The sequence below is a fragment of the Physcomitrium patens genome, chromosome 7, assembly GCF_059467195.1.
Source record: "Physcomitrium patens ecotype Gransden chromosome 7, ASM5946719v1, whole genome shotgun sequence".
Lineage (NCBI taxonomy): Eukaryota > Viridiplantae > Streptophyta > Bryopsida > Funariales > Funariaceae > Physcomitrium > Physcomitrium patens.
In genome coordinates this window covers 8,802,503-8,874,591 of record NC_143416.1, presented here as the reverse complement: position 1 = coordinate 8,874,591, position 72,089 = coordinate 8,802,503, and the positions used below count along the sequence as shown (strand labels likewise).

The 72,089-nt window shown below is 31.5% G+C and overlaps 4 protein-coding genes and 2 long non-coding RNA genes across 17 annotated transcripts; 5 read left to right on the top strand and 1 right to left on the bottom strand.

Annotated features, from left to right (window-relative positions):
• Nucleotides 1-23,575: 23,575 nt before the first annotated feature.
• On the bottom strand, nucleotides 23,576-25,763 carry LOC141045661 (uncharacterized). Its single transcript, XR_012217960.2, has 4 exons — nucleotides 25,182-25,763; nucleotides 24,962-25,055; nucleotides 24,605-24,698; nucleotides 23,576-24,343 (listed from the first exon to the last, which is right to left on the bottom strand). It is a non-coding gene; the product is annotated as an uncharacterized LOC141045661 (long non-coding RNA).
• Nucleotides 25,764-27,140: 1,377 nt separating this feature from the next.
• LOC112285062 (uncharacterized) lies at nucleotides 27,141-28,375 on the top strand. Its single transcript, XR_016504171.1, has 2 exons — nucleotides 27,141-27,806; nucleotides 28,023-28,375. It is a non-coding gene; the product is annotated as an uncharacterized LOC112285062 (long non-coding RNA).
• A 4,716-nt stretch (nucleotides 28,376-33,091) lies between these two features.
• Nucleotides 33,092-34,529, top strand: LOC112285133 (expansin-A4). The gene is made up of 2 exons (XM_073535488.2): nucleotides 33,092-33,738; nucleotides 33,883-34,529. The coding sequence occupies exons 1-2, from the start codon at nucleotides 33,239-33,241 to the stop codon at nucleotides 34,184-34,186; spliced, it is 804 nt and encodes a 267-aa protein (XP_073391589.2). The 5' UTR covers nucleotides 33,092-33,238; the 3' UTR covers nucleotides 34,187-34,529.
• A 10,319-nt stretch (nucleotides 34,530-44,848) lies between these two features.
• Nucleotides 44,849-48,114, top strand: LOC112284491 (GDSL esterase/lipase At5g08460). Of its 6 annotated transcripts, none has more exons than XM_024524322.3 (8): nucleotides 44,849-44,925; nucleotides 45,237-45,373; nucleotides 45,665-45,741; nucleotides 45,946-46,131; nucleotides 46,322-46,449; nucleotides 46,710-46,949; nucleotides 47,273-47,528; nucleotides 47,780-48,114. In XM_024524322.3, exons 2-8 carry the CDS (start codon nucleotides 45,342-45,344, stop codon nucleotides 47,998-48,000), a joined length of 1,140 nt encoding a protein of 379 aa, XP_024380090.1. In that variant the 5' UTR covers nucleotides 44,849-44,925; nucleotides 45,237-45,341; the 3' UTR covers nucleotides 48,001-48,114. The 6 variants fall into 6 exon arrangements, with proteins under 6 accessions (XP_024380090.1, XP_024380089.1, XP_073391251.1 ...); XM_024524321.3 differs by having other exon boundaries at nucleotides 44,849-44,953; XM_073535150.2 differs by having other exon boundaries at nucleotides 44,850-45,072; nucleotides 45,243-45,373.
• A 1,290-nt stretch (nucleotides 48,115-49,404) lies between these two features.
• Nucleotides 49,405-55,545, top strand: LOC112284431 (aspartyl protease APCB1). 6 transcript variants are annotated; one of them, XM_024524209.3, is made up of 11 exons: nucleotides 49,590-50,305; nucleotides 50,511-50,638; nucleotides 50,959-51,287; nucleotides 51,470-51,608; nucleotides 51,870-52,111; nucleotides 52,773-53,009; nucleotides 53,192-53,342; nucleotides 53,757-53,885; nucleotides 54,075-54,200; nucleotides 54,905-54,965; nucleotides 55,130-55,545. In XM_024524209.3, exons 2-11 carry the CDS (start codon nucleotides 50,573-50,575, stop codon nucleotides 55,210-55,212), a joined length of 1,563 nt encoding a protein of 520 aa, XP_024379977.1. In that variant the 5' UTR covers nucleotides 49,590-50,305; nucleotides 50,511-50,572; the 3' UTR covers nucleotides 55,213-55,545. The 6 variants fall into 6 exon arrangements, 5 of the variants coding, with proteins under 5 accessions (XP_073391198.1, XP_024379977.1, XP_024379978.1 ...); XM_090251894.1 differs by having other exon boundaries at nucleotides 49,591-50,305; nucleotides 50,434-50,638; XR_012217796.2 differs by having other exon boundaries at nucleotides 49,405-50,638; nucleotides 54,137-54,200; nucleotides 55,130-55,210.
• Nucleotides 55,546-62,934: 7,389 nt separating this feature from the next.
• On the top strand, nucleotides 62,935-64,523 carry LOC112285179 (nuclear transport factor 2A). Of its 2 annotated transcripts, none has more exons than XM_024525809.3 (2): nucleotides 62,935-63,393; nucleotides 64,088-64,523. In XM_024525809.3, exons 1-2 carry the CDS (start codon nucleotides 63,097-63,099, stop codon nucleotides 64,157-64,159), a joined length of 369 nt encoding a protein of 122 aa, XP_024381577.1. In that variant the 5' UTR covers nucleotides 62,935-63,096; the 3' UTR covers nucleotides 64,160-64,523. The 2 variants fall into 2 exon arrangements, with proteins under 2 accessions (XP_024381577.1, XP_090108019.1); XM_090251893.1 differs by having other exon boundaries at nucleotides 63,583-64,378.
• Nucleotides 64,524-72,089: the final 7,566 nt, after the last annotated feature.

The following is a 72,089-nucleotide window of genomic DNA, read 5'->3' as shown; positions in this document are numbered from 1 at the left end:
ATAAGATATTCCAACCTATTTTGGCTCAGCTTTAAATCTAAGACTTCTTCTACTTCAAACTCTTGATTGTTATCTACTTTTATAAGAAAAAGTGGCATTTGTCTTCTTTTCAAGATATTCACTATCTTATATGGTTTAAGAAGGAATATATGAAATATAGGATAGATCTTTATAGACTATGATAGATATAATTGATAAGCAACATGATTGACTTATTCACTAATAAAAAAAGATCTAAGCCTATGATAGTCCACCTTATCATAAGAATGAGTAATCTTAATATTGCAACAAAGTAACTATACCTTGTCACCTACGTTGAATTGTAGTTATTCCTTGCAATAGGCATTTGTATTTATTTTTTGTCATAATTGAGCTCTCTTTAACTACGCTTTTGTTGTTGCATATAGCTTTGACAAACAATTTGCTAAATCTTTTGCCACAGGATTATTAACTTTTGAAAATTTAAAAGTATAAAGTCGTGGATGATAACCATAGTTGGCAAAAAAAGGTATATGTTCAGTGGAAGAATGTACCAAATTATTATACGCAAACTCTGTCAATGGTAAAAGAGTTTTCCAATTATGTTGATAATAATTGATTGAGTATTCGATAGGCAAATAAAATGGGTTAATCAAGTTTTGAAATAGTATTTGATCATCTTGATAATAATTGATGGTACATTTCAAATACTATTCCAAAACTTGATTAACCCATTTTATTTGCTTATCGATTTGAAGATGAAAAACCAAAGAGACCTTTATATGCACTTTTAAAATCATGAAAAGGGTTCTCAAAAATCTTGATATAAATTAAATCTTCATATTTGTTAGGGACATAGTCCTTAGAACCTTCTAGAGACAAGTTTCTAAAACCTTCTAGAGACAAGCTTCTAGAACCTTCTAGAAGCAAGTCTCTAGAACCTTCTAGAAGCTTCTTAGTTGGTAGAAGATGTTAGGAACATAGTCCTTAGAACCTTCTGGAGATAAGTTTCTAGAACCTTCTAGAAGCAAGTCTTTGGAACCTTCTAGAAGCTTCCTAGTTGGTAGAAGTTGCTTGAGAAGCTTCCTAAATAGGAGTATATATTGGGATCGAGGCTGAAGAGTTCTTCAGTCTCGACAACACATCTCTTGGAGCTCTAGCTCACCTCTCTGGTGTTGTTCTTGTATTCATCTGATTAATCTAGTTCTTGCCAATTATTCTTGAACTTCTTGGTAGATATCAAGTCTGTATTCTGTGTTAGTGATAGTTTGTCGAGACTTCACTCACCTCAGATATCAGAGCTAGTTTCTTCTTTGTTAGAGTGTGGATTACCCCTCTGCTTGGAAGTGTACTAGCACTTTAAAGGTTGCGGATTACCCCTCTGCTTGGAAGTGTACTAGCACTTTAAAGGTTGCGGATTACCCTCCTCTAAACTGATACTTCTTTTGTTACAATATTGGTATCTTATTCTTCTTGGAGAGAGTGTATTACCCCTTTTCTTGAAGCTCTTAAGGCATTTTAGAGGTTGCGGAGTACCCTCCTCTAAACCAATATTGTCTTCTTGTAGAGTCATTTCTGTCCTTCTCTTAGAATGGTCGAGGGCCAAGACATTAGTATGATGGAAAGTTCAGAGTCCAAGTTAGATGCTATCATGAATGCCCTCGCTATGTTATCACAAAGAATTGCAGAGATTGAAGGAGTCGTGGCAAGGCTTCATAATGATGGAGCATCTGGGATGGCACAATCTAGGTTGCACCAGCCTCAAACTTCTACACTTAGAGAAGCAACTTTGTCTCATGTTTGACAAGCACTGCTGGTTCTACAACATAAGGAACCCTGAGTTAGCCTTCCGAACAAGTTCGATGGTACATGTTCCAAGTTTCGAGGATTCGTCAACCAAATCAGGTTGATAACAGTTTTACAGCCCAAACGCTATCCAACAGAGGAGTCACGTGTTGGACTTGTTGGAACCTTACTTACAGAACAAGCTCTATCATGGTTTGTTCCTTTGTTTGAGAAACGATCGTCCATACTAAACAACTTTGAAACCTTTTTGGAGGCATTTGCGAAAGCATTTGGTGAACACGACAAGGTTCGATGGGCTAGAACAAAGATCCGATCACTACGACAAGGGATGCGTTCTACATCAGTCTATGCATCGGACTTTAGGCAATTAGCATGCGACATCAATTGGGATGAAGAAGCGTTGATGAGTCAATTCTATTGGTGTTTAAGGGACGATGTGAAGGATTTGCTGTTAACTCTTCCTAATCCGCAAACGCTCAACGAAGCTATTAGCCAAGTTGTGAAGTGCGATAACCGCCTATTCCAACGTCGCTAAGACCAACGTTCAAGACAACATACGGTTCGCCACACCCCAACTATGTCGACAAGCAGCGTGAATTCACATTCAGAGGTAGAAGACATGCAAATTGATGCGGTACGTGTCAAATCTCTTACTCTAGAAGAAAAAAAGTGGCGTATGGAGGAAGGTCTATGCTTGTATTGTGGTGAAGAAGGCCACAAAGTTGGAAACTACCCCAAGAAGCAAAATCGACGTATTATCAAGACTTGGGGTGCGTTTATTCAGGAAAACGAGGATGCCCAGCCACAATAGGAATCGTGCGGCTAAACAGTGAAATATCGCAACAACAACCAGGTTCCTTTCTTTTCACTCAATCTGCCCTTTGTTTTACAATCCCTTTGCTTATTGGCCCTCAAAAACTGAGAACCTTAGCATTATTAGATTCAGGAGCATCTGCTTGTTTTTTAGATGAAGAATTTGCAAAGCGTCATAAGATCCCTTTAGTATAAAAATCCAAACCTGTTCACGTTGAGGTCATAGATGGACGACCTTTATTGTCTGGTAGTGTCACCTATGAATCAGAACCTATAGAAGTGACGTTTAAGGACCATAGTAGTCATATTATTTTCAATATTATTAGAACCCCATCAAATCCTGTTATTCTTCGTCTTTCCTGGTTGAAAAAGCATAACCCATCCATAGATTGGAAGTTACGGAAGATGACCTTTCCCACAAAACCATCCAAGAGCAAGCCTAGTAGAAAACCCCGAATAGAGAAATCCTTATTTATTGGAGCAAGAGCATTTATAAGATTGTCCAAGGAAGGCACACCGTTTGTCATTTATGCGGCTCCAACTACCGGGGAGAAGATCTCGACAGCAAGTATACTGGAGCAATATAAGGATTTTAAAGACGTGTTTCAAAAGAAAAATGCCGACATGCTACCGGAACACAGACCATATGATTGCGCCATAGACTTATAGGAAGGAGCACAACCGCCTTTTGGCCCAATCTACAATCTATCGCAGATGGAGTTGGCGGAGTTGTGGAAGTACATCGATGAGAATCTAGCCAAGAACTTCATTTGTCATTCAAAATCGTCAGCTGGAGCACCCATCTTATTTGTGAAGAAGAAAGATGGCTCGTTGCGGATGTGCGCGGACTATCGAGGCCTCAACAAGGTAACAAAGAAGAATCGTTACCCGTTACCCTTGATTTCTGGTTTCTTAGAACAACTTGGACGTGCAAGGATCTTTACAAAAATTGATCTAAGGGGAGCTTACAACCTCGTACGAATCAAGGAAAGAGATGAGTAGAAGACAACGTTCTGTACAAGGTATGGCCATTTTGAATATAATGTCATGCCCTTTGGTCTTACCAATGCTCCAATGGTCTTTCAACATATGATGAATGACATTTTCCGAGAGTACCTTGATGATTTTGTTATCATCTATTTGGATGATATTTTGATATTCTCCAAAAATAAGGAAGTGCATGAAAAATACGTTTGTTTGGTATTGGAGAAACTACGCGAGCGAGGACTATATGCCAAGTTAGAGAAGTGTTTATTTCACCAAATAGAGATGGAGTTTCTGGGGTTCGTTGCGACTACGGAAGGCTTGAAGATGGACCCCAAGAAGGTGGAAGCAATCGTGTCCTAGGAGGTTCCGAAGACGGTTAGAGATGTATAATATTTTCTTGGTTTTGCCAACTTCTATCGGATCTTTATCAAGAATTACTCTCAAGTTGCTGCTCCTCTCATTCGGTTGACATGCAAGGATAAGCTGGAATGGGGACCTCTAGCAGAGAAGGCGTTTCAAAACCTGAAGATCGCATTTACTACGGCTCCAATCTTGATACATCAAGACTTTATAAAGGCCTTCTATTTAGAAACTGATGCTTCGGATTTTGCTTTGGGAGCTGTACTTTCACAAATGGGAGAAGATAAGAAGCTCCATCCGGTTGCATTCTATTCTTGAAAGTTTTCTGCTGCTGAAATTAATTATGAGATCCACGATAAGGAACTTCTTGCTATAGTGGATTCTTTCCAAGAATGGCGTCACTTTCTTGAAGGAGTTGCACATCCAGTGACCGTATACACAAATCACAAGAATTTGGAGTATTTCATGTTGGCTTGAGTTCTAAATCGACGTCAAGCTCGATGGAGTATGTTGCTATCTAGGTTCGATTTTATTATCACTTATCGATCTGGAAAGCAGCAAGGACTATCTGATGCCTTATCGAGGAGATCGTATCTTGTACCAAAGGTTGGAGAAGCAGCATTTGATCAACAATGTACGATATTGTTGAAGCCAGAGCAATTTCAGCTTTGCGCTACTATTATGCCAATTGATGCTGACTTCCTGAATCAGGTACATGCCGTAACCATTGATGATTCAGTAGCCATTGATATTAAGCATCGTGCCAATGACGATAAGTTCAAGGTGGAGGGAAATCTTTTATACTTTGAAGAGCGGTTATATATCCCAAAAGGACCAGCACGACTCCGAGTTCTTCAATCTCGCCACAATTTTCCAACTCCGGGACATTTTGGATTCAACAACACCTTGGAGCTTATTTCTCGAGATTTTTGGTGGCCTCAAATGTGGAAGGATGTGAAAGATTTTGTCCTCTCTTGCGACACCTGTTCAAGTTCCAAGAATCCTCGGCATTGCCCTTATGGACTCCTACAGCCATTGTCGATTCCATGTCGACCATGGTCTTCAATTTCCATGGACTTCATCACGGACCTGCCATCATCGAACTCATTTGACAACATCTTTGTTGTGGTAGATCGGCTTACAAAAATGGCTCACTTTGTCCCTTGTAAGAAGACATCGTCCAGTGAAGTCACAGCAAGGCTCTTTCTCGATAATGTGTATCGATATCATGGACTACCAGATGATATCGTATCAGATCGAGGAACCCAGTTCGTATCAAAGTTTTGGAGATCTCTCTTTGAGATACTGAAGGTGAATATCAAGCTTTCTTTGGCTTTTCATCCTCAAACTGACAGTCAAACGGAACGGGTGAACGAAGTCTTGGAACAATACTTACGATGCAGCATCAACTATCAGTAAGACGATTGGACCACATATCTGCCACTAGCCGAGTTTGTATATAACAACACCCTCCATGCGTCGACTCAATACACACCATTTTTTTCTAACTATAGGTATCATCCAAAGCTTGATTTATTGAGTCCATCAACAAATAACAATCCAGCAGCTGAAGGTTTTGTGAAACAACTATCAGAGCTTCAAAATACGTTGAAGCTTCAATTACAATCCACTCAAGAATCCTATAAGGCGTCTGTAGATAGATTTCGGAATCAAGCACCTACTTTCAAAATTGGAGATAAAGCATGGCTTCTTCGACGGAATATCAAGACCAAGCGACCATGTGATAAGTTGGACTATCGAAGATTGGGACCATTTATCATCCAAAAGCAAATCAATCCAGTGGCGTACCGTTTGGAATTACCGACTTCTATGAAGGTACATCCAGTCTTTCATGTTACTTTGTTGGAGCCTTATCGAGAGTCATCTTTTCCTGGAAGAGTGCAATATCCGCCACCTAGTATTGAGATCGAGAACCACGAGGAATACGAGGTTGAAAAGGTGCTGGATTCTCGACAAAGGTGGGGCAAGTTGGAGTATCTTGTTCATTGGTGCGGCTACGACATTAATGAGCGAACGTGGGAGCCAGCTGAAAATCTCACCAATGCGCCGCAAAAGGTACAGGAGTTCCATCAACAACATCCTCATAAACCTAAGTCGGTTCGACAATAGCTTCTTTCTGAAGCTTGCTCATTCAAGAATATAAGAAAGGGAGAGAGCACCACCAAAATTCGTAGTTGATGTAGTTATTTTCTCCAAGATAAAATAGAATTTTTTTAGTAGCCATAGTTTGGTCTTCTGATATGGATAGCCAAGAGATAGATACTATGCCAGTCAGATTATCTCAACCAACTAGTTCACGAAGGCGACCCCGAGATGAAGAACCACCTGCACCACGACGACGACGGAGGATACCAAGTAACCGATCACTGGTGATTGTATTTGAGTGCGAGCCTGCTTACGATGGTCAACCAGAATGCATATTTTCAGGACAATTTCACAATGAAGATATGGAAGTTCATGCTTGGTCAGAAGTTGAAGGAGTGGGCCACTACTGTTGGCTTCAAGGGCCGATGAACCACTTACCTCGTGAACAACAGTTGGAGTTCATAGCAGACGTTATGCGATAGATCTTCATTTTCTTGCATTGGTACTGATTGACAACAACATTGCTTCTCAGAGACTTCGAAGCTAAAGGAGGGGGTGATGTTAGGGACATAGTCCTTAGAACCTTCTAGAGACAAGTTTCTAAAACCTTCTAGAGACAAGCTTCTAGAACCTTCTAGAAGCAAGTCTCTGGAACCTTCTAGAAGCTTCTTAGTTGGTAGAAGATATTAGGGACATAGTCCTTAGAACCTTCTAGAGATAAGTTTCTAGAACCTTCTAGAAGTAAGTCTCTGGAACCTTCTAGAAGCTTCCTAGTTGGTAGAAGTTGCTTGAGAAGCTTCCTAAATAGGAGTATATATTGGGATCGAGGCTGAAGAGTTCTTCAGTCTCGACAACACATCTCTTGGAGCTCTAGCTCACCTCTCTGATGTTGTTCTTGTATTCATCTGATTAATCTAGTTCTTGCCAGTTCTTCTTGAACTTCTTGGTAGATATCAAGTCTGTATTCTGTATCCGTGACAATATCCAATATAAGATCTTTAAGCAATATATTATAGCAATAGATGTTGTTAAGAAAAAACTTAGCTATTTTTTTACTTGTGATAGATTTTATATATAGTACAAAATATACTATCTTGATAAAACAATCTACTACCACAATTATTAAATCATACGAACTTGAGATTAGAAGACTTGTGATAAAATCCATAGAAATGGACAACCATGGTTTTCAAATAAGTAATGGATGAAGAAGTCCATCAAGTTGATGGCATAAAAAATGCCTTGTAAAAATCAACATGGCATAAGATTGGTACAAAATTAAACTCTTTTTTTAAAGCATTAAATAATAATTCTACTTTTTTACTCCACTCAAGATTATCTTTACAAGTCAAACGTGTAAGTGAAATTACAACTTGAGAAAAATTCTTCATGAAATTCCAATAATAATTAGCAAAGCCCAAAGAGCATTGCATATTTTTTACTGTGCTTAGAATCTTCCAATCTATAACAGTCTAGACTATCTTTAGATCCATCATTAATCTTTTATTGAAAATGATGTATCCTAGGAAGTCAACTTGAGTAGTATAGAATACATACTTTTTTAACTTGGCATATAATTCTACATCTCTAAGTTTTTGTAATCGACAATAAATATAAATTTCATACTCTTCTCTGTTTTTAGAATTAATTAAGACCTCATCTAAATAATAAATGACAAAATCATCAAAAAAAACTCACAAAAGACATCATTTATTAGATGTTGAAAAGTAGCAGATATATTTGTGAATCCAAAAGGCATGACATTATATTCAAAATACCCATAGTTGGTTTAAAACGTTTTCATTCATCTTCTTCTTTAATGCATACCAAATTATATACTCCTCTTAGATCTATTTTATATAAAAAAGACTTAAAATCAAAGGTAGAGGATACCTATTCTTGATGGTGATTTTTTTGAGTCTTCAATAATCTACACACATCCGTAAAGATTTATCTTTTTTCTTTTCAATTAAGATATGAGCTCCGGTTGAAGATTTAAAATGATGTATGAAATTCTTAGCTAAATATCATCAATGTATTTCTTGAGTGCAACTAACTCGTTTTTTGATAGGCTATAGATTGGTCCAAATGGTGGTTGAGCTCATTTGTGAAGATCAATGGAACAATCATAAGGACAATACTTTAAAAGAATATTTATATTTTTTTTTTCAAAAATATCTTAGAAATCTTGATATTGGCTAAGAATATCACTTGATGTCTTTTTACCATCAAAAATAAGTGTAGCATATAAAGCAAAAGTTGACCCTTCTTTTTTAGCATGCATAAAAGCTCTTATACCTACTAGTAAGGATTTGGAAATGTTAAACTTATGTATTTTTACTTAACTGACGAGATTTTGAGTTAAACTATCAAAAAAATTAATATTACAAGAAATCCAATCTATTTAAGGATTATACATTTTTAACCAAGATAATCCTAAAATAATCGGATTGAATAAAGATCTTATTATACTAAATATTACTATACTATCATGATTTTTAATTGCTACATCTAAAGGAACGGTCTCATGAGTAACATCTCCAAAGGATAGCAAACGATTATCTATGACTTCTATATGTACATGTTTAGTTTTTTTAACTAATGTTATCTCTTATTTTTTGACAAAATCTTCATCTATAAAAATAAATTGAGGCTCTTGAATCTAATAAAGTTAAGACTTTGTAATTTTTTGGTCCTAAATAAACTTCTATTATAAAATAAGGTGAGGGATTTGACGAGAGAATATGACCTTTACTAGGAATCATACAAAATACGTACTAGATTATTTTCTCTTTATAGATCTATTTTTATATAGATCTTTGCTTGATTCAATTGATAAAAAAAATCTTGAAATTAAAGGTAGATGATACCTATTCTTAATGGTGATCTTATTGAATTCTTAATAGTCGATACACATTCATAGAGATTCATCTTTTTTTCTTCATAAATAAGATAAGAGCCCTTCTTGGAGATTTTTAATAGTATATGAAATTCTTAGCTAAGTTCACATCAATATATTCCTTAAAAGCAACCAATTTATTCTGTTATAGGCTATAGATTGGTCCAAATGGTAATTGAGCTTCTTTGTGAAGATTGATAGAGCAATCATAAAGACGATACTTTGAAAAAATATCTACATTTTTTCTTTTCAAAAATGACTTGAAAATCTTGATATTTACTAAGAATACCACTTGATGTCTTTTCACCATCAAAAATGAGCATGGCATATAAAGCAAAAGATAACCCTTCTTTTGTAGCATGTATAAAAGCTTTTGCATCTATTAGTAAGGCTTTGGATGTATTAGACTTATCTATTTCTATTTGAATAACCGGATTTTGGATTTAACTATTAAAAAAATCAAGATAACAAAAAATCCAATCTATTTGAAGATTATATTTTTTTAACCAAGATAATCCTAAAATAATTAGATTTGATGGAGATCTTATTACATTAAATATTACTTTGCTATTATGATCTTTAATTATTATATCTTAAGGAATAGTGTCATGCATAATATCCCTAAAAGATAGAAAATGACTTACTATGACTTCTACATGTACATTTTAGTTTTTTTTACTAATAATATTTCTTATTTTTTGACAAAATCTTTATTTGTAAAACAAGTTGAGGCTCTTGAATCTAATAAAGCTAAGATTTTGTGATTTTTTGGTCCTAAATAAAATTCTATTATAAAACAAGGTAAGGGATTTGAAGAGAGAATAGGACCTCTATTAGAAGTTATGTAGGATTTCAGCTACATAATTTCTATTGTAGCTAGAGAAACTTGTTTTTCAACACCTTATCTTCTTTGTCAACTATACTTCTCATTTTGTGATTTCATTGTTTCTTTGGATAATGTTGAACAATGTATTAGCTTCTCCACAATATAAGCATAAGTCTTCTTGACATCGTCAAATATTTTTCTCCTCTGTGAGGAATTTAAAATGTACCGTATCAATTTGCATTGATCCTGGCCTTAATAAATAAGTTTCTAAAAACTTGAGAGCTATCATCATTATTTGATTTGTTGTTCTTCAACTAAATCTTTATTCTTGATGTCTTTGAAATAATCGATTATTACATGCAATAGCTTCAGTAATAAATTATTCTAAAGTTTTTACTTTTGGAATTGCCAATAATAAATCTTTGACATTATCTTTTAATCCATATCAAAATTGATTGATAAGGACTTTGTCATTCCACTCCATATCGCAAGCAAGGTTTTGAAATTCAAGAGCATATATAGTAGTTGATTATAATCCTTATTATAAAAATAAGAACTTAATCTCTACTACTATCTCTTTTGATTACTTTCTTTAAATGTAGCTGTAAATACTTCTAAGAATGAATTCAAATCATAAAGGATTTGTGAATCATTTTTCATTAAAGATGCAAATCAAGAGAGAAAACTTCTAGATAGAAGTATGCCTATGAATCCAACTTGAGTAAATCCATTGAGATATTGAAAAGGATGCAACCTTAGATAGAACTTGACTTGTTATAAAAATCTTCAAAATTTTGATCTTATTCCATCAAAATTCTCATGTATACTAATCTTTGTTGCCACCTTATTTATAGAAGCAAAACTCCTTGGATTTAGTTGCAAGGTCAATCTACTTGCTTCCTTCAACAATATAACTTATTGTTATAGACTCTGAACTTCTTCTATAGGCATATGCATAGTACCTCCATGATTCATGTTGAAAATATATCAGATTTTTACTCTTAGAATATTGACAAGCTCATGGAGATTTGCAATAGTTACAAAACTATTCTTACTTCTACTGAGATTAGCATCCATAATCTTTTCTTCTATAGACAACTTAAATAAATTCAAAAAATTAAATTAAAAGAGGATAATCTGCAATATCAAATAAAAATTTCTACTCTCTTTAAGAAAAAGATCAATGTTAGAAAATAAGATTTTTTTTGTTTAAAGATAGATAGTCCATAACTTTTAAAATGCAACAATAGAAGTAAGATAATCTATTCACTTTTGAAACAAGACAAAATTAGTAAGTTAGTACTCTTATCAAACTGTCAAGGATATGATTCTTGAAGAAATAAAATCCTCAATACACTCTTGTGTCATTGAAAGGAACTAAAAAGACATTCAAAGATGATATAATATTGAATTAGAATGGCTATTGCCAAAAACAAGAAGACTAAAAAGTCTTGAAACAAGACGAAGGATTAGAAAGGCATTGACAAGAGTGAAGAAGGCTTCACTCTTGCCTCCATATATATTCTTAACTAAGAATTATGAAGCAATGTCCTATAGGACCTCCAAAACATGTTGACTTTGCAAGACACGTATCTTAACTTATAAAACAAGTTTTCTATATGTGTGCCATATAGTTAGCTTATTCCGCAAGCTCTCAATACATTGTTAATTTGTTGACCAAGTTTTTAACCTACTAATCAATTATAAATACATGTAAAGTCAAAGTAGCCTCTATAAAGCTTCAAAGAAGCTTTTGTAGAAGGTATTATGAAATTAACTTACTTTTATTTACTTTTATCTATTTCTACCTAATCATATAGGTATTTCCTAGAATACTTATATATATCTGTGATACTACTTGTCAAATTCATATTTTTTTTATTTGAGTATTATAATTGATTAATTTTTTTCTTTTCTTTAGAAAAAAATTATTTATATTTTAAAAAGTGATCTCTACAAGGACTTTAAAATAAATATATTTTTAATCATTAAATATTTTTTTATAATATATATATATATATATGGTATTTCTTATATCACCACAATTATTGATATTACTACTTCAACATCCTATGTTTTTTTTTTTTTTTTTTTTTACTTCTAATCTAAACTACTAAATTAAAAAATACTTATATTGCACTATTTAGCTATAAATGTTTTGATTGGAAGAAAAAAAATAATTACATATATTAAATAGACAATAAATTTTGGTAGTAGTAGCAACATCCTATATATGTTTAATTTATTATACATTATCTTATGACATATTCTTTTCTTATCAAAAACTTTATTATTCTATAATATCATTTATTTTTATCTTCATAAAAGATATTTATTTCTTACTAAAAAATTAGAAGACTTTAGATTTTTAACAAAGACACCACTTGCAAACATGTCACTGGCTTTGCAATCTTTTTTGCATGAATATAATTTTTCTTTTGTCTTTTATACTATATTATTTTCTTATACTATATTATTGCATTTGATTTGTAGACGAAATATGAAAAAAGATACATCGTAAACATTTGGAAGATAGAATTATTAAATCTAGTTATTAAATTTATCAAATATTTTATTAATATTTTAAAGATTTTTACTATAGTTGCAATACTAATCATTGAATTAATTTTTTTAAATTAAAATATTACTCATAAAAAAGAAAAACCTCATAATATGTGGTCTTTTGCACAAAAGCTAATTGTTAAGTCATTTAATTCCAATAATACTTAAGTCTCTTTATTTATGCAGAATAAGTTATTGAAGCACCATATTTATGAAGTTAATATAAGGTCCTTAGAATATTGTGATGTATTTAAAAAGACTAGAAAAATCTATCCTAAGTTTATTATAAGTGTACCTGTTATTTAATTTTAAGTTAACTAATATTTTATTTTTTATTTTATTTTTTTCTACATACCCTTAGAAGGCTAGGGCTTTCTATATTGTGGTGGTATTAAAATCATGCTATTGGTAATAGCTTTTGCTTGTATAAAATCCTTGTTTTAATAAATTAAAAAAAATCTACTTTAATATTAATTATATTCTACTTTCTAATAAAAAATATGAATAATTTATTTAAAAGTAATAGTTTTATATTAAATATTTCTTATCTGTTTAGGAGATTTCTAAATTTTGAGTTATCTTGCTTCAACCATATCCATCGTTTCTATCTTCTTCATTTATCTTACAACCATTACAATGTTTGAATATTCTTATAAACAACTTTCTATTCTTCTATTTATTTGTTAAATTAAAGTTATATATATATATATATATATATATATATATATATATAGAGAGAGAGAGAGAGAGAGAGACATATTTATTACATGAACATCTTCTCAATATTTGTTATCCATTTAATAATACATGTGTGCCTATATCTTATTACAATAATGAAGGACTATCACTTTGCTTAAGATGCATCTTTTGTCACTTGTTGCTTCCTAAACTTGTCACCAATCTCTTAGATTTATTTAATTTCTATAATAATATACTAAATTTTAAAAATTAAAAAACTAAAATAAAATAAAATAAAATCAATAATGATAATACTGAAAATATAAATTATATTATTAAAAATATTTTAAATATGAAAAAATAGTAAATAAATAAAATACAACAACCATGCAGTGCATGTCTACAAAATTCTTTGAAAATGGCAAAAAAAAAATAAGATACACAAACTAAGAGACTAAAAACTTATCAACAATTTAAATGATTTTATAACATAAGAATAAATTCTAAAATATGACTTAAGTTTAAATTTTTCTGAAAGAAAAATAATATATAATTGTATTAAAATATTTATTTTTACCCAAAAAAATCTCTTTTTAAAACATTTAATCATGTAGAATAAGAATAATTATTATTGTATGACATGTTTTTTTTAATTTTAGAATTTTATTTGGTATTCAGCTTAAAATAATTATATTTTTATTATATATATATATATATTTATTTATTTACATATATTTATGTATAAAATTATAAAAATATTTTAAAATATATAATAAAAGTTGGTTAATTATTATACATACACTTGTTTTCATTGCTTTTGAGCATGATCTATAAATGTTTTTATACTTCAAATTTAAAACTTAAGAATATTTTTGAAAATATAGTTTTATTAATTAAGTAAAAAGTTCTCAAATTATAAAATAATCACATTCGAATGTATATTTCCAATCTTAAGTTATTTGTAGCATCATAGATTTTTTAAATATTTTTATTAATTTTTATTGAATAAATTTTAAAAAAATATTTTTCTATTAGTTTTTATTATTCTAATATTTTAAAAATTAAATTAAGAATTTTTATAAATAATCCTTAATATATATAATTATATTTATACATTGAAATATTTCGATTTATTTTAATTATAGATAACAAAGACAAAAATTTAAATCTAAGCTTAAAACTAAAAATAGATTATATATCTTATAATTCTATAATTGATCTTTAAGGAATTAATAATTTATTTGAATTTTTTTTAATAAGGTTGAGTTTTTTTAATCAAACATAAATTATTGCTTTTTAATTTGCAATATTCTTTGTATAACTTACTTAAGATGAAAAAGATTTTTTTATGAGTACTAATCTCTTTTTAAAACTTTTCATTCCTAAAAATTTAAATTTTTTTTCTTAAATTCTACTATTTTTGCAATTATATACTAATACATGTCTTAAACTTTTTTATTTATATTTTTTAACATCTTAATAAAATTCCAAATTGTAGCAAGAAGTTTAAAATTCTTTCAAAAATAAACTTTTTTTCTAATAGATCTTTGTAATTTGACCAATAAATACCAAGATTTTAATGCTTTTGTCTTTATTTATATTTATAATTTTTAAAGCATTAAAAATAATTTACTTTGAGACTTCCAATGTCTTGGATATAAATATTTATATAGATAAGAAGTATTAGGTAGAAAATAAATGAAGGTAGATTTGATGATATTTTGTGGCAAAGCTTCTTAAAAGCTGCATGGACATGTATTTGACTTTAGACGTGCTTGTAGTTGATTGATAGATTAAAAACTTGGCTTACAAACTAGCCATGTGTTGAACATATTAATAGCTTGTGGAACAAGCTAACTAAGTAGCGCACACTTAAGCACCTTGTCTTATAAGTTAGATACGTGTCTCACAAGTTGAACACTTATGGAGGGACTTATAGGATATTACCACTTAGTTATTAGTAAGATAGTATATATAGAAGCAAGAGTAAATCTTTCTTCACTCTTGTCAATACCATTCTTGTTCTTAATCTAGTTTCAAGAGTATATGTTCTTCTTGTCTTTGGCAATAGCAATTTAATCTTAATACTATAATACTTTTGAAGTAAATATTTATTCTTCTTGAGTTACACAAAAAAGATTTGAGATTCTTTTTATTTTTATTCATATCTTTGATAATTTGATAAGAATGAAGAATTCATTATTTTTATTTTTTGATTTAGAAGTGAGTAGTTTATCTACTTCTATGTTTATATTTGAAGATTATGGACTATCCACCTTTAAATAAATATTTTTCATTTTTTAAGTCTTGATTTTTTTCTTAAAGAGAGTGGATCATCCCTTTTTGTGGAAATTTTCATTTGACATTAGAAGTTGTGAATCACCCTCCTCTAATTTGATTTATAAATTTACAAATTTATTTGAAATGAAAGAAAAAATCATAGATTCTATACTTGATAGAAGTAAAAATAGATTTGCAATTATTGCAGATCTTTACAAGCTTATCAACATTATGAAGGTGGATATTTCACGTATTATCAATGCCAACCAAAGAAAAACTATTCCTATGCCTATAGAAGAAGTCTAGAATGTACGCTAAGAAGTTATGTAGTTGAGAGAAGAAAATAGATTGATCTAACAAATAAATCCAAGAATTCTTCCTTCTACAACCATAAGAAAGTTAAAGATTAATATGCCCAAGAAGTTTGATGAAATAAGATCAAAATTTTAAGGATTTTTGCAACAAATAAAATTATATCTAAAGTTGTATCCATTCCAATATCTTGATAAATTTATTCAAGTTGAATTTATAGGCACACTTCTATTTAGAAGTGCTCTCTTCTAATTTGCATCTTTGATAGAAAAAGATTCAAATTTTTTTATGATTTGAATTCATTCTCAAAAATATTTATGACTATATTTGGAAAAAATAATCAAGAAAGAATAGTAGAGATTAAGCTCTTATCTTTACAACAAGGATTACAATGTCATATTTTATAAAATTTGCTTGAAAATGTACTGGATACTTGTCTATAGAAGATAAAATAGAATTTGTAACAAAAAGATCTTAACATCACTAATAGAATCCTTAATAAATTCTAATAAAATTATAAAGATATTAATCAATATTTATTTAAATTCCAAAAGAGTCTTAAAGAACTTACAAAAAAACACTTAAAAATCATAAATTAATCTTAGAAAATATATATAATAAAAAATCCTAAAAAAATATCAAAAAAATATTTAAAATAATATTCTTAGTTAAATTCTGACCAAATTCTAATATAATCTTCAACAAATTCTAATGAAATTCTAAATTAATCCTAATTAAATTCTAAAAAAATTCTAATGAAACTTTTAACCAATCTTAATGAAATCTTAAATAAATCCTAATCAAATTCTTGACCAAATTCTAATAAAATCATAATAAATTCTTAAATTAAATCTAAGTAAATTTTAAATAAATCCTAAATCCTAGATCAAATCTTAGATCAAATCCAAATAAAATCCTACTCAAATCTAAATCAAACTCTAGATCAAACTTTATTAAAACTCTAACCAAATCCTACAATAGATTGAAACCTCAAAAACTAATGCTTGAACTATTGATATTGATTTAAAATTTGTACATTTTTCAACAATGTAATTAAAAATAAGTAAAATAAAATTTAATAAGATCAATCACACATATCAATTGAGAGAAATATAAGATAATTCAAATATTCAAATTATACTCACAAATCTATAAATTTTTATCTATAGATCTATTCAAAAATCTATAAAATTGTCTAAAATATTAATCCTATTTTATTTTACAAAAACCAAAGTTACTAAAAACCACCTTAACTTTGCAAAGCTCTTACAAAGTCATTACAAACTCAAATCTTTGAAAATTAATGCTCAAGAAGCTTAATCTTATTTATTCTCAAATTTTATTCTTTGATTTTCAATAGAACTTCCAAAAATAGTATAGATACTTGATTTTGAATCTTAAGATTTGATTTTGATCCTAAGTGGCAACAAGTCTTCTTAAGGTAGCAATTCTTATTTTTTTGATGTAACTTTTGCTAAAATCAACTCCTAAATCCCTCTTACATATGCTTATATCTTTTATTTTTTTAATCTATCTTTTTTTATTCATGATTATATAAAAGAAATAGAATTTATTTTTATAAAAGAAAGTTTTATTATAACAAGATTTTATTACTTTCCTATCTTCTATTAATATTTTTTATTATATCTTTATAATTAAAATATTTTATAATATATATATATATATATATATATATATATATATATATATATTTTCCACCTAATGGCCATATTATTACACAACAATGGTCAGCCACTATATATGGTGATTAATTCTAAAACCTTGCTTGTGATGTGAATTGAAATGCCAAAGTCCTTATCAATTAATTTTGATATGGATTAAAAGATAACATCAAGGATATGTTATTAACAATGCCAAAAGTACATTCTTTGGAACAATTTATTATTCAAATCATTGCATGCAATAATCAATTATTTGAAAGATATTAAGAAGAAAGATTTGGCTAGAGAGAAAAAATTCAAGTAATGATAGTAACTCAATTTTTAAAAATCTATTTATCAAAGCCAAAATTAATGTAAATTAATACAATATATTTTTAATGTTTTACTAAGTATGAAAAGACTAAACGTTGTGAAGAAGATTTATACTTATATTTTGGATAAGCTAAGTGCATTCATCAATATTTTCTACAAAAGCAACATAATCATAAAATGAAGGGCATGATTGCCAGAGAAGACAATGTGTCAAAAAACAAGCTTCTCTAGCTACAATAAAAATTAAGCAGCTGAAATCTTATGCAACATCTAATAAAGGTCATATTTTATTTTTAGATCCTTCAATTTATTTTATAATAGATGTATATTTATAACCTAAAAATGACAAAGTCTTTGCTTTATTAGATTCAAAAGCCTCCACTCATTTTATAGATAAAGACTTTGTCAAAAAATTAAAAAAGATCTTTACTTAAGAAAAGTAAATTCATATATGTAGAAGTCATAGATGGTTGTTTATTGTCTTCTTAAGATATTATCTATAAGGTTGTTTTTTCATATGTAGCAATAAAAGATCATAATAGTATAGTAATATTTAGTATGATAAGATCTCCTTCTAAGTTAGTTATTTTAGGATTATAGTAGTTAAAAAAGTATAATCTTTAAATAAATTTGATTTTTTGTTACTTTGATTGTTTTCACAATTAAATCTAAAATTTTATTAGTCAAGTAAAAATACATAAGTCTAATACATCCAAATTCTTACTAATAGATGCAAGAACTTTTATGTATATAATAAAAAAATTATTACCTTTTATAATATATTCTATGCTCTTTTTTATTGTAAAAAAATATCAAGTGATATTCCTAATCAATATCAAGATTTCTAAGATATTTTTTTGAAAAAAATAATGTAAATAATCTTCCAAAGTATTGATTCTATGATTTTTCAATTGATTTCCAAGAAGTAGCTCAACCTCAATTTGGACCAATCTATAGCTCATTATAGAATAAGTTAGCTGTACTAAAAAAATTCATTGACAAGAACTTTGTAAAAAAATTTATACATCATTCAAAATCTCTAGCAGGAGCTCTTATCTTATTTGTAAAGAAAAAAAATCAAATCCTTACAAATGTGGTTTAATTATTGTAGACTTATCAAGATCTCCATCATAAATAAGTTTGCCTTACCTTTGATTTTAAGATATCTTGAGTAATTTAATCAAACAAAGACCTATGCAAAAATAGATCTATGGAAAGCATACAACTTGGTTCCCATCAAAAAAGAAGATGAATGAAAGACTACTTTTTGAACTAGGTATGGATACTTCAAATATAATACCAAACCTTTTGGATTCACAAATGCACCAACCACTTTTCAACATCTTATAAATGATGTTTTTTTTGTAAGTTTCTTGGTAATTTTATCATCTAATATTAAGACAATATTCTAATTTACTTTAAGAATATAAAAAAATACAAACTTTATGTTTATTATGTATTACAAAAATTTAAAGATATAAGATTATATATTAAGATGAAAAAGTATGTATTCTATACTATTCTAGTTGACTTCTTAGGATATATTATTTCTAATGAAGGTATTATGATGGATCCCAAGAAAATCCAAATTATCATAGATTGGAATATTTTAAAAATAACAAGAAATGTGCAATGCCTTTTGACCTATGCCAATTACTACCAAATCTTCATTAAGAATTTTTTAAAGTTATAGCTCTACTTACATAGCTGACTTATAAAGACAAACTTCAGTCGAATAAAGAAGCAGAAGCATTGTTTGATGCTTTAAAGGAAGAATTTATCTTTGCACTAATCTTGTATTGCATTGACTTCTTTAAAGTATTTTTTATAGCAATAAATATAATAGATTTTGATTTGGATATATTATTATTATAAATAGGAGCAGATAACAAATCCTACCTAGTAGCTTTTCATTTCAAAACAATTTGAATAATAAAAATTAACTAAAAAATCCATAATAAAGAACCTTTTGTAATTTTACATTCTTTTTAGAAATGGCACCATTATTTAGAAGGCGCTTCTAATCCAATTACCATGTTTAAGGATCACAAGAATCTTGAGTACTTCATATCAATATATGTATTGAATTATTGTGAGGCTTGTTGCAACATGTCAATATTAAGATTTAATTTCAAGATTACATATTGATCATAAAAACAACAATATATATTAGACCACTTTCTAGATATTCTCATCTTACACCAAAAAAAAAATGTAACTTCTCATCAACAAAAAATAATTATATTGAAGCCTAAGTAATTTTATCTTTAAGCAATAAAATCAACATTGATTGTTGTATCAACATTTGTTAAGAAAATTCAACCAAGTATGTTATCTAATTCTTTTGTTTATAATATTGAGAATACTTCTTCTAAGTCTCATAATACTTCTAAGTTTGAGTTTAAGAATAATCTACTTTATTTCAAAGGTTGCTTATATGTTCCAAAATAAAAAGTACATTTATATGTTCTTCAAGCTTGTCACAACTTTCTAGTAGTATGACATTTTGGATACAAGAAGACTTTGAAACTAATATCTATAGATTTAGTAGCAGCAAATATAGAAGGTTGTAAAAGAATTTAGAATTAATATTTAGAGATTTTTAATAACAAAAAATATAAAAGGCTATGAAAGACTTTGTACAATCATGTGATATTTGTTTAAGATCAAAAATTCCTTGTCATAGATCTTATGGACTTTTCCATCTATTGTATATATTAGAATAACCATGGTCTTTTGTTTCTATGGATTTTAATATGGATCATTTAAGTTCAAGCTGATATGACTTTATATTTGTGATCGTAGATCATTTCACCAAAATGGCATATTTTTTATTATATTAAAAATTTATTTTAAGTAAAAAAAATAGTCAAGTTTTTTTTTATAATATCTATTACTATCATAGATTGTCAAAAGATATTATATCAGATAGACGGACACAATTTGTATCAATATTTTGGAGAAATTTCTTTAAGTTATTAAAAATAAATATAAAATTATCTTTATCTTTTTATCTTCAAAGTTATCAATAAATAGAATGGATGAATCAAGTTTTAGAGTAGCATTTGAGATGTACCATCAACTATCATAAAGATGATTGAACAACTCTTTTGCCATTGGTAGAACTTACATACAATAATTTAATACATTTTTCTACTTAAAAAGAATTTTTTTATCAATTATAGTTATTATCTATAATTTGATACTTTTGAATTTTTAAAAGTTGATAATCATGCAACAAGATATTTCACAAATTGTTTGTGAAAGCTATATTAAACAATGAAGGTGTAGTTAAAAGAGGCTCAAGAATGACAAAAGAACAATGTAGATGCCTATTGCAAAGAACAACCATAATTCAACATGGATGATAAGATATGGTTATTTTTTTATAATATTAAGAATATTTGTCCTTGTGACAAATTAGATTATCATATGCTTGGACCTTTTTTATTTGTAAATAAATTAATATCATTACTAATCTATTATACCTATTGGAATCAATGAAGTTCTATCTTTTATTCTATGAGTCTTTTCTTGAATCATATAAGACAATGAATATATTTAATAGAAGATAAGTACCACCTCTTCTTATAGAAGTAGATAATAATGAAGAATTTGAGGTTGAAAAAGTCTTTTAGATTCAATGTGGCACCAAAATAGTTTGGAGTATCTTATACATTGACATAGATATAATATTGGTAAAGACACATGAGAGCCAACCAAAAATTTTCTAAAAGTAGTATAGAAGGTTGATGTTTTTTGTCGAAAATATTCATTAAAATCAAGATAAAAAATAAAAAAATTCCTTATTGTGAAGGAAATAAGGATTGATAAGGATTACATTTTATCTTCTATCATAATTGTGGTTTTTGCATATTCTTAATATTGAAGATAGAGAATTAACAATCGGCAAACTTAACTCAAGAGCTATAGTTTGTTAATTTATTAGACAAGATATTGCAATTGTTACAACTTCTTAGATAATGGAACAAAGATAAAGATCTTCAAAAACAACATTTTTTTTTAAAATAGATACCGAGATATAACATATTTAGTTTTATTACCTAAGTAGAGACTTCAGATATTTGGTAATATTAATAGAGATTAGAACCACCTTTGATGGTGTTTCAAATATTTTATTTGAAAGAAGTTATAAAGGCCTCAACAATGATCAAATATCAAGGTAGACTTCTTGTCCTAATATGGGATATTATTAATGGTTGAGAAGACCTATCAGCTACCTTCAAAAGGAACAAAAATTGAAGTATGTAGCAAATACAATTTGTCACATCAAAGATTTCTTCAACATATGATTACCACTCCTTGTGGAACTTATCTCTAGAAGGAGAGATAGTATGATAGATATAGATATTTACATAGATAAAAAGTATTAGTTAGAAGTTAAATGTAAGTAGATTTGATTATATTTTATGACAAAGCTTCTTAAAAACTTCATAGACATGTATTTGACTTTAAATATATTTTATAATTAATTGGTAGGTTAAAAATAATAAATAATTTTAAAAATAATAAATAATAAATGATTATTTTTTAAATCAAGTATGTATTGATAAATTTTAAGAAAAATATAATATGATAATTAATAAATATTAAAAATTAATCTCTAATAATAAAAATTGGTTTTTTTATTAAAAAATAATAAAAAATTCTAATAGTTTTTTTTTTTTTTTTTTTTTTTCATAGTTTTTCTTTTTACTTCTTTTTAAAGGTGATGTGTGGTTTGATTGATACATTTCAAATTTATACTAACTAAACTTGTGCCATTGTCACAAAATCTTTAATTATATATTATACCCAAGTTCCAACCATTACTTTATAATGACATAGTTGAATGTCATTCTTATGCATAACATCATGTGATCTTTTATAAGTTCTAGTAATAAGGAGCATAGAAAAAAAGACACACTATTGTACATACACAACATTTTTTTTGTGTCTTTCTAGTAATATTGTACATATGGACAATTTTTCTTGGTCAATAGATTGTTGGCTATGGGGTGTCAAATGTGTTGTTGAGAACAAAGACCAAAATTAAATCAGCAATATAGTAGTCGTAGCAAAGAGGGAAGTTTTAGCTTTTATATGTGTTGCATTAATAGTATTATTGTGTATAACAAGATGGTAGTTAGAAAAGAGAAATGGTGAGTTTGAAATGAATTAGAAGACAATCTCTCATAACTTACTTTCCAATAATATTATTGTGAAGTTACTATGTAATAACAATTTAATCAAAATAAATTTTTTTGATGCAAATCCAAATATAATTCGGTCCATGTTAGAAACAAATCTAAAGGTCATGGTCTCAATTATTAATAAAATTCTTGTAGCTATGACTATAGAGATTGATGCAACAGTTACTTAGATTAAGCAAAACATCACTACACATCTTGGTAGTAGTAGTGTCAATATAAATTAAATGTTTTTTTTTATTCTCTTATACATTTTTGAACTCTTTTTAGGTTGATATCGTACTCCTAAAGAAATTATTTAGATTTTAAGTGGACAAAAAAAACCAATAGAATTAAAGTTATGCTTGAAAAAACAAACTTTGAGTGTAGATCTCTAATCTTAAGTCTAGGGATTAAAATTAGAATATTCTTCTTATATGTAGCAAGTACAAAAAAACTATTTCTAAAAAGCTATAATGAAAAATTTACTAATATGACATACCTAACTAAGAAAAATATATAAGCAACGTTGTTGGAATAGAGAGAATTTGTCTCAAGAAAGTATTAGGCTCTTGGATGCTACTAATTGCTCAATCAAGTCTTAAGATAAGAAAGACCAGGTTTGATTATATATATATATATATATCACTTTTAGGTGCTATTACACTAAATATATAAGTCTTAAGTTCCCAAAAACATCCAAAATATGATAAAACCTCTAAATCCTTAAATATCTTTATGGAGTATTATTTTTGAACTTCAAAAACTCATATTTTCCAATCGGACTGTTCAAACACATTCAAATTTTATATGAAGTATTGATGTACTTTTAACAACTATCACAACAAATTTCAATTGAAAATTCATCGAGGATCTTAAGATATCATCAAAATCCTAACAATAGCTTCAAATCCTATTTTTTATACATCTGTGTGTAATTTTCTTCATATCTCACAAACTAAGCATTTAAATGCTACAAAATTTGTATGTATAGCTTTTTAACACAATAATTTACCTTCTTCTACAAGTTTGAAGCAAAAATTTGTTCAAAAACTCAAGATATGGCTCCAACCATTACTATGAATAAAATCACTTACTTACTGCCTTTGATTTGGATGTGCTGACTTTAACTCTCTATAACTTCTTCATCCAAACTCCAAATTCATCAAATAGTGTACATAAAGTATAGTCGAAGAAGTGCTCTCTCTAATCCTAATTGACGATCCTTCGTTGCTCTCTATAAATGTATGTTATGCCCCAAAGAGTGACAGTAGGTATGAAATTGACACCTTAACTTGGAGTACCAATAATTCCTTCATAAAAACTCCAAATCACACAAAATTTGTATCCAATCCGTACTCAAAAACCTAAAATTGTTGATCTTAGCCTCCAAAGCTCGAATAACCTCGAAAGAAAAACCCTAATCCCTAATAAGGCCTTAGGCAGCCCTCTTGAAGCCCATTGGACATGGCCTTCGACTAATAGGAATGAAGATTTCCATTCCTTGCCTTCATCTACCCATGTCTTGTTTTTATCCCTCCCAATAAGCCTCCTACTAGTTATGATTTTCATCTTTAGGCTCTAATCTCCTCTCAAGGCTTCACACTAAACATTTAGGTCCTATAATTTTTTTAAATGCTATAATCAAAAAAGATAAAATTCAAAATAAAGTTTCTTAAATTCACTCTCTTTAAATTAATCTATTAACCACTCTAACATACACCAAGACTTATGAACATATTACATGTTCTAATTAATTTTTGCATACTAAAAATATTTATAATACGACAACATTAGTAGAAGGAAGGCTTACAAAGATAGCAAAGGCCATGGTGTCTTGCGCAAAAGAAGCATGAAGTTTTCTTTTCAAGGTAAATCTGACTTTTTTTTGTGATTGTAGCCAAGACCTTCAAATTCCACTTAATGTAGCACATTTCTAAATATGTATTTCTATCCCACATTAGTGCAACACATATGCTATAAAATTACAACTTTAATGTTGGATTGTATTCTATCTTGAATGTGAGCCAATTTTCTCTCATAAAAACTTCTTATTACAAGACCTTTACAAAAAAATATACATATGATGTTCTACATATATAATGTTCCGCAACAATGCATGCACATGCATACATAATATATGTGCTCTCAAATCTGAAGGAGTTGGTACCTTCTAAATTGCTTATTTGTTAGAAACTTAAATTCACGTTGTCTTCTATAGCTATGCTAAAGTCCCTATAATCATCCAACTATAAAGATACAAGCTACAAAAAGAGAAGAAAAATAAATATGTGTCTTTTTTGCCACACTATTAGCTTATATTCTGGATTGTGCCTCATCCGCATTTATGTTCTCATTAATATAGTCAAAAATTGGATTCAAATATGTACCTTACAAAATCCGATGCCTATTGTCCATTTTCCTTCCCAGCTTGTACCTTACACCTCTTAGGAAAGAGGTTGTAGCCCAATCTATTAAGATTCTTCTTAAATTATTTATATATAAGATTTCTTTAACTAGAACTCTTCCGTTCTTTTTTTCTTAGAATTATTCTAAAATAGCATATTAATCTTAGTTAAAGTCACAATTAATATCTCAATTAATTTCAATTTTAATTCACTTTTGATGAAAATAATGAAACACACAACAAAACAAAGAGGCTTTTTGTCTCTTCTTATTTATCTGTATATTTGTCTTCACTCTTTGAGTGGTTTTATATAAGAGATTTTAAATTTTTGCCACATTTAATATGTAAATATCTAAGAATTTGCAATTGACCTCAATTTCTCTAATTTCAATACTCTATTATATATATGATCAAATATGTTCCAAATTACATCATTAAAATAATATAAAACCTAAAAAGCATGATCTTTGCTTACATGCTGCAAATAAAATTACATCAAGACTTAATGACATAGATTGATAATTCTTTAAAAAATAAATAGAATATATTTAGATAAAATTATGTCAGCATGATTAATGATACTTTAATTAAGTATAAATTTCTACTAAAATTTATAAATATATATATATTTTATTTTACAAAAACAAAATTGAGTAATTAGAGACCTATCATACTATAAATTATTTCATATGTTATATTTATATTAATTTTTCTAATATAGACTAAAAATTATATTTAAAAATATATTTTTTTTATTTCTAATTTTATTCTAAATTATATTCTTATGATCTAATAAACAATCATTTGTTCAAAAATCTCCAAAAAAAAATATATATATATATATATATATATATATTTTTAAAATTCATATTTTTATAAGATTATAATATAATGTTTAAGTTTTTTTAATATAAATTTTAGTTTTTTTTATTGCATTTCATTGAATTGCATTGCATTGTTTAAGTTTCTACTCTTAATTACAACAATAAAAATGTTATTCCTTACAAGGAAAAAAACTAAAATTTATAGATAATTGTATTATAAATAAGTTTTTATTCTTAAAAGCAAGAAAGTAATGTTATTATTAAATACTATACTTATTCTTAATTGTAGATGAAGTTTAAATATTATTTCTAAAGAAGCCATAAAAGATATTAAAACTAGTAGTATTTTATTTTTAAAAACAAAAAATCCTTAATTAATATGCACACAATTCTATCTTATAAATTAAAACTACAAAAACTATAATTTAAAAAAATATATAAAAAAATATAAAAACTTATTTCATATATAGATTTAGAATAGCCTTGGGATCTAAAATCAACTACTCAAATTCTTGGATATATTAGTAATAGAAAAAAAATTGTTGGATTGCTTCAACATATAGAATAAATTTCTAAAGTACTCCTTACGAACTATCTCTCATTATAATAAATTTCTAAAGTACTCCTTACAAACTATCTCTCATTACATGGAATATTAATCAACATTTTAGACATGCTACAATAAAATCTAATTTTGGTAATTTTTTTAAAATAATGTAGTTGGTAGAGCAATCATTGTATATAGTGTCTTATTTTTAAAAATACATATATATGTTTTTATAAAGGTAGAATTTCCAAAATTTCCAACAAAAATTCAAACTATGATAGAATTGTTTTTAATAAATAACATTTAATATCTATATTTGAATAAAACGACATAATCTTTATTTCAAATGCTACAAAGAATAAATTGTAAGAATCATTGATCCAAAAATCGTAAGTGGTACTCTTCTCTAAAAATGTAGTTAAAGCATTATTACCAAGTGAATCAAATATCTAATTGTTCTTAATATTCCGGATATCAACCTGCCTTCACGAACCGGTTTCACACTAAAGCATGAACCTCTTCAGCAGATTTTTGTCGAGTATAAACTTCGTCGAATCTCGTAACCTGTGTGAAGATCGATTTTGAATGCTTACTAAGCGTTGTGGAATCACCGACAGTGTTGTGCAATCGTCACTGCTCAGTTTTTTCTGTTTCGATTTCATTTCTGCGTGCCTGTTAAAGTTTTGGGGCATAGGTTTCGGTGAAGATTTGAGGGGGAACGTGTGCTATGAGTATACTTTTGTTTGATGATTCATCAGGACATTGGATTTCGGGCGATAGAGTTTTATGTTCTGTTTTGTGGGCATGGTGGTGGCTTATAATTCCACGTTTTCTTTTTTCCATAGAAATGGCTCGGAGATTTGGGTATCGAGGAGTTGGAACTGTAGATGTGGTAGCACTGATCAATTCGGCAGACTAATGTTAGGGTTTACAACGCTGCCTGTAAGAACACTACCTTGAAGGTGGAGCACAATTCAGCTGTTTTGGAATTACTATGCATGGATGTACTGCGCGTGCTACAATGACCAGACTGTATCCGTGACTTGAAACTTTTAGGTCGACAGTTGCTGTGAAGGAGACTCGTTTGGGTTGTTCACTATGTTTTCTGATCACTGTGTGCGAATGCACTAGTATACAGCCATTTAAAATCGACATGTTTTTCGTTCCAGGAAAGGTTTGGCGGACTGTGAAGTTTGTTTGTCTCGCTGCGATTGAACGCCTCCCAAAGAAAGTTTATGTAATCTTTCTCTGATGTTGAATTTTAGTGATTATTTCTTTTACAAGAGATGTTGGTTGTTGTAAGGAACTCCCAGGTAGTGTACTAGGTCTGAGCAGTGTATCACCCATGCTGTTCTGATTGCACGACAACATGATTCCCCTTACTTTTTCTTTTCCCAATGATGAGGATGCTGATTAAGTGACAAAGCGACTGATTAAGCGATGTGGTTCGCAGTGTTGGTTAGTGAAGATATGACTTGGTCAACCAGAGTTTAACCTCGGGGCTTTATCATCACAACCAACGGTGCGCCGCTGTGCCCACAGAGCGGTAAGTAAACCCAAAGCTAAGTGAAGAATGATCACGATATCAGGGCTCCGAGCCTGTGCGGCCACCAACTTCTTGCGGAGATTTACGAATCCGTAGTTGATGTTGGAAGCAGATTTTTGTTTTAGGGGATGTTCTTCGCAAGAGGTTCCTATAGTTGCGGTTGTAGCCATAGGTAGGACATTGTTGTCAAATACTTCTGGCAACATTGCCACACCTGATTGCCACCCAAGAAATAGGGAAACAATTTGTTCATTCACATCTATGCGGAACAGGTATTCTACGCGATTATACAAGAAGGGTTTTCGGCAGAGCTTAACTGCATGACTTGTACATATCCATGATCGCCTGCGCAGTGGACATTACCATACCTCGGTTCCATAAGTCCCTCATCGGAGTGGATAAAATGTATGTTTGCCATCACCTAATGTGATCCGAGTGGCGGATACTGAGTCAGGAGCAACCAAGTCTGCCAAGGCACTTCCTGAAACATCCACACAACATCTCAGAAAGAGGGGAAAAGGTTTCTCCCCACACCTATTTGCCAATGAGTTTTCCCAAGCAGACTCTTCAAAATGGATTCGCAGAAACAGTGTCATGCTCCGTCGGGATTGCCATCTAGAAGCACAACGATACCTTGAATCTGCAGTGAGAAAATCCAAGAGTAAAACAAGACTCTTCTCGTTGTGAGAGTATCTGCCACCACAAAACCACCACAAAAGCCCTGAACACACACACACACACACAAGGACTTCCAGCTCCCCTTAAAACAAACAAACAAACAACAGAAGTAGAAAGGTGGGTTCCGCTCACAGTGAGTTGATGGGCGGTCATAGGGCTCCAACGGCATGCTGCTGCTACTACTGCTGCTGCTATGCATGCGATTGGGCCACCGCATTCCCAAAAATCACAGTTTTCATCCGCCAAATAAGAGCCGACTCCGACTGTGTAAAAGTCTTTCGAAGCACGAGAGACGCAACCCCCCGCCTTTGTCGATGCTGCTGCCTATAATATACGGATTTCAATTCAGACAGCAGCACTACCTGCCACCCCTCTCTCAGACACTCTCTCTCTCTCTCTCTCTCTCTCACTGGATCCGGCCGGCACCCCGTCTGCCTGGTCACTACCACATTGGATTTTCCAGCAACAACTATTCCAAATTCATTTCGGCGTGGCCGACGTAAACACGTGAGATGCTCGATGTCCGCTGCGGAGCATGATTAATCCTGCATTGTGTCCGCAGCACATGACATCAATCTCTCCTCGGAGGCCTTCACTCATCTCTTCCTTGTCATTGTGCATCTGTCTGGTGTTTCCTAGTTTTCTGCCGGCTGCCATTGCATTGTCGACGTTGAAATCATCGATTGTGGCTGTGGGGGTAGATTGGGAGCGGGGGTGCTTCAATCCGACCTACTCGACCCTGGGCTTTTGTACAGTCCATGGAACTGAGCCTCACAGTCGCAGCGTTCAGCAGATAGCATTCTGCACACTGGTGGCGAAATTCCTGAGCTGATCATAAAAAGTCTACTTTTCTCGCCGTTCCAGGAGTTCGGTTCAACCGTTAAAGCACCAGCCGCGGCGGACGTTTTCCAGGTCGCTGTTGGAACGAAGTAAAATGGTACCTATTGTGATTGAGTTCGTGAGTAACACCCAGCAGGTGTTGCACGTGACAGTGGGCAACAGCCGATTCAGGGTGAACTTCTCAAAGATCGAGCTGGGCAGCAAACACAGCATGCAGATGGATTACATCGACACTTATCAGGAGTATTGGATAGGGCCTGTCAGAACTGAAAGCGTCCTAGTTTTGACCTCAGACGATTGTTGCGACTTCAAGAGCATCACCATCATCGAAATTAGCGGTAAGTTCACCGCGCACAAGGAGCCCTGGGTTCATTACGCCTCTGAGATGTTGGAGGCAGAAACTGCTCCGCTCGCCGAGAAAGGACGGACCTGCTCAGGGAGGAGGCGGCGGATCAGACTCGGATTGTTTTAGCCAGATCTTGCCATGAAGAACGACGGGATGGGTATTTATGTAGTGATCTCATTTGGGGAATAGAATAAAAATAGTTTTTGACAGAATATCTCTGCTATGACAGAAATATTTTGCATTGTAATATTTGATGTTATTGTCAATAACGAGTATTTTTTTATTGCATATAATTCTCAGCCAAAATTAGTTCTCCTTCTAACAAGAAAAATACTTATATATCTTTTATGAGAGGCTTTATGATTGTCCTAATGGAGCTAAATATTTCTAATTTCCACCAGGTATTGGATAATTCTTAACTCTCTAAAACAAAAAATCTAGCAATAACAACATTGTAATAGAAAAAACTTGTAGCCAACAAAAAAAAATTATTTTAATATTTAAACCTTTATATATTGATTTTCATCTAAAATAAGATAAACCATAAAATTTTAAAAATTAGTCAACATTTTGTTCTATTTTAAACTAAAAATTTAAAATAAGTTGAATAATTTTTAAATTAAAAATTTACTATATGATAGCAAATTTAGAGAAAAAAATTATTTCACATCTGAAATTTCTTTTGTGTCAATTTGATTGAAATAAGAATTTCAATTTTAAGAAAATTATTTTGTGACTTTACTTGGAAAAGAAATTTTAAAAAATAAAAATATAAGTATATAAAACTATGATATTGTCTTGTAATGATTAGTTTTGAAGCAGTTATCAAACTAACATATCATATCTAATCAAAAATAAAAGTTAGAGTTAAATCTTGCTAATAAATATTACTACATTAGAAATAATATTTGAAAAAATAATATTATATTTAATTGCAACATTATTAAAGAATTAAAGAACTCATATGATTAAAGTCAATTTAAATAAAGATATGTATTCAATATATGTTTATATATATATATATATATATATATATATAGATTTTTATTTTTATTTTATGCATCAAAGAACCTATTTTACAAATATTTAAATATTAGTAGTTTTTTAAAATAGTTTTTTTTTGCTCTCATGCTTTCTTGATTCTATGTTTAAAGAATCACTTCACAATATATCATTATCTATTAACATATAAGTTTACAACTTACTAATCTTTTTAACATATTGTATTATTTCTAAATATCTTACCTGCAATTTTTGTAGAAAAAAGAGATATTTGCAAAATAGAGAGCATTAGGGTGTAAAAGATACTAAAATATTTACATATTGCAAAGTTGGTTGAATGTTATATTGCTAAAATAAAATACTATACATATAACTTAGAATGCAATACTTATGATAATAAATAGGTTTTAAAATGTACTAAAAATAAAACTTTGTTATAGTTTACTAAAGCTTAATTCTAAAATTTTAATTATATCTACAATTGAAAGTTTGTTGGTTACTATGCTATTAAAACCACAATAATTTTCTTCACTTTTTAAGATTAATCAAGCAATGTGATATGTGAAATTTCATTATTATAGTATTTTTTTTATATACAAATCAATTACAAAAAATATATATTTAATATTTTTAAATATATATAATTATAGTTATAATTATTTAATAACATAAAAATTAAAATGTCACAATATATTTTCACCTCTAATTGTTTCCAAACTTTAAGAAACAAAATAGCAAACAAAGCTTTAAAATTCATGGAGGATAAAGTGGGTTACTTGGATATCAACCACATTCAGCTATTAATGGAAATGTGATGTGTTAAAATCATACCACACAGAGCCACTCTAATGCCAAGAGAGATGGGTGAATATATGTATATATATATATATATATATATTGGTAGAAACCTATGCAGTTGGTCATGATTTTTTTTATAATTAATAGTTATATTATAATATAAAATAATATTATAATTATAATGAAATAGTAATAGCCTCTATTGGGAGCTTCTAAACTTTACTCCTAGTGATCTTGCACTGCTACTCTCCACGATGTGCACAACAGTATGCAGATTTTGATATCTAGTTGATCCAAAATTGAATTATTGCTTTACTTTTGATGAAAACAATAAGATATGTAACCAATAAATGATGATTTTGCCTCCTCTTGTTTAAACATGTTCTGTATTCTATAAGAGATATTATAATCACAGATAGAAAGAGCCTGAAGTAATTGAAGCAACGAGGTTGTGGATGTTTGCGTCGAAGACTCGCATGCACACGTGCATTGACGGGAGATGGAACACTAGCGTTGACTTCCCCTTCCCCGAAGCAGGAAGCACGCGAGGCAAATTCTCTGGAGTGGACCGCCTCACCAGACTTTGTGCGATGTGGGGCCCATAAAGAAAGTAGGTAGAAACCCAGCCAAACAGTCCAAACAATAACCGAAATCCGTGTGGCCATTGTGTTCCTCGTCGAACATGGTGGGTGCCTCATTCAGCCAACATGGTGCTTGCTATTTTCACCTATGGAACAACGAGAGTTTCGCTAATTAGCAGGTCCGTTGACAATGCGGAGAATCGCACATTACCAAAAGATTTCATTGCAATCATCCCCGTTCAATCCGGACGGCGGTTGTCTGGAATGGTGGGGGGAGAAAAAGAGGACTATATGAATCTCCCAGTCCGTGGTACTTCCCTCGTCCTCTCACCGTCCTTTCGGCACAGATTTCGATACTGTGGCTCCTTCGTCTGCGCAGTCAAGCGTAGCGTTCATAACTTCCCTTAGGAGAGAGGTTATCTATCATATATTGAGTTCGGCCAAAACCACAAGTATCAGCCTGACTCAGCTGCGTGGCCACTCGTTTCTTGTAAGTGTACCCCATCTCTTGTAACTGTTGCTTGTCTCGTGACTGTTACAGCAGTGTTGAGGATTCAATCCGCAACTTCCACCCAGCCCCATGCAATCGCCCGGCATTGCTCTTGGCAGAAAGAGAGTGCTTTCGAGGTACGTGAGACTGGGCTCATTCAGGTCTGTCAACGAGTTATTAGAATGCCAGGACTTTGGTGTGGCTAACTATTGTCACACATTGGGTCGAATCTTAACTTCGGGAGCAGGAATGCCGTCTTTGGTAGAACTATTTAGAGGATTGGGTCTAAGGAATTTGGATGTGAACAATGCACTCAAAAGACTCGTGCGGATCATCTCAAACACAGACATAAATTATCCCCTTTCATTCCATTTGTTGTTCGTAACTGATGTTACATTTTTACGATGGCAGGTGCACCCCAAAGATGAGCGGCCTAACTCGTGTGGAGGTCACTTTTGTCATGTTTGTTGCTACGCTGGTTATACCGTCGGTGCTTGGAATGCCGGTTGGATGGCGCGATGCGCACATCACCTATTACGGGTCACCTAACGGTGGAGGAACACAGGGTGGCGCTTGCGCGTATCAGAACACATTCTCGCTGGGCTACGGTGCCATGACTGCGGCGTTGAGCTCGCCTTTGTTTGAGGGTGGAGCGGCTTGTGGGGCTTGCTACCAGCTTCAGTGCAAACGAGTGCAAGAAACCCGTACTGTGAAGAACTGGTGCTGGAGTTATTCTCGAACCATCACCATCACTGCCACTAACCTCTGTCCACCAGGCTCTGCCGGGGCGTGGTGCGACCCTCCAAGGCACCATTTCGACTTGACAATGCCTGCCTTCCTAACCCTGGCGAGACGTGAAGGTGGTGTGGCTCCAGTGCTATACAGAAGGTACATTACCGCGCTTTTGCCAATCTATGGTGTTGGTCTGGTGCAGAATCTTAGAATTTTGTGCACATACGCATTTGGTACAATATTTGAAACTTGAATCAACCTTACTTCCAAGAAATAGCTAAATACAGTCTGTGGGTGCAGGGTTAAATGTGTCAAACGCGGTGGAATTCGGTTCACCATAGGAGGCAATCCTTGGTTTCTGATGATCCTCATCCACAACGTCGCTGGCGCAGGCGATGTAAGGGCCGTTAGAATCAAGACCCCGTCCACTGACTGGATTCCCATGTACCGCAACTGGGGTGCGTTGTGGACAGTACAAAGGAAACTCAGCGGGCCCCTCTCATTTCAGATCACTGCCGGCGACCGCCGTCAAATCACCATCAACAGTGCAGTAGGCAATGCATGGAAGTTTGGACAAACCTGGGAGGGCCACAACTTCCGCTGATATCAACCTGATGCTAGGAATTTCTCATGGGCTTGTGACAGTGCTTACAGGAGCGGTCCACCCAGACGATCGAAAATCGTCCCGTTTAGTGAAACTTGATTTCGTATCAGTTCCACGCTGACGCTGGGATTATACTGCCTTTGAAATACGGTAGTTTGTGTGAAGTAGGTACATTTTAGTTGAAGATGGATGAGCAGTGCTGATCAAATGTCTGCCGCCATTCACTGGATACGAACTTGTTCTGCTCATTGCTCATGTGATGCGGTTGTCGTATGTTTAGAAGCAGTAAAGCAGTCGTAAATAAAGTCATGGATACTATCATCTCATCTGTGCACAAGCTTTTCATAACTTGACATTTTGTGCGAATGAGTCCATTGTTTGTGTGCTCTAAGTAATTGAGGTCACGTGATTGGTTCAAAAGTGTTAAGTTCGTAATATTTTCCCACGGCAAAGATTTGCTGACCCGCCTTAATGGCTTAGACCTGAATGAACTCACGACGTACTTGGACTGTAACGAGAACGCTATGACCTGAAGCGACCGATGCTAACCAAACAATGCTACGACCACGGAGAACCGCACCCTAACGCCAGATTGCTCGTTCAACTTAGCCTCGAACCAAGACTTCCATACTTTCTTGCACTGTATTAGTGGTGATAGAAATGATTGGAATTACCACTAGCAACATTTCATGGCATGAGAATCACGCAGCTGATCCACATTGCAGGCGATGATAGCGACCGATGCCTTATCAACCTCGGCAGATCATAGTGCAGATAATCCTAGTCATGAAGAATTGTGGACGATATCGCAACGACTAAAACCAAGAGAATCGGCACTCAGGAGGGTAGGTGCGTCTAAAAGCAGTGGTGTCGAATCAAAAAAGGGGCCAACAATAATTGAGTCAATCGGAGACCAGGCACCGCATTTGCATTTGAATCTCTGAATGTCGACAGGTTTGCTGCCGAGGGGATGAGTAGTGTACTCCGTTTTGAACAATCGGGACCCAGTTAATTGCATGAGTTCATCCGTCGAGGAAGAACCCTGCCACGCGTCCGCCGGAGGTGGACCCCCCTGGGCTGACTTGGCCTACAGAGCATTAGCCATTTCAGTAGTTGTCCAGAATATGTTGCTGTGGGCGTCGTTCATGGACAGCAACGCGAATGGCCCTGTAGCAAGATGTACCTGTAAACGCACTGTGCATGTTACAGCACTTTGCTAAAACTCCCACCCTCTTATTTGAAAACCCACCATCCTTCTTAAATCTGAGGATGAAGGTGAGAGTCCCATAACATCTTTCACAGCCTCGATTGGAGGTTGATGAAGATCTCCGCATTATGAGGATCGAGAGAATAGGCCTGAAAGGTGGTCGGTGCTGCGCGGCTGCAGCCGTGCTTAAACAATAAAGACCATGTGGAAACATGGTTACTGAATGCAACGCTGATGATCTGAGATTTTCTTTTCTAGAGTTATTTTTAGGGTTCCACTGTGGTGACTTGTGCAGAGCGTGTCAAAGATTGCGCCTTTTAGCGAGGAGAGGATCCTATGGTGGGGGAAGTAGAACAAAGCAATGGGTAGAGGTACCACCCAATGTCTTCACAGGAAGAACTTGCAATGACGGCATTGTACACTGCTTTCGGGAGTCACGGCAACCAACATCCAGCAGGAAAACCCCCTAGTGAATCAACTTGCTTATGTGTATGCAGGCAGACGGGAAGTATTTCTGCTTAGAACTAAATCAATACAAGTAGCCACAGATGTATATAATTCATGTTGAAATGGACCATTTATCTGTCCATGTGGATATGAGAGACACCGAGAAAATTCTTTGATTTCAATGACAATGATGTAAGCTTTGGAATTTCTTACAACAGATTAACATGCAACACACAATCATGACATCTAGAATTAATAAGAGATTGCAAAATTTAAGTAACAAGTTATGTAATTGTGTGGTAAGGTCCAAGATGCCCTCAACTTAAACATCTTTAGTCCAAATTAACATGTGAAGTAGACGTCAAAATTTGAAAACTGATCTAAAAAAACATAATGGAGTCAATCGATCTTCTTCTTCTAATGAAGTTCTTTTTGTTTTAATAACACCATATTTCTAAACTATTCTAAAAATCTAAATTATATTATTGCAAGAATTCAATGATAGCAACCATGCAAGGATCAATAGATATGTCACAATAAGGTATGAGAAAAAATAAAGTAGTTATAGAAGGATCTAAATTGAGTAGCAAGTGGTAAAAGAATGTTTTTTTTAGTTCTACTAAAGTATACATAAGGCCCTTGTCTTACATGCCATAATACATAAGTCCAACTTGCAAAGCATATAGAAGGCTTTTAGCAAGGCCCTTCTTTCTTCTACCAAATAGTCTTGTAATAATTCATTACAAAAAACCATATTTAAGAAGAGCAGATGCTATTTGTCAGAGCATGGATCATAACAAAATTCTAAAGAAGCAATACACTCTTCTGACACTTAAAGAGAGACAAGAAACAATTCAAAGATAGATATAAGATATAAATTAATAGAAGTAATTCTAAATATAAAGAGATTAGAGACTCTTAAACTAATACAAGTTAAGAAAGATATTAACAAGAGTGAAGAAGGCCTCATTCTTGCCTCTATATATATTATTTACTAAAGAACTATATGACAATGTATCACGGATATATACATTGATCTCAATAATTACTTATATAATTAGGTAGAAATAGATAAATACAAATTAATTTCATAAAGTCTTTTTAAGAAGCTTCTTAGAAGCTTCATAGATACAATTTTGACTTTAGATGTGTTTGTAGGTCAGAAACTTGGCCAATAAGTTAATCATGTGTTGGTAGCTTGTGGAACAAGTTAACTCCATATAATAGCTTGTAGAACAAATTAAACATGTGGCGTGTACATAGATAACTTGTCTTACAACTTAAGACATGTGGCTAGCAAAGTCAATATATTTTGGAGGTCCTATAAGACATTGCGATGTAGCTCCGAGTTAAGAATATATATGGAACAAGAATGAAGCCTTCTTTACTCTTGTCAATGTTGTTTTAGTCCTTAGTCTTGTTTCAAGACTTTCTAGTCTTTTTATTTTTGGTAATATCCATTTTAGTTAATATTACATTACCCTTGGAGTGACTTTCTAGTTTTCTTTAGTGAAACAAGAATGTATCAAGAATTCTCTTTCTTTGAGATTCATATCCCTGAAAATTTGACAAAAGTTCTAACATATTGTTTCTACCTTGTTTTAGAAGTGAGTGGATTATCACACTTTTATTGTTGTCTTTTAAAGATTGTAGACTACCAACCTTTTAAACAAAAAAATCTTATTTTTTAACACTGATCTTTCCTTAAAGAGAGTGAATTATCTTTCTTTGTAGAAATTTTTATTAGAAGTTGTGGATTACCTTCCTCTAATTTCTCTTTTTTGGATTTATTTGAATTGCTTATAGAATGAAAGATTATGGATGTTACTCCTAGCGGAAGTGAGAATAGATTTGCAACTATTGTAAATCTTCATGAGCTTGTCAATACTCTTAGAGTGGAAATCTCATGTATTTCTAATAAGAATAATGGAGGTATTATGCCTACACCTATTGAAAAAGTTTAGAATCTGCGACAAAAAGTTGTGCAATTAAAGGAAGCAAGTAGATTTACCTCACAACCAAATCTAGGGAGTTTTACTTCTACATGTATGACGGCAGTAAGGATTAGTATGCTTGAGAAGGTTAATGGAACAAGATCAAAATTTTGAAGATTTTTGCAACAAGTCAAGCTCTATCTAAGGTTGCATCCTTTCCAATACCCTGATGGATTTACTCAAGTTGGATTTATATGCACACTTCTATCAAAAAGTGCTCTCTCTTGGTTTTCACCTTTAATGGAAAAAAGATTTGTGACTCCTTTATGATTTGAATTCATCCTTAGAAGTGTTTACGGCCACATTTGAGGAAAACGATCAAGAATGAGTAGTAGAAATCAAATTCTTATCTTTATGATAAGGATCACGATCAGCTACCACATATGCTACTGAATTCAAAATCTGGCTTGCAATATAGACTAGAATGACAAAGAACTTTTCAATCAATTTTGATATGGATTAAAAGATAGTGTCAAATATTTGTTATTCAGAATGCCAAAAGTAAAATCTTTAGAATGATTTATTGCTTAAGCCATTGCATACAATAATCGATTATTTGAAAGGCATCAAGAACAAAGACTTAGCTCAAGAGGAATAAGGCAAGTAATGGCAGCAACTTCCAAGTTTTTTGAAACGTATTCATCAAGGTCGGAACCAATGCAAATTGATACGATACATTTTAAACATCTTATAGAGCAGGAAAAGACTCAATGTTGCCAAAAGGATTTGTGTTTATATTGTAGAGAAACTAAGTAGAGTGCTCAACATTGTCCAAAGAAGCAATGAAATTACAAAATAAGGAGTATAATTACCAAAGAAGATAATGTATTAAAAAACGAGTTTCTCCAGCTACAATAGGGATCATGTGTAATACCTAGTAAAGGTCCTATTCTCTCCTCAGATCCCTCACCTTGTTTTATAATAGATGTATGTTTAGGACCTAAAAATTACAAAATCTTTGCCTAAATAGATTCAGGAGCCTCAACCTATTTTATAGATGAAGATTTTGTCAAAAATCAAAAAAATACCTCTAGTTAAGAAAACTAAATCCGTACATGTAGAAGTCATAAATGGTCTTTTATTGTCTTTTGGAAATATTATCCATGAGATTGTTCCTTTAGATACAACAATTATAGGTCATAACAGTGTAGTAGTATTTTATGTAATAAGATCTTCTTCTAATCTGGTTATTTTAGGATTATCATGACTAGAAAAATATAATCCTCAAATAGATTGGATTTCTTGTAATCTTAACTTTTGTGGTAGTAAAATTGAAGATTGAGTTAGTGAAGTAGAAGCGCAAAAATCTAATACATCCAAATCTTTACTGGTAGGTGTAAGAGCTTTTATACATGCTACAAAAGAAAGATTATCTTTTGCTATATATGCTACATCCATTTCTAATGGTGAAAAAACGTCAAGTGGTATTCCTAGCCAATATGAAGAATTTCAAGATGTATTTGAAAAGAAGAATGCAGATATTCTTCCAAAACATCGACCTTATAATTATTCAATTAATTTATAAGAAAGAGCTCAACCACCATTCGGACCAATCTATAGCTTATCATAGAATGAGTTGGCTGCATTAAAAGAGTAAATTGATGAGAACTTGGCAAAGAACTACAAACACTACTCTAAATTTCCAACTGAAGCTCCCATCTTATTTGTGAAGAAGAAAGATGGATCTTTGCGGATGTTTGTGGATTACTAAGGGCCCAATAAGATCAAGATCAAGAATAGATATCCTTTGCTTTTGATTTTAAGACTTCTTGATCAAATCAATCAAGCAAAGATCTATACCAAAATAGATCTACAAGGAGCATACAACTTAGTTCGTATCAAAGAAGGAGATGAATGGAAGACTTCTTTTTGAACTAGATATGGACATTTTGAATATAATGTCATGCCTTTTGGATTCACAAATGTATAGGTTGCTTTTCAATATCTTATGAATGATGTTTTTTGTAAGTTTCTAGATGATTTTGTTGTTTGTTATTTAGACGACATTCTAATCGACTCTAAAAATATAGAGAAACATGAACTTCATATTTGTTGTATATTATAGAAACTTAAAGATACAAGATTATATGCCAAGTTGAAAAAGTGTATATTCCACACTACTTAAGTTGACTTTTTAGGATACATGATTTCTAACAAAGGCCTTATGATGGATCCCAAGAAGGTCCAAACTATTATAGATTGAAAGATTCTAAGACTAATACAAGATGTGCAATACTTTTTAGGCTTTGCTAATTGCTACCAAATCTCCATCAAGAACTTTTTTCAAGTTACAACTCCACTTACAAGTTTGACTTATAAAGACAAATTTAAGTGGAATAAAGAAAAAAAAGCATCATTTGATGCTTTAAAGAAAGAGTTTACTTCTGTACCAATCTTGTATTGTGTCAATTTTTCTAAGACATTTTTTGTGAAAACAGACATATCAAACTTTATTATGTATGTCATTTTGTCACAAATGGGAACAAATGATAAACTACATCAATAGCTTTCCATTCTAAGAAATTTTTAATAGCCGAGATTAATTATGAGATCTATGATAAAGATCCTTACAATTGTGGATTCATTTTAAAAATGGCGTCATTATCTAAAAGACGCCTCAAGTCCAATTACCATGTATATTTTGAAAAAGAAATTGGAATGGCTATTGCTAAAAGACAAGAAAACTAGAGACCCTTGAAATTAGACTAGAAGCAAGAAAGGAGTTGACAAGAGTGAAGAGGGCTTCATTCTTGTCTCTATATATACTATCTAACTAGGGACTACATGGCGACATTCTATAGGACCTCCAATATGTGTTGACTTTGTAGGATACATGCCTTAACTTACAAGGCAAGTTTTTCTACGTGTAGGCCACATAGTTAGCTTGAACTTCAAGCTAACAACATGTGTGGCACATGGCCAACTTGTTGACCAAGTTTCTAATCTAAAAAGTCAATTAAAGATATCTATAAAGTCAAAGCAATGTCTATGAAGCTTCTAGGGAGCTTCTATATTAAATACTATAGAATTAACTTACTTTTACCTATTTTTACTTACTTCCATCTATTTGTATATATAATTATTAATTTACATGAGTATGTCCGTGACATCTCATTGTGTTCAAGTTTCAATATACCAAAGCAATTGAACTAATAATGGTGGGTTCAAATACGAGGAAAGACTGGTTATATGAATTGGGTCTGTTAGTGTCACAATTGACTGTACTCTAACTATCTAAAATCAATTATCAAACAACAAAACACCAAGGCTTACTACTTCCGTCTTAATTCAACACATAATCCATTCTACGACTATCAATTCAACAATACTTCCATATTCTTATCAGTTCATCTCCCACTTACTCTCTTTGTAGTTTATATATATTCAATTACTGATCTCTAGCTTACTTATTATATTCAATTTTTCAATTCATCACACAGAATTCAATATCTTCACTTAACACAATACAATTCGATAATCTCAATTCTCATGGTCATAGATTTTTTCCAAAACAATCAGTCCAAAGTCATATTCCATAATATTCTAATCACAATTTCAACAATACTTCTCTCAATCACAATTCTTCATAAGCAAATAATAAAAGCAAAGAAAATAAAGAGGTGGCATCAAGCTTATTCCGGCTTACGACTCTTACAATTTGGCTCTGATCTCCTTTTTTCACCGATCAACCTCTTTATCCTACCAAAAGATGGACTGTCGGCTAGCAGATTCTAAAGGTTATGAACCTTTGAATTCTTAACTATTTGTTCCACTAACAACCTACTGTTACCAACTAAACTACCTAACTATAAGTCTAATTCTCAAGGTTGTCAATAACCAACCAATAACTTATTACAAAATTTATTTACATATTCTACACTCGTTTTTATGATAACTTGGACTATTGTAGGCTGGAACCTTTTTCTATTTGTGAATAAATCAATCTTGTTGCTTATTGATTACATCTACCAGATTATATAAAAATCCACCTTGTATTTCACGTGTCCCTTCTTGAGCCGTATAAGACAATGAATATTTTGGAAAGAAGACAAATGCCACGTTTTTTTGTAGAAGTGGATAATAATTAAGAGTTCAAGGTGGAAGAAGTCTTAGCCTCAATGTGGTGCCAAAATAGGTTGGAATATCTTGTTCATTAGGACGGATATGATATTAGTGAACTCACATGGGAGCCATTAAAAAATCTTGCAAATACAGCAAAGCAAAATGAAGCTTTTCATTGACGAAATCCATCAAAACCAAGATGAAGAATAGTAAATCTTTGCTATAAAAAAACAAGATCAAATGAAGATAACATTCTATTTTCTATCTTGCTTTGTAGCTTATGTGTATTTGTGATGCTAAAGAAATGGAGAACCAACAACCAACAAATTCAACTCAAGAGCTTTCATTTATAGACTTACTAAATGAGACATTACAATTGCCACAACCTTCAAGACAATAAAATTGAGATAAAGATCCTCAAGAATAACATGTCCTTCCTCGATTAGATGGCGAGATACAATGTCTTCGGTATCACGACCCTAGAAGAGACTTTTGCTATTTGGTGATTTTATTAGAGGTAGAAACAACTCTTGATGGTGTTCCAAATGTTTTATATGAAGGAAGTTATGAAGGCCTCAACAATGATCAAATAATAGGGTGGTCTTCTCGCCCTGGTATGGAATACTATCAATGGTTGAGAAGGCCTATCAACCATCTTCAAAGAAAGCAAAGATCAGAGTTTGTGGCAAATACAATTCATCACATTTTGGTCTTCTTCAACATATGAAGACCACTCCTCATAAAACTCGTCTCTAGAAAGGGAGAGTAATGTCATAGACATATACATTTATTTCAATAATTACTTATATGATTAGATAGAAGTAGGTAAATATAGATTAATTTTATAAAGTCTTTTAGTAAAACTTCCTAGAAGCTTCATAGATGTGGTTTTGACTTTAGATGTGTTTATAAGTCAAAAACTTGGCAAACAAATTAATCACATGTTGGTAGCTTGTGGAACAAGTTAACTTTGTATAATAGCTTGTGGAACAAAATAACCATGTGGCGCATATATAGATAACTTGCCTTGCAACTTAAGACATGTGGCTAACAAAGTCAATATATTTTGGAGGTCCTATAAGACATCGCTATGTAGATTCTAATTAAGAGTATATATAGAGATAAGAGTGAAGCCTTCTTCACTCTTGTCAATGTTGTTCTAGTCCTTAGTCTTGTTTCAAGACTTTCTAGTATTTTTTTTTTTGGCAATAGCTATTTTAGTTAATATTACATTACCTTTGGAGTGACTTTCTAGTTTTCTTTAATGACACAAGAGTGTATCGAGGATTCTCTTTCTTTGAGATTCATATCCTTGATACAATGTCCTATAGGCCGTATGACATATGTCCAACTTGCAAGATATATGTCTAATTTATAGGATAAATTTCCATCATATGTATAGCATGGCCAACTTATAATATAATTTGCTAAATATGCAACATGTTGCTAAGTTTTTAACCTATCAATCACTTATAAAAATGTGTAAAGTTTATAATGCTTAAAATTTAGCCTATTTTTATTTACTTTTACCTATCTATTTATCTAAGTAAGTATATTAGTAAATATAACTATTTATTATACTACTTATCCAACATTGCATACTATCAACTTATCACCAAAGATAAAATATGACTAAAATAAGATGAACAATACATATTGAAAGAAGGTACATCTTTTTCAAGATGTTCACACCTTATTGCAACATTTTCTTCTAAAACTCCTCTACATAAGTGCATGTTATTTAGATATAAATAAGAATTTATTATTTTATTTGTATTCATAATATAGAATTGAAGATTATATTTTGTAATGTTAGAAGAGTCAAAAGTCCTTCTATTATCAAAAAAATATAAATTTATATGAAATATTATCAATCAAGATGTAATTTTTTTATTAAAAAAATAAAGATTAAATAATATGAAGACAAGAAGGTTTAATTATGAATTTTGGAAAGAAGTAAAATGATAGATATCAAAATTAATTGATTGATACAGTTAAATGGAAGACAAAGCAAGAACAAAAAGAATATATATTCAAATCAATCTTTCTATTGCACATTTGATTTTTTATATAGGTTTTTTTTATTAGATAATAGTATAATAGGTAGTTTTGGACTATGTATTCATTAGCAAAATTATAACAGCTCTTTTTTATTTCTAATAAATATTATGGTAAAACATAGAGTATGAAAGCATTTCCATGTCTCTCTTTAAAAAAATATTGATTAAGTAATAAAAAATAATTGGAATATAGTAAAATAAATTGATTTTTTTAAGTGAATATAAACTTATTTATAATAAAACAAACAATATGGAAAAGACTTAAGGAATACTTGGATCCAAAAGATTGACTTTTTTATTATCTAACTTAATAAAGTATTTATTGAATAACAAATAAAATTATCTAAAGATATTGGTACGTCTAATAGTTTATATATAACAATTTTTATTTATTATTAATTATATTTTTTGAAGTAATATATTAAAAGAGATAATATATATTTAACCATGTTCACCGTGATGGATATCAAAATTTATTGAAGTCAATCCTTCACCAAGACCATCAACTAGCCACAAATCATATCCTAAATACATAGTAGAAGAAATAATCAAGGTCTCTTTTGTAAATATGTATAACTAATAGTGCAATTCTCTCTTTACAACAAAACCTTAGAAAGCCACTTTGAATTACAAGAATTATTACAAAAGATTGATGCAGGGAAGCTTCTCTAGTAAGGAAGGCCTTGAAGAATCATTCAAGATTGAACACGATTTGAGAATTGGCACAGAAATTTACTGAATCTCGAAACTCCGGTTCCCTGAAAACCCCACGGATTTCGGAAGGGTTCTGGAATTGTGTTGGGTTACAGACGCCAATCCGGGTATCAATAGTCCACCCTTGCAGTTCAGTTCAACCGCCCCCGCCTCCATTCTGTCCCGTCTCTATTATAACTCTGTGTGTGTATGCGTTGCTGTGCTCTCCATCTCATTCTTGAGATGCAGCGGCAGCGGCATCGGGAGAGTTCTTTGGTCTATCCTCTGTTCCATTAGCGACGTCGTACTCTCCATTAAGACTCCTCTCCTAAACTACGATTTCCGCTGCGTTTGATCGCCTTTATTCCAACGTTGTGTTACCGGCATTTCCGTCTGTCGTCAGTTCGTTATCGTTTGTGAGAGGCACGCATGCATTTCGGATTGATGTGATTTTCCTCTTTGCCGTTGTACAGGCCTTTTATGCGTGTAGCCTGAGCTCGCTCCTCTGTAAGTTACGGTGAGTTTTTTTGATGAGAAGTCAGTTCTTCGGTGATTTGAGACTAAGTGTTTGAACTTGTTCGTACCAGATGCAGGCAGCATTTCAGTGTTGAAGAGGATGGTGTAAGCTGCTTGTCCCTGCAGGATTTATCTGTTCTAGATCCTTGAGGGGAACGAAGGAATGCTACGAAGCCATGGCGAAGTCAGAGCGCTCTCAAACGATGAGGTAGTGTTTTAACTTCTTTGAAGCCTTTTTTCTCCTCCTGCTGAACACCGCTGCTTTTGCGTAATTGTTTATGAAATGTTGCATTGTTTTCCTGTGAAACTGTTATTACGAGATTTCTCTTGCAGATAAACTGATGCAAAATGTCATGACGAACGAGCTTCTCTGGCTGAAACATTACACACGGAAATAGTGCATGATCATAGAAAGATCTGTTCGATAGCCGAGATTGAAATAGATGTGCAGCTGAATAGAATATGTGCAATCCCTCAAACATGGTGCTATTGGATGCAGGTTGAAACCATCAAAAGATTGTTTCAGTTTTTTGATGTCGAGGTCCCTCTTGATTCTTTTCATTACAAACTGCAAAGGTTGGTCTTCCTCAGCTTTCATGGAATCTAATCATGTACTTAAAAAATTTAAGGGCTGCCGGATTACGAAACTTGTGTCTCTTGATTGTGAAGTTGCGATAAGATTTACAAATGAAACGCTGGATCATATATGATCATGATAGGATAAAATTGCAGGTCTAACTGCGCCATCTTAAAAATGTGGGAACTCACGTGACACAACAGGTGCGCTGGTTCAAGCTGCGATGTATCCAGCAGTGTTTACATTCGGTGACTCACTTGTAGATAACGGAAACAATAACTATTTGGCGTCACTAGCTCGAGCTAATTTTCCACCGAATGGATGTGACTATGGAAGCGGAATTGCCACTGGACGTTTTTGCAATGGATTTACATTGTCGGACTACATTGGTACTTTTGAACCTTCGTATAATGCCATTCGTTGTCATCTAAAGCAATTCATTAATAATGATCCTTTTTGCTTGTTCTTCCTCAGAAGTTTTTTACTTATTACGTTTCACAAAAAAACTATTTAGTATTTTACCTTAAAATAATTGAACGTATCAACTGATCGAAATTAATTTTCATCATCTTATTGCAGGTTTATTTATGGGAATTGATCCTCCACCCGCATATTTTGACCATCTTACTTTCAATCTCGATATTAAAAAGGGAGTCAATTTTGCTTCCGGAGCTGGTGGAATCTTGGATGAATCTGGATATAATTATGTATGTTTGCTTTGTTTTTTGACAGGCATGATACCTCACCATGTACATAAAAGTACCATTAAAACCAAACAAGCAGTGTGTGATGTATTCATTATCAAGGAATAGTGCTCATTTGTTTATATATATATATTTACACATATCATACACAAGCTGTGGAAAAAGTTTTATTACTCTAATTAAATTACAGATATTAAAATTGTTGTTTTCACTGCCTGTATTTATTTTACTTGCTAGCAATTTTTATTTTTATTTTGATGCAGCTGGAGCGGATACCAATGTCTCAGCAAATTGAATATTTTGCATTGGTTAAAGAAACATTGACACAAGAGATTGGGAATGTCACAGTGGATTCATTGTTCATGAATTCTTTGTGTATAATAGTGTTGGGATCCAATGATTACATCAACAATTACATGCTTCAGGGATCTGTAGCACGTTCCATGTTTACTCCTGATGAATATGCAGATCTCCTTATATCTACTTATTCTCAACACATTCTGGTATGTCTTTAATAAACGACTGAAGGATGTAAACAAAACATTGAATTTGATATTATACTAGAAAAGTTCAATTCCCCATTTTGGTGATGATTTCAAGCATTTGAAGATTGAAATACATATCTACTCAAATTTGTGCATATTGATAACCCCAATACTTTAGTATATTTCTTTTTAAACTATAATTTTCATTTGTTTGGACTAGCTCCATTTGTCTGCTAATAAAATTTTGAATTTAGATACACCTGTTTAGTAAGATTTGTATGATTTGAATATTTATTTCAATTTATGTGCAATTTCAAAATACATTGTTGTGCTGAACACAGAAATTATATAACATTGGAGCAAGAAAAGTCTTGATAACTTCTGCTGGACCTCTTGGTTGTTTACCATATGAAATGTGGCAAATGGGTATCAAGAATGGTGAATGCTCTGATGAAGTTAACAAGTGGGTGCAAATATACAATGAAAAACTTCTATTATTCATACAAGATATGCCTCAACAAATACCAGATCTTTATCTTCTCTATGGAAATGCATTTGACAAAGTTTATGCTTACATTCAAACACCTCATGAATATGGTATTTTATCTATTCACTCTTAATTAAGTTTATGATGATAAAAAAATTAAAGATCAACATGAATTTGGTTTACTTGGTGAATAATTCTAAGTCACTACATTATATTTCATTAATTACTAGTCTACAAACTACAAATCAAGTTTCTTTAAGTGTTTTACCTTTAAAATTGATTTTATTTTAAAAAAATATTAAAAATATTATCCTATGGTAAAAACACCTCAATGCCCTAAAAGAGTGACATAATTGTGTAGGTTTTCAATATGCCAATGTATCATGTTGTGGTGGAGGAATGTATGGTGCTGAAGCTCCTTGTATGCCAACAACCTCCTATTGCAATAACAGATCTGAGTATGTCTTTTGGGACAGATTCCATCCCTCCGATAGGTGTAATTTATTAATCAGCAGCTATTTTGTTTCTGGTGCTGCTCCTGACATTCTTCCCATGAACCTTTTAGAATTAGCTATTAAATAGATACAGCTTCCAAGGCTCCATTCTTAATGAGAAGAATAACACTGTATATGTCAGAATATTGAAGGTTTTATACATTCTTTTAAAAATAAAATAAAATAAAAACTTCAATAACAATAGTATCTTTTGTTTTGTTCTTTTTCATTCTCTTGCAAGTTTCTAAGAAATTAGCAACGAAAGTAAATAAATAAATGAATAAATAATGTTGTGCAATTAGATTGTTTGATTCATTCATTCATTTTGAAAATCCTTTGTGTAAAACTACTTAATTGGATGCACTCTAAAATAAAAGATTTCAAAAAAAATACATATGTGTGCATATATATATATATATATATATATATATATACACATACACACACACACATTATAATACAAATCTTTGTTTATTTACTTGTTTTACACAGCAAATTCACTCAAATAAATTTAGTGCACACATGTAAATTTTACAACCAAGTTTGTGATAGCCTTGCAATTATGGCATGTTATCAATAATTCCAAATATGCTAAATGTTTTTGAATTAACTGCTTGATCTTTCAAAATATATACATAAATATATGATCTTTGAAATCACATTGATAAATAGTTCTAAAAATTGGTTCATAAAGATTTTTACAGTATTATCATGGAGTGTGTGGTAATTAATTAATAAATTCAGGTATATATATATATATATATATATAGCCTTACCAATTCTAACACATTTCAATTATTTTTTTCTAATTTTTTTTAAATTTTAATATATTACACTAGAGTTGCAGATCTTGAAATACTTAATAAATTGTCTACTCTTTTCTTATGAAAACATATTCCTACGATTGCCTTTTAACTCTCTACATATAAACAGAAATTTTTGTATATTTTATAGATAATAATCACAATAATATATATATATATATATATATATGTGTGTGTGTGTGTTTATATATAATAGTTTTATGAAATAAATTCATTGTAATAAAATAAATTAGGATATTTATACTATTTAAAAATTAATATTTTTTTTAGGGTGTTGCTAATGTTGCATCAATTTTTGCTATTGCCACCACAAGTTTAAACAACTTGCGATGTACATTAAAATGCACTTTATAAAACATTGCTAATGCATTCAACAATGAATAAGATGCACTTCCTTTGTGGATGTGCATGTTAGTGTTCCATAAAGTACATTTTAGTGTGCAAATAAAGTTTAGAGCAGCTTGTGGTGGCATTAGCAACACTTTTTTTTATGTAGACACAAAATTATTTATTTAGTTTTAGTTATCAAAAACCATCATGCATGAATGCAATGCATTTTGTAAATATTTTTCTATGATATATTTGCAATAACATTCTAGAATGCACAATTTTTTCTTGTAAACTCTCATCATCCAAAAATTATTTACCAACTTATTTGAAGTATATACTTATTTATTTTGTATTCAAGATCATAACTTTTTAATTTTTATTATGGTCTAAATTTGGATTTTCAATACTATTTGTTATAGCCCCTAATAATGCTGCCACTAAAATACAGAATTTTTCTTGCATCAAATTATCAAATCAAATTTTGCCTTGTTTCTGCATTGCTGTCTACATACAATAAAAATACATGAAAGACAAATAGTCTTGTTTCAAATGTTTCAATCCTATGAAGGATAAAATTTCCATTTACATATTGCAAAAAGTATGAACTTGCCACTATTTGCTAATAATGCATAAAAAGACTGTTTCATACATTAGTAAACAGATTGTTCACTTGAGATTATCCATCAACCACCAACTCCCAGTTTAGTCCACAGTTTGAAAATTAAGGAACAATGTAGAACTTTTAGAATGTCATTGAATCCATTTTATGATGGTTATAAGTTTCACAGCCAGAAGTTGAAGAGTTTTACGCCAACTTGGGGTTTATTTAGTTTGCATACCATGGGAAATATAAGCAACATTAATCAGGGGTGGAATTAACAATTTCCCCACTTTTGAGCTTGTTTTGATCTCATGAGGCTCATATCACCAGCACTTCAGCTGAAACATGGAATTGCTTTTGATATGAATTCTGGAAAACTATTCTTTGCATGAGACGCATGCTGTTGCATTCAATTCAAGCATGCAGAGTATAGACGCTTCTTTGCTGCAGCATCCATCAAGCATCAGATTGGTGGCCTGTTTTGAGTCCTCCAAGTTGTCCCACCATGGCTCGCAGTCCACCAAAAGACTCGATTTTGTTGAGGAAAGCGTGACCAGAATGCCCACGACGGTCACTGATCGTTGCTCAAGTTGCAAAATTTAGGACAATCAACCATCATTACTGCAACAAGTGCATTGGTAGAGTAACAACAACTCTCTGTGAGTGCTTGCGAGCAGTTATCGGTAGTTTTTGTGTGCTGTGTATGAGGAGATGGCGAAGTGTCCCGTTGCAACGGTAGGAATCACTATTTCTTTCCTTCGTTTAGGGTTTTGGCAGGAACTTGTTTAACTGAAATGTTATTGTATGCGAGTTTGCTGCACTATTGTGTTGAACACTGAGCAGAGCATTGAGTCAAGATTACCCATCGAAGGATTCAGTCGCTATTCAAAGCTGGTTTGGAAGTAATGAGGCGAGGAGGCTGTGGAGAATTTCTGCAAACTCCATTGACACCAAGAGATGGTCCAATTCCGGTGAGATTAATACCATGGTCATCCTCCTCAAAACTTCTCGGATTTGATAGAATTCTTTTCCAAGTAAAGGTGACTTCCTTGGCCGACAATGACGATGTGCTAATAGTATGTGTCAATGGATGTTAAATGTGAAAACTGCAGCTTGTGCAAGCGGGATGGCGGTGATACTCCTGTATCTTTTAGCTGGAGAAGAAATTATGTACTTGCATGACTTCTGGTTGAAGTAACGTGCGCAGATGTTTGTGTGTTTACCTGACCATGGATTGAAAGCTTTTAATGAATCGAATGGAGTTGGCCGGTTATGGCATGTTGCTGTGCAGAGTGCCGTGAATTTTGAAAGTTGGGGAGCGCGTAGGTTTTGGCGGCTGACGATAATCGTGGCTTGTAGCATGATTATCTACATTATCATATGGAGCTCGCAACTGGGGCCTCCTTCAACATCCATTGTACCTGCTTACCACCTTGGATCTAAGAAATCGGGATTTGTGTTTCCCTTGCACCGCCACCGTAGTCGGTTTCCGGATGCGAGTGATGTTATGGAAGGGGGGATGCGGCGTGGACGCAGAGCAGCAAGCCGAAGGTGCATTGGGGAAGAAGCTTACCCACTGTTGAACGCCCACACTAAACGCTCCAAAAACCACCTTGACGAGTATAGCACCAGGGGTTCTTCATTACCATTCAACTTCCTTTATTACACTTGCGTATTCGGAATAGGACCGCGAGTTTTGATGTAGGTGTCGTAGGTGAATTGTTTTGAGATATTGCTGAGAAGTGAGACGTTGTCCTTGAGAGTTTTGAGATATCACTGACGTTTGTGCTAATGCAACGCAGGGAGTCGGAGGAGTTTCACGTCGAAATGAAGCTAGGTGTTCCTCCTAAGAAGTTTCACTTTCATATGGACACTGGAAGTAGGGATACGTGGGTATACTGCCAAGTTTCTCGCAATCTTGATGAGCCCCCAATTGAGTTGGTATGTGACTCGCTTCTTAGCTTTTTTTCCATAGGTCTGCCTCTCCAATGATGCTGACATTATGGGCTTTGTGTTGTCTAAGAGAAGGCTTGACATATATTCTGCTTAAGCTGCGCTCAAATCAGGATTGATGATGATGATGATGCTGCTGTTCTTGGTGATTTCCTCCAACAGAAGTTGCTCCATTTCCTAAATCAAAGAAGTCGGCATTTGCCAGAAAGCATTTCTAGAAAGTTCTGCTTAATAAGAATCTAAACGCAGGGACCGAACGGAAAGTTTGAGCCAAGAGATGAATCAAGTTACATCCAGTGCATAGGACACACTGCTTCTTTGTGTTCAGAATATCAATATGAACCTCACTTGTGCAACAGTGTTGACAAATATCACTGCGTAAACGATTTGAATTATGCAGACGATTCCACATATTCAGGTGTGTTAGTCAACGAAAGCCTCATGGTATCAACGATTGACAACAGCGATATGGATGCCATGGGTTTGTTTTGGTAATTACCGCCTTCGATATCTGTTAACTGTCGGTAAAGATAACGTGCTGTTTCGTACTAAAAGCTTTACTCATAAAGTTTGTAGAGTTCAGTCAGGTACACTAAACAGATGTTTGGATGATTATGGAGGTCTCTCAAACTCTTGGGTGGTAGACAAGGCTATCTGTAGACTTGTCAGAAGCCTTGAGTTTATAGGAAGGGTCACACTTAGTTGATTTGCAAAATGTGACCATTGAAGAAGAACCTTGGCAGAATGTATATTAGGTAATCGTTGACATTCAACAAAGGAATGTCTGTGAGACTGTGCTCCATGCTCCTGAGTTAGTATGTTTTTAGTCAAACTTTTCTGGGCCTGTGTAATGACGATAAATTTAGAAGCGCTCAAATGCTGTTATCACTAGTAACTCAAAGTTGATAGCTGCAATATTTGACACCTCATGAGAAGAACAATCAACATAACAGGTAGGATTTTGTGAATAGTACTAAAGAACACCAAAAATTGCCTACTTTTTGTTCCTGTCTTGCAGTGTGGAGAGTCATAACATGAAAGTTCCCACAAGATTAATAATGAGAATATTTGGAACCTACTTATGTAGAAAGATTAGTACTGCTGTGCACGATTGGACATTGAAACTAGTGTCAGAATTTGTGCTGATGCCAGGTGCATAAATGAAGCAAGCCACCCTTTCACTGGAACAGATGGCATCATTGGTCTAGGGAATTGCAAGAAAACTCTTGGGGACCAGTGGACAACCAACAAAGTAATCAGCCAAAATGTACTCGGAGTTTGCTTGGCAAAAGGACCTGGACCTGTGGGATACATCTCCCTTGGTGTCAACTTCAAGAAAAAGTTTGAGGAAAGCACTTCAGTTTGGTCAAAGCTAACTCCAATGAGCAGGTGAGTATCAGTGTTTTCAGCTACGTTTCAACATTCTTTAAGTGAATCTATTGGTTCAGTACTTTCCATAATTGCAAAGAATTTTCATATCAATTTTAAAGCCAATCATTGTGAAAAAAAAAAAAAAACAACAACAACAACAACAACAACAACATTAATATATATATATATATGGGGTGCAGTGCTGGAGAGTGTGCATATTCTTCCCCACTGGCATCAATTTCATTTCATGATAAGACTTTTGTATTCACTTCAGAGACAAACTTGGGTTTTGATACTGGATCTGATATGATGTATTTGGAAGCAGTCATTTATGAACCACTTCTAGACATGGTGCGCTTCTTCAATCACCTGGACATTTTTTTCTGAAGAGAGAGAGAGAGGAGGAGGGAGAGGTAGAAAACTAAGCTTTGAGGGGATTCCAAACAAGTGATTCACAGACCAACTTGAATTTTAGTGGGAGGGTGCCAATGTTTAGCCAACTATTTACTCCCACTACTAAGTAAATTTAATGTATTGCACTCATGTATTGTTGAAAATTTGTTTTAAATCTCGTGTTTACAAAAAACTGAAATTGATATTAAAATGGTACTGTGCTCTCTGGGCATTCACCTGGCAATTGTACACTGCTGATTTGTTGTAAATGGGGCAATATTTTGTAACTGTGTAAACACGTCCTTGAAATTGAAACCTGTTTCAATGAATCTTTTCAACTCTTGGATTGATTGTCTTTCACTTGTGGAACAGCTTGACTCATACGCAACAAGTAGAGGGTATGTCAGAGTGGAAGACTCAGTGGCACAAAGTTATTATGTGCATCAGAGTGAACAAAGACAATGCTGGGCACCACCTGCAAAAATGCAGAGAGCTTTGCTGGTATATAACTTTAAAAAAATAAAGATAAAATAAAAAAACCATTATTAATTTTTATTATTATTAATAACAAATGCATGTTAATATAAATATAAATGTATATTATGCTATTTTCAGCCATCAAGTTGTGCTTGAATTTGGCTTGTTAGTGTGTTTAACAAGGAATGCAGCTATAAATGTTGAAATGCACAGACCAAAGCATCACCAATTTCTCATTTTCACGCTCTTACATTCACCTTCAAGGGAATACCCAGAGCCACAGGCCATTCTTCTGATCAGAATCTAATTGTTGAACCTGCCAGTTATTTGAGTTGGAATGTAAGGACTCATGCATAGTAATCAAGCTTCACACAACTTTGTTTGGATCTATCTTTACTGCTAAGAATTGTAGTACAAATCACTTGACATTCCACTCATTTTTTTTCTATTACTTTTACTCTTTTTTTTGGTAGAGTCATTCAGAATAAAAACACCCCTCCATTACTTAAACAAATTCAGAGTCCGTTGTAGTTCATGGTTTTAGATTAGAGAAGACATATCCTATAACATGGGCATATTCAAATAAACAAAGGATTTTGGCAATAGGATTGATAGAAAAAATAAAAATAAAAATAAAAATGTTGGGCCTTCACTTTAGAGGCAATCTATTGACTGACGTTTTGGTTAAAAGTCCTTAAATAGCAGCACTTTATAGCAATTTTGGCATCAAGGAGTTGTCTGCTTGAGAAGAAATTGGACAAGACAAAAATAGATGTCCAATTCTCAATTGCGTTGACAAGCTTTGTTATATTTATATTTATTTGGTCATATTTATTATATTTTAGTGACTTACATATTAATCTTTTGCACAATTTCAAGTGGAGTTATCCAAGGTCTGCTCAACCAAATAGCCATAATGTGAAGTGGCCCCAAAAATATTTGTAGAGTCTAGTGGACAATGTGAGGATGTTGTTGGCATGATATAATTTGGCAAAGCATAAAGCCTTCTTTTGGGCATTATTTATAGATTCCTTTGTATCCAGGCACCAGAGAGGAAGCTATGTGCAAACATTATCCTATCTCCAAAGGATTCCGACCTTGGAGGTGTGCTGCTCAATCCTTCCTAATAATCAACATGCCTAAGTTGACATAATGTGTAGTTTTATTCACTACATTAACCACCTGAGAGAGCTCAAATCTGGGTGATGTACAAGGAATGTTTCTGATTCTGTACAAATCATTGTCATGTTTTTATTTGTTTTTTGCAGCTATAGGAATGAAAGGTCATCTATTTGTATTTGATGTTGAGAACCAAAAAGTTCAATGGAAAGTGGATGCATGTACCTTGTAATGACCATGACAGGTTTATACATGTACCTTGTAATGACCATGACCAAGCCCGTAGACAGGGAGCAGATTCTAATAGCATAATGTTGGACATGTTGGACATTCTAATAGGGATGTTGCAATATCCTTGCTCCCTATGACTACCATCTAAAATCATGAAAGATACTGATGGCATCCATTAGTTGTTATGATGTATTAAGATTAATGTGATTCTTTTCACATAAATTACTTGGTCCTTGATCAGTTCTTCCACAATTGATCCTTGAGGTAAACAGACGTGCCTTTTATTTTTCATTTATTTTTTTGAATAAACTTGTCTATATTTTATTAATTCTGTACATCCCACTTATGTTCAGAGTCATTACCTATTTACAAACATGCAAAATGTCTGCACAACTCATTGTGCAAGTGGAACTAGCCTCCCCCACACCATGTTCCATTGTTTTGCAAATGAGGTAACTGTTCTTTGGAATCTGTCTAAACTATCTCTCTATGTGCAAATTTCTCTCTCTCTGTGCAAGTCTCTCTCTAAACTTTCATCTCTTCTGTTTCTATCAATCCATTAACTGTAGTTGCTTTTCCACATAGACATGACTCTCGGAACAAAAAAAATGCACTTTGTGATACTTGCTGACTTTTATGTGCTTTAAGTATATTTTTTCTTTTTATTTTATTTTTTGTGCTAGAAGGCTTCATGTCTAAGCATTAAGTTGTAGGTTGTTTCCAATGCAACCTATTAAAAATAAAAATATATATATATATAAAATAAAATTTAATAACCATAGGACATACCTATAGGAATCTAAAGCTTTCATTTGTATTTAAGAAACTTTCTTATAGTCCTCTAAAGAAGATATTATCAGTTTAATATGTTTTATGTATTTTCACTTCTATTTACTTAAATAATATAGGCATCTATTTTAAATAGTAATATGTATTATAAATATATCACAAATATTGTTTGTCATAAAATATTTAAAATTTAAAATTGATGTTATTTTTAAAATAAAATAAAATAAAATAAAGAAAAAAGGGATCATATTATATATATATATATATATATATATATATCAACACTCTAATTGAACTTTAGAACAAAGCAAGGATTTCTAAAGTCACACCTCAATTACACTTAAATTATTTGTTTCGAAATGTTATTTCTTACAAAACAGATGAATTGTTTATACTAATTTAAAGTTCTAAAGGAAAAATAATTTGGTTTTTCATGGAATCAGCTATTTTATTATTGTCTTAAAAGATTAAAATTTTTAAAAAATAAAATTTCTCCACTATGTTAAAAACTTTTGTTAAACCTTCAGACTTTTGCTTTTCAAAGTGGATTTTTTAGATGTGTAATCTCATCAAATCTAGACAAAATATTTTAACCTAATGTTTCTACCTAACATTTTTACCCAACCTATCCTATTATTACCAATTCACCTAAATTATAAATCTTTGACCATAAGCCATAAAATGAGATCCAAAGTCAGATTAATTTAACTTCTAAGTTTATAAATTATATTATCCTTTAGTGAAATAATTAATATTTTTTAAATTCACTAATATATATATATATATATATATATATATATGCTCAATATCATGTGAGGATTTTTTTTTTATTCATTTTCAATAATACATTGTAGTATTTTAGAAAATTCATTGCAAAATATATTACATCTTATGTGATTTATGCATATCAATGACCCACTTGCCAAACATGCATCATTTTCAATAATACATTGTACCATTTGCAATGCATTGTTTGAAAATAGTACCAACAGCATACACACATGGTACTTACGTGATAATATGCTGTTTTGGTTCTTCAGATAGAGTGCCTGCAACAACAGATTACTAAATTTGTGTGTGTTTAACATGTTGAGTCAAATTCCAACCTTTCAGGTTTTGTTTGTCAGGTTTTGTTTGTCCAATAGTTGCATTAGTTCTTGATGTAATAATGTACATGATGTTAGTCTTTTGTAAGAATTTTAATTTTTTTATAATACACAGTATTAATATAATTAATTTTTTCTCAATAATTGATTGATTAACCATTGATGTAAACTAGCATATTAAATATTTATTACAAAAATGATAATGAGTGAATCGACTGGCTCCACGATGAAATTGTCGATTCAGCAGTGAGGTTTCGACGAGACGGTTCTACGAGGTAAAGCGAGTTGTCTGTGACCTGCGGACACGGCTTGTAATCCGGATTGGCAACCTTCGTGATTAAACTCTGCATATAGCTCGCATTGATCCAGCCTTCTTGTGTTATAGTTTGGATTTGGCGAAGTTCAGACGGTGCTCGAAGAGATTTGTGTTTTTCGTTTTTTTCTTCTGTAGTGTTTGCTATGTGCTGGTGTTAGGATTAGTCGCCGCGCTGCTCGAGGGAGGACGGAGGAAGAGCAGCAGTGTTCTTCTCTTCCTTTCCTCGGAGCAGCAGCAGCACAGGGGTTTCAGGAAAGGTGGAGCGCGGAGCCGGACTTGGTGGCGAAGCGGGCAGGAATGGACTCGAGAACTCTGTGGTTGTGGACAGCGGCTCTTGGACGCCCGCGTGGACACGGACCAACTAAGTGGACGGTAGAATTGCGAGCTTAAGTTGGTGGAAATTTTCCAGGGAATGTTCGATAAATTTGGGTTGGAACTTTCGAGACGCAGGAAGAGGCCCAGTTGGTGTCTGAATCGGCCGAATTTCTGATGAGGAGGGAGGACTACGATCCTGTGCTCCTCGGGCATTACGAATTCCTGGAGTACATTCCCGGAGTTCAGTTGTTCATTGACTTTGTTGAAATGAGTCCAAAAGGTATGCGACTTGGCGCAAGGTGACAGCAGCGGAGCGCTTCCTGAACAAATTGCCCGGCCCGCCTGAAATTCCGCCTCCCGCCATAGCCGGCATGGTGTTCACACGCATATCAGTTCAGCTGAATGAAGCGGGTCTGGGTCCGAACGAGGTCCAATGGATGCTTGATGCCCCTGCACACCTTACGGGGAGGACGGCCTACAATGCCCAGCACTTCACGCATCACTTATTCCAGACACACAATGATCTAGGTGGCTTGTTCATAGAATTTGTAATGCGTGAATCCAGAAGGTACGCGGAATTCAAAAAACACGCGCCAGCAGTGAACCTCTTCCTCAACAAATTGCCCGGCCCACCTGAAATACCGCCTCCAGCCATAGCCCACAGTGTGTTTCAAGTCCTATCAATTCAACTGGAAGCAGAAAGTCCAAGTCGGGATGAGGCCCAGTAGGCGATCGATGCGGCAGAATACCGTACGGGGAGGAGGGCCTACGATGCTCAGCACTTCCAGCATCACTTATTCTGGACTCACGATGATCTCGGTGGTTCGTGCCGAGACTTTGTTATGCGTGAATCCAGAAGGTATTCAGATCAGCGCATGACGTTAGAACTGGACGGATGGTTGTTAGAACCGCTGCCTGATCTGATCATCCTTCCTCTTCTGGACGTCTCAAGTGGGATTTGACTGACTTCTGCGCTCAAGGTAGCAGAGTTTTATCCCATTTAGACTGAAGACTCGTGGGCAGGGGCCCCCTGTACAGCGCCCACCCTAAATCTCACAGGTTTGAGGTCCCGACAAGTCTTATTCGGCAATACTCTATTGCACAATTTTTCCATTCTGTGCCATAGAATTTTTCCTGTACAATTTTGTTCATTCGGCACAACAAGATTTTCTGTTTCTTTTCTCTTTTTTGACCCCCTTTTTGACAGATATAGATGTGAGCATATATATCTTTTGAATCCGGTTTAGCAAATCTGGAACCTGAAGACTAGTATTGTGATTGACACGGCTATGATTAGGTTTACTCGTGGTCATGTTAGCCGTGTGAAGTCAGAAGCTGCTTCTGGAAATTAAGATTTATTGGACAGTTGAGATTGGGCTTCACCCCATGAACAGAAAGCCATTAACCTTTACAGAGTTTAGGGTTTAGGATTCAGTGTCAGGGCTAAAACCCGCAGGCTTGGCACATGTGAAAAATTTAAATTGTGTACAATTTAGAAACGCAGTTTTTTTCCGATGTGTCACGCAATACTTTGGATTGATTCTCTGCAACTCGAATCGATTATGTATATTGCACCGTTCTTCCATTTTGTTTCCCTTGCAAGTGTACAATAGATGTTTGTAATGTAAGTAATAAGTTAGATGTTAATCATAACTTTGTTTAGTAGTTTTTTTACATGTGTGGATAAATTCAAGGTAGACAGGGGAATGATGTTTGATGTTATGAGAGTTCGATACATTTTTTATGTAGGTTTAATACTTGCATCTAGTCTTTCGAATATTGATTTCTGTTTTTTGATATTTTATTCGACGTGGTTGCTGCTGCTGCTGCTTTACGTTGTTACGTCGGACAGATAGGTGATATTTATTTTTGTATTTGCATCTTGACATCTCATTGTGTCCAATTCAACAATGTTTTCCAATATTTGAAGAATTCTTTTGCAATATTATGGGAGGTTTGCAAATCCATATATTCATTTTTTGCAGCAAAAATCATTGTTGGTTTAGAGCTTTTTATAATATGACATATAGCCATGCATATAGCCATTTTGTTTTTTTTGTTTTTTTGTTTTGTTTTTTTGTTTTGTTTTGTTTTTTTCAAAGCATTTTGTTTTGCTTTGAAAAAAAAAAACAAAAAAAACAAAAAAAAACAAAAAAAAATGACCAAGAATTACATTATTTTTTTATATTAGTACCACATCTCACAATTACAATAATAACAACAACAAGCACATACCAATATATATATATATATATATATATATAAGATAAGAATTTCATAAATAAAGAATTTATTATTAATGTTCAAAAAATATCATTAATTCCTAGAATATTAAAGCAAAATTTAAAAGTATTCACTAAAAATTTATTTCTTTGTATATTGCTTAATTTTTATTTTGTGAAACATAGGCAATCTTTAAACAAAAATTTGGTTCTTTATATATTTAAAAATACTATTTTTGATTTTTTGTACCTTTATGCCAATATAATTAACAACTCACATTCATGAAGTATATCAATATATATATATATATTATTATACAATTACAAATAAAGATTTACAATTTATATATATATATATAAACGTTCTATATTAATAGCTTGTTAGTAATGCAAATTCAATTTATGGAAATACTACAAACTTTATTTTAAATAATTATTACTAAAATATCATTAATAAACTTAATCACTATTATAAAATAATTGCACTCTTTGATTTAAATATTTTTCTTTTTTCTTTAAAGTAACTAATCTATCAAAAATTAAGTTAATACTTGATTATTAGACTCGTTTTTAACTCAAATTCGTACATGAAATTTGAAGATCTAATGTTTTTAATTTTCAATAAAAAAATTAATATTTTTTTATTTTTTGATATATTGAAACTCAACCTTAGTAATCAGAATTTCTAAATCAACAGATCAAATTGAAAAATAAAGTCATATTTGATTATTTGAAAAAGAAGAAAAATAAAGGCTGAAATTTTTTTAAATTCAATTACCAACATACACTTCAAGAATCCCCTTTTTTTTTTTAATAATATGTCTTAAATAGAATTTAAAATTTATTAATTTACAAATTTAAAAAATACGGTCTTTAAAAAGATAGAATGATATAATGAGAATAAACTATGAAAATTAATATCCTTTAAATTCATATATATATATATATATATATATATATATCATCATCATCATTATCATCATCATCATAATTGCAGCATAATCTGTCTATTTGCATAAAAATTCAAATAAAAATTAATAAATTATCTTTCTAGAGGAATAACAATATAATATCTTCTTTGATGACAGATTTTGAAATTTAGAATGTTTTTAGAAAGTATACAAAAATCATATAGATTATGTATTAGATTAATTCAAATAAATATATATATATATATATATATATATATATATTTGAATATGCCTTTGACTAGTAGAAAATTGAAATATACTTCATTGTTGTATTTGAATTTAATAAAAATCTTTGCTTATTTTTTTATAATAAGTTAAATTCTTTTTTACATAAATATCTAGAGGTCTTATGATTTTATTATAAATATTATAGATTATGTATTTTTTTTTTGTAATAACACATAAAGAAATAAAAATTATTAAAATATTATTTTTTGAAATCAAACACATAAAAAGTATAATAAAATATATGTCTAATCATTTAATCATATTAATTAGATCTATCTAAATGTTATACTTACCAAGAATATTATTTAAAAATTGAATATAATATTTATAGTTAATTGATGTATAAAACAAGAAAATAAATGTAAATACCATCATTTAATAATTTTATTGAATATTTTATTCTTTTAAATATCAAATTATCATGTGTCTTTTGATTGCCAATTTTCATGTCACTGGTATATAATTTTTTGAAATTATGTATATAATATTATATTTGTAAAAGAAAAGGAAAATAAATAAATAAATTGTAACTGAAATATGGTTCTTTTGACATATCATAAAACTATATTTTTTCTTTCAATATACAATAAAATAAAATGCTCCTACTAACAACAACCAATATGATTTTCAACACTCTTTACAGATCGTGACAAGGTACATACCCCATACATGAATACTTAGATGCTTTAAGACAATGAAAGAAAGTAATAATAATAATAATAATAATAATAATAATAACTAAAATTAACCTGCCTAGGAATCTAAACAATAAGAAATAAAAATAAAAATGTATGAAACAATGTGGAAGGTAAAACAACGCTGCACTTGTTGTTGTTTTTGTTTTTGTTTTTTTTTTTCTTTGATTTTTCCTTCTTTAAGGCATATCATTTACTTGTGATGGGAGAGTAAAATGTATTGTAAGCCTAATAAATAAATATATATTTTTTTAAAATTGGAAGAGATGTCAGAAAGATTAATAAACTCTCTTTGAAGACATTAGCACAACAAATAGATCAAGAGTGTTTATTACTACAACAAGACAATTGTGTATATTGTCCATTGAATTTGACTTTTCAATTAGTATAAAATTGATGCCAATTATACGAAGAAACACACTAACCTAGTCAAAAAAATCTAACAATCTTTATTTGGCAAACAACAATTGAAGTGTGTCAAGATAGATTTTGGCACACTTCTTCAATGTACAACCAAACCTTTTTAAAGAAATATTAATTGTATGGTGTGTATGTATATATATATATATATATAAACACTATTCCAAGCGCGTAATGGAATTCAATGACAAACCAAATAATAACAATAATCATGATAGGGGTTTATAAGACCAATGTGTGTGAGTCCATTGAAATGGGATTGATTGATTTCCTTTGGAAGATGGCCAGGGTAGCGTGGAAAGGCAGCAGAGCAGGAACACAATTAACGGGTGGACCCAAGCCTGGACCCGGTCCACCGTAGCTCCAGCACCATCCTCGTGCGTGACGGGGGCAGCCAGGCTGACAACGTCACTCGACCATTTTCATCGCAGAATATGCCTCCCTTTCCGCAGACGAGGTCCATTATGACCGGAACATGCTGTCGGACGCATGGATATCGTCCTTGCCATTTTGGATAATGACCCGCACAGTCACTCGTATTCATCCTCTATTGAACGAAGTACGTATTAATGTATGAATTCATAGATAGGTATGAAGTATACATACGAGGCTAGTTACCAGTAAGTGAGAGTGCTTGATGAAGAAACCCTAGGCTGGAAGAAGAACTCCTTCGCCTAGTTAGTTCGTCGAGGGGTGTCAGGGGGTCCGCGTGAGGCTTGGATCGGGGGTTTTATGAGAAGAGAGTTGCGTTGATTGGATTGAGTGATTGCACAGCGTGGTAGCTGGCACTGAGAGGAATCGAACGAGTGTGAAATTGACGGAAATGGACCCTGACACCCTCAGCAAGACCTTTGTGGAGCACTACTACAACACTTTCGATACGAACCGGCCGGCGCTCATTGGGCTGTATCAGGAGGGTTCCATGCTGACGTTCGAAGGGGAGAAGATCAAAGGAGCTCAGGCCATCAGCAACAAGCTCAATGGGCTCGGATTCCAGCAGTGCAAGCACCACATCTCCACTGTGGACTGCCAGCCTTCGGGACTTTTGGATAGTATGATTGTGTTCGTGAGCGGGAATTTGCAGCTGCCAGGTGAAGAACATATGCTGAAGTTTAGCCAGGTAGGTTTGGGATCCACCTGCGAGATCTTTTTCGGCACCTGGTTTGTTTGTTTGTTTGGTTTTTTTGGGAGGGAGTGTTTACTTGCGTGTTAGTCGCGGTGATGTTCTTGACGTTGCGTGTGATGGAGGGAATAGTGAAATCTGTTCGTTTTGTATTATTTTATTTTATTTTATTTTATTCTTTTGTAGATGAATGAGCTTATGATTCGCATTCCGGTGAGTCTGGTGGGTCTTTCTTTACATACTGAGGAAATTGTTTAGTTGTTGCTGTTCTCATGTAATCTCTCGCGTGGGCGGAAGGGAATCCCAGCGTCCTTTGATATGTTAGGATTACAAGTCGGTCAGTTTGCTCTGCTTTGAATTTTCAATAGGGAATGAGAGCCAAGAAGAGTAATGTGGAAGAAATTTATGGCGCCCATGCTTTTCGCTATTGATTAGAATGGGCCGAATTATTTGTTTGCTTTGTGTAGATAATTTTCTCTGAACTTCTTTGCTACGTTGCCCCTTCTTTTCTTTTCTTTTTTGTTCTTAACGCGTCAAGAGTTTCAGCTACACGTTACTATGTTTGGTTTAATCTTTCTACGTCGAAGTGTTGTCTGTTTTGACCTCCGTCGCAGAAAAGAGTTGCATTCAATGGCTCCATATTAATGATCTACCCATTAGAATCTTCTAAACAGTGTACCTGCTTTGGCAGATGTTTCATCTCGTTCCTGCAAACGGAACCTACTTTGTTTTCAATGACATTTTCCGCCTCAACTATGCTTAAATTCGTGTCTGCGTCATCAGGAAAGTGGTTTTTTTTTTCCTATCCGTATTTGTGCAAGTTTGGTGAACGTGACGGCTGGGGTCGGACTTCGGGATCTTTGAGCTGGGATATTTTGTGCCCACTTTTTACTGGCGCCAAAGTCATGGCCGTTAGATCTAATAACAGTTGTAAGTTGGCCATTTACCGTCAGAAAAAAAATCCCATCGTCGTTCTTGATTATCATCTGGAAAATTGTCGATTGTAGTAGTTGCTTGCTTACTATCGTCAGAATTATTTGTAGGCCAACCACTTCTGTGTTTTCATGTAATTTATATTCCATGGTTGTATCTCTTCATACCATAAAACCTTCCAAGGAGTTCTCTAATGCATCTCCTGTCCACCAGGAGTTGGCTAGTTCTCATTGTTGGAACTGTATCTTTCTGGTAGGAAAATGTTTAGAGTGCGGGTTACATTGAGTCAGGAAGTTTTTCGTTTGACGTTGAATTGCAATTTCATTACCGACGAACGTCATGGATACCAGTGAAGGCTGTCTTCTCTGTGCTTTTCCCTCTCACTCACGTTTACGTGTGTACTATGTGGCAATTCTTGGTTCTGTCGTCCTTGCACGCTGATGATGCTGCTTTTATTCACCAATGCTGCCAGGCTTCGTCACAACCCATTTTCATATCTGGATTTTCACGAAATGTCCCATCACCAGATTTGACTCTCTATTCGCTGTGGTGAGTGGTTGGTGCACTTGAAAGTTGGGTATAGATAATATTGCATGCCCTTTTTTTCTTTTTTTACTCAGTATTTGATACAACTGGTGTTCCTGTTCAATGCTGGAATACATGGTGGAGAAGAGATATGCGTATGTATCGCCACTTCCATTGGTGGTTAACTGCCGTACCTGATTGAAGAACCTTGTTAGGATCACCAGTGCAAATCATGATAACGGTTTTTTCATGCCTTCAGATTCGTGCCAAAAATATTTCCATCCATGTGTAGATACTGTCGACCGAAATGATTATTTAGATGATATTTGGAAATTGTTGAGACCAATTATGATTGGAACATAGGAGGATATACAAAAATAATATAATTTTTTGTATTAAAATCCATGCATACACATTTTAAAAAATTGAATGGCTTTATGAGTGACTTCTTTTGTATTAAAAACTAATTGGCTATGATAAGGAAAATTAATTATTTAATGATTGGTTTTATTACATTTGAAGAATATTTGACAAATAACAATATTTGGCAGTATCTTGAGTCAAGGATATAATAATAGTAATATATATATATGTATATATTAAATATATTCATATAAAAGAATCTAAAAGTTGTAAGAAGTATATAAATATGTTAAGTAATAAAATAGCAACATGACTATGCTAATATATAAAGAAGTTTATTAATCACATATTAAATAAGATTTAAAGGAGCAATCAATGAGATTAATTATGATCTAAGTATTATTTTTATACATACTACTTATACAATTAAAAGTTTATTGTTTAAACTTTCAATGAATTTTATAAAGAAACTTTGTAACAAGTCTTGTTATATTAAATTTCAAAGAACTTTTTGTTGATCAACAAATCCTTGATTAATTACTACCATATTGGATTTAATCATAATAAGTTCCTAATGGTCAAAATATAACAAAGGTTAAAGGCAAGTTATTCAAAACTAAAGAGTACTAGAAATGAGTTATTTTATTCCACACTTTTCTTTGAGAGCAACCTTATTAATATTAAGTATTAAGACTTCTTATTTCTTATTCCTTCAATAAGCTATGGACCCACACATATTCACATATATTTGTTGAAATTGTTTGAAGTCTTTGTTAGTATGAGGAATAGATTATCATAGTTTTGCTTATGATAGGATTTGGAATCTCTTAACTTTGAGAGCTAGATTTTAATTTATACTTGTCAGTTGGTGAATGTATTTTTTGAATATAATGTATGTTTTACACCTAAAAGAGATGTTTTAAAACACCTAGAATGTGTTCTCTTGTTGAGTTAGATCTTTGATTGACTAACTTTGTGATTTGAATGCTAAAAGATTCCTAAAGTATTAAAAAGGCCTCTTATGGTGTTGAGAAGTGATTTGTAAGCAAAGAAGTGATACAAGAGTAGTAGATCTGATTTGTAAGGTTAATATTGTTGCTAAGACTTGTGTGAAATTTTAGAAGTGGAGTTAAAAGTGTTTTGAGAGATGAAACATGAGTTTGTTTATAAAGAGGATATTTTGAGATTTTATGACAACTATACATTTTTATTCATTTTGAAAGCCTTGGAACTCTTTTTTTTTGGTATATTTGTATACATCTCTTTTTTAGACATGGCTTCAAGTAAAGGTAAAGGCTTGAGAGCAATTGAAAAGTTTAAAAGTGACAATTTCCACTATTAGAAGATGAAAACAAAACTTTTCTTGGATTCTTTGGATTTTTGAAATATTGTAGATAAAAGTGAAGAGCTTCCAAATATGCGTGTTGATATGAAGGAGAAGAAGGAGTATAAACATCATTTAAAGAATGATTTTGGATTGATTGCAAGTAATATTGTTGAAGCCAACTTCTCTTACATTATTTCTTATAAATGATGAATAGAAGCATGGAAGACTCTTTGTAATATCTTTAAGAGCAAGAACTTGTCTAATATTATTTATATAATGAGGAAGTTCTTTACTTACAAGATGAAAGAAGTTAAAGATCTTATGGCACACATCAACAAGATAAAAGCACTTGCAAACCAACTTACAATTGTAGATAAGTCCTTAGAAGATGTTGATATTATTATGAATTTATTTACAAGCTTGTCAAAATCCTACAATTACCTCATTGTAACATTAGAGTCCATCACAATAAAAGAACTTTTAATAGACTATGTGACAGTAATATTTGGCTATGAAGTTATCAAGAAGAATGAAAAATAGCTTCAAAGTGAAGATTCAAAACTCTAATCTTAAGGCAAGAAAAACTAATCAAATTGATGAGATAATATCAAAACTTGCTTCATTTGAAAAAAACTACAATATTTTGCTTGAAATTTCTTCAAAGATAAAAAAAAAAATAGAGAGAAAGAATGCAAACAATGTGTAAGATGAGTTTGAAAGATTAGATTATGCATTTATGGCAACAAATGGGATCTCTATGGCTTCCACTTTAAGATCTTGTGGATTCAAGTTTTTGCAAGTATATGACATATTATAAGTGTTTATTTGATACTTATAAGGCTATTTTAGCATCAAATATAGTCTTAACAAACAATGACATGTATGAAGCCATTGGAATTAATTCTATTATACTTAAGGTGATTGTGAATAGATAAACTAATAGAATTATATTTAAAAATATCTTTTATATATTCAAAATAAAATAAAACCTATTTTTTATGAATAAACTTATAATGAGAGGTTTTATAATTCAATTCAACATAATTGGATCTTCTATAAAGACATTGAGTAGAAATATGGTTGCCAAAGACTTTAGAGAGAAGAATTTATATTACCTCAATTGTAAGAAGGTCAGTAGAGTGGATGTAGTTGAATTTATTATTTACATCAAATTAAGATAAATTCAATATATAGTATTGTTGCTTTGGCTATTTGAATGTGAAGAACATGACAAAGCTCAAGTCTATGGTAAGTGACTTGGATCTTGGCAAACTTAGCCAAAATACAATGCAACTTGCATATGAATGATATATATAAGGCAAACAATAAAAACACTTATTTCTAAGTGGTGTAGCAATATATCCTACTAAGTTATTGGAAATTATCAATTTTAATATATATGGACCTATGAAGACTATAAGTATTAGAAAAGTAAAGTATTTCTACACTTTTATTGATGATTTTTTTAAAAAAAATTTGATCTATATTCTTAAAGCTAAAAAAGAATATTTTTGGTAATTTAAGGAGTTTAAAATATTTTTTGAAAAAAAATTTGAGTCCAAGATTAAAGTGCTATGTATAGACAAAAAAATATAATTATATTTATCATTAAAAAAAAATATATATTTTTTAGCTTTTATACTTTTTAATTATTTTACTATGATGTTAAATTTTTTATTATAAATTTTATAAAAAACAAATTCAAATCAAAATTTAAACAAAATAATTAAAAAAATAGATTAAAATAAAAAAATAAATATTATTTTTATAATCTGAATATAAAATAATATAATTAATAATAGTTAAAGTAAATCTAATTTATAATTTAAATAAGTCCTTAATTAAACTTATTTTAATAACTAAATTGTGATTAAAGCAATTACAAAATTATGTAGCAAAGCATAGTAGAATGATTTTATCTTAAACTATTTTATTAATAAATAAATATCATTAAATTTATTTATTTTTAATTAATTAATTAAAATTTGATAATATTTATCTTATTTAAATTTATCCTATTCTTTTATTAGTTTTATATATCTATTTTTAGTATTAAAAATTATATTTCTAAAATTTGGTAGTCCAAATTATTAAAGTGATAAATTAGCCTTTACTTGAATTGTTGCAAAATACCCGAGCACATTTTTGAGGTTATCGTCAATTTGGTAACTCCAATCCTTTTCAAATTTTTTATACTTGTTTTTAAGTTATTTTTTTAGAAGTGTGAAAAATTTGAGTTAAGATTAACGGCTTATTCATTAGTTATTAAGATTTAAATCTGTTATAGGAATTACTAGGATTTGGTTTAGGGTTTGATTTAGGGTTTAGGCTTTGGTTGGAGTTTATTTAAGTTTTAGGGTTTTATTAGGGTTTGGTTAGAGTTTGATTTAGGATTTAGGATTTGGTTTAGGATTTAGGATTTGGATTAGGATTTGGATTAAGGCTTAGGGTTTGGTTTAGGATTTGGTTAGGGATTGGTCTAAGATTTAGGGTTTGATTAAGGTTTGATTAGGGTTTGATTTAATATTTAGAGTTTGGTTAGGATTTGATTTAAGATTTAGGGTTTAGGATTTTATTAGGATTTAAGATTTAATTAGTTTTGGCCTAAAGTTTGAATGAAGTTCAATAGGATTGTGACTATAATTAAATAAAGATTGAATTGGGATGTATTTGAATGATAATTGTGATCATTCTAATATTTCTTTAAGAATTCTTATTGTTGGTTTGAAATTTCTTTGAAGTTTTTTTGAACTTGATTAAGCTTGCTTAACATTATTATGGTCTAATTAGAGCATTGTTAGTATTCTATTAGAATTACGATTTTGTTATTGCAATTTCCATTTTTCCTTCCACAACTAGGTACCCGAAGCATTCTCAAGCAAGACTTCACATATTACGACAACGTCAATATTCATATTAAAATATGTGATGATACAAATAAGATCTAATTCTTAATTATTTTTTATTATCTATTATTCTAATCTACTTATTTTTAAGTCAATTATATCTTGATTTGGCCACATATCTTTTGATAGAATCAATGATATTCTTTATGGATCTCTTTCTATCAACGGTTGTTTGCTACAACTTAGTTTTTGTAGTTGCTCTATCTTGGAACTTGAATTGACATCCTAATATTAATTTGGTCGACCATAATATTGTAATTATATCTACTTTTTATTTTATTTTTTTAAAATCTTTAACAGTTTTATGGAATTTTTATTTCCTATCTTTTTATTTTATTTTTGCCATTGACCTCAACTACCATAGTTCATCATACACTAATTTATTCTAGCACACAATTTGTTGTTTTTAGTTACTTTTAAGTTCTTTTCTACTTATATTTTATATTTTATGATCTCACAATTATAAAAGTATAAATAGCGGATATTGCTTCTTTTATCCTTCTAAGTATATAATCATTTTTATTATCAATGACTTCTACGTCTAAAGAAACTTGAATAGCTCTTTTTAAATTCCAAGATCTCTTATTTATTATATTCCAAATTATAGAGGACATGACAAAACCTTGGATAAAATAGTGTCTTATTGTATATTTTTTTAAAAGATTACTAAATTATTAGATGCATACTACAAAAAATTGCCTTATATAAGAAATAGTGTCTTTTAAAGGACTTTGTCTAATATTTTTTAAAGCTTAAAGAACTTATTGTTGGCTAATTATGGATCTAAATTGACAAGAAAAAATTATTAGAAATTGTTTCTATGTAGAAATTGATTTGTCTAAAAAAAGTTCTATACCATGCATGTACAAAATTAATTAAAATTATTAAAAATCTTATTAAGTAATATGTATGATTAGTTACTAAACTAATAATTAATACTTATAAAACTTATTCTATGTGAGATACTAAATCTTCATTAAAAAATTTATTAAATCTTAGCAAAATAAAAAGAATTGACATTCTTTATAAATCCAGAGATACTAAAATATGTAGTTTCTTAGACAACATCATTAGATAAATTTAGATGTGTATTAAAAGATTTCAATTATCTTTATTGGCAATATCAGCCCTTGAAATTGAATAAGATAAGACATCTTCTTAAGCTTCCAAAAAATAGCATTTATCATGCTTTGGTCTAACAAGAGCTTTTGATAAATTGTCATTAATTTCTTTTCATAAGTAGATTTTTTAAACTTCATTTTTAAACTCTAATATGATTTTTGAAATACGTCTAAATTATAGAACATGTTTTTCAAGAAAATAAGGTACTTTATACTTAAGTCTAGGTAGTATACAACTATTCATATAATTTTCAAGTTAATTACTCAATGCATAAAGACCTATTGAATGGATTAAAATTAAAAATAAATAAATAGACTTCTAATTTTTTTTCTAACTTTATAAAATATCATAAAAATTCTTTATTTTCTTATTTATTGTAAGATATTTGATTTAGCGATATATTAAGATGAGATCTTATATTGATCTAAAGATAATAGTATTGCCTAATAGTTAAAATCTTTTTCATAAGTAATATATGTATTCTAATTAAATACAAAGTTATATTTTCATTATAATTTTAAAATGGTAGAATCATGTGTTTTTTAGAATCAACTTTACAATAAAAGATTAAAAAAGAAAATCAATGAGATTACAAATAAATTAAAATTGCAATACATGTATACCACAAGAAGCAAATAGACTAAGTAAATGAAAACTTGTGAAGAAACTTGCAACAATTAACTATGTTTCATAGAGGTCATCACTTCCCACAAGTGTAAGTTAATCAAAAAATAAAAAAAAACATGCTAGTTATTAACTCAACTTCACTTGCCACAAGTTTTCTAAAAATTGAACCACCTATCACATACACAACCAAATTCTCTCAACAAAAGATATAGAGTAGAAAATCTTCTAAAGCATATAATTTAATATTTTAAATATTCAATTATACTATGAGGTGGTAGAAGGTAAAAATAATTATCTTTAGGACAATAAGTACCATTGTACTACTTCTAAAATATACCTAAATTTTTAAATGAAAAAAAAGAGCTGAAGTTTGGAATCCACCTAATTTTTCCATGACATGCTCTTTTTTTGCTTTTGTCTAAAATATCAAAATTTGAATTTATAAGTTAGACTTTGATACTTACTAAGGTTTTTCTTTTAATTTCATATTATTCTTTAATTCTACTCTTTTTAATTTCTAGAAAAACAATCAATTCACCAATATAATAAAATAATATTATTATTAATAATAATAGATTAATTATATATCAATTGAAATCATTAATAGTAATATTAACATATGTAAAAATTAATTACTTGACTTATATTAGCATATAAAAGTTATCATGAGTATAAAAATATATTTTTAATATTAAATAAAAGTATAAAAAATTATATTATATTTAAATTTAAATTTAATAAATAAATAATAAATAAATAAGTAAAATTTAAATCGTTATTAATTTAATAATAAAAATATAAGAAAAAAATAATTTTAATGAGATAAATGATAGATAACGAATAATTCATTAATCATTGCTTTCCATACTTAAGGAAAAAACCTCTTTTAT

Bases quoted from the DNA above. Each gene is read 5' to 3' on its own strand.
- LOC112284431 (XM_024524209.3), top strand. From the start codon at position 50,573: ATGAGGCGAGGAGGCTGTGGAGAATTTCTGCAAACTCCATTGACACCA. The intron at 51,288-51,469 runs GTATAGCACCAG...AATGCAACGCAG, and splicing joins TCCAAAAACCACCTTGACGA to GGAGTCGGAGGAGTTTCACG. The intron at 54,966-55,129 runs GTGTGCTGCTCA...TGTTTTTTGCAG, and splicing joins AAAGGATTCCGACCTTGGAG to CTATAGGAATGAAAGGTCAT.
- LOC112285179 (XM_024525809.3), top strand. From the start codon at position 63,097: ATGGACCCTGACACCCTCAGCAAGACCTTTGTGGAGCACTACTACAAC. The intron at 63,394-64,087 runs GTAGGTTTGGGA...CTGCTTTGGCAG, and splicing joins ATATGCTGAAGTTTAGCCAG to ATGTTTCATCTCGTTCCTGC.
- LOC112284491 (XM_024524322.3), top strand. From the start codon at position 45,342: ATGGCGAAGTCAGAGCGCTCTCAAACGATGAG. The intron at 45,742-45,945 runs GTTGGTCTTCCT...GTGACACAACAG, and splicing joins TTTCATTACAAACTGCAAAG to GTGCGCTGGTTCAAGCTGCG. The intron at 46,450-46,709 runs GTATGTTTGCTT...ATTTTGATGCAG, and splicing joins ATGAATCTGGATATAATTAT to CTGGAGCGGATACCAATGTC.
- LOC112285133 (XM_073535488.2), top strand. From the start codon at position 33,239: ATGTTACATTTTTACGATGGCAGGTGCACCCCAAAGATGAGCGGCCTA. The intron at 33,739-33,882 runs GTACATTACCGC...CTGTGGGTGCAG, and splicing joins GCTCCAGTGCTATACAGAAG to GGTTAAATGTGTCAAACGCG.